The sequence below is a fragment of the Triticum aestivum genome, chromosome 3A (assembly GCF_018294505.1).
Source record: "Triticum aestivum cultivar Chinese Spring chromosome 3A, IWGSC CS RefSeq v2.1, whole genome shotgun sequence".
NCBI lineage: Eukaryota > Viridiplantae > Streptophyta > Magnoliopsida > Poales > Poaceae > Triticum > Triticum aestivum.
In genome coordinates this window covers 1000693-1061640 of record NC_057800.1, presented here as the reverse complement: position 1 = coordinate 1061640, position 60948 = coordinate 1000693, and the positions used below count along the sequence as shown (strand labels likewise).

The 60948-nt window shown below is 44.3% G+C and overlaps 5 protein-coding genes and 1 pseudogene across 5 annotated transcripts; 1 reads left to right on the top strand and 5 right to left on the bottom strand.

Moving 5' to 3' along the window:
* Positions 1-7831: 7831 nt before the first annotated feature.
* On the bottom strand, positions 7832-10438 carry LOC123063768 (transcription factor bHLH167-like). Its single transcript, XM_044487685.1, has 2 exons — positions 10361-10438; positions 7832-9293 (listed from the first exon to the last, which is right to left on the bottom strand). Exons 1-2 carry the CDS (start codon positions 10436-10438, stop codon positions 8757-8759), a joined length of 615 nt encoding a protein of 204 aa, XP_044343620.1. The 3' UTR covers positions 7832-8756.
* An 889-nt stretch (positions 10439-11327) lies between these two features.
* LOC123063767 (uncharacterized) lies at positions 11328-19003 on the top strand. Its single transcript, XM_044487684.1, has 3 exons — positions 11328-11711; positions 14331-14784; positions 18749-19003. Exons 1-3 carry the CDS (start codon positions 11328-11330, stop codon positions 18889-18891), a joined length of 981 nt encoding a protein of 326 aa, XP_044343619.1. The 3' UTR covers positions 18892-19003.
* Positions 19004-24158: 5155 nt separating this feature from the next.
* On the bottom strand, positions 24159-26129 carry LOC123063766 (transcription factor bHLH168). Its single transcript, XM_044487683.1, has 3 exons — positions 25974-26129; positions 24856-25248; positions 24159-24224 (listed from the first exon to the last, which is right to left on the bottom strand). Exons 1-3 carry the CDS (start codon positions 26127-26129, stop codon positions 24159-24161), a joined length of 615 nt encoding a protein of 204 aa, XP_044343618.1.
* A 2377-nt stretch (positions 26130-28506) lies between these two features.
* Positions 28507-30797, bottom strand: LOC123063765 (transcription factor bHLH168-like). The gene is made up of 3 exons (XM_044487682.1): positions 30657-30797; positions 29512-29904; positions 28507-28572 (listed from the first exon to the last, which is right to left on the bottom strand). Exons 1-3 carry the CDS (start codon positions 30795-30797, stop codon positions 28507-28509), a joined length of 600 nt encoding a protein of 199 aa, XP_044343617.1.
* Positions 30798-38726: 7929 nt separating this feature from the next.
* On the bottom strand, positions 38727-40878 carry LOC123059744 (transcription factor bHLH168-like). Its single transcript, XM_044482226.1, has 3 exons — positions 40714-40878; positions 39577-39969; positions 38727-38792 (listed from the first exon to the last, which is right to left on the bottom strand). Exons 1-3 carry the CDS (start codon positions 40876-40878, stop codon positions 38727-38729), a joined length of 624 nt encoding a protein of 207 aa, XP_044338161.1.
* Positions 40879-59720: 18842 nt separating this feature from the next.
* The window catches only part of LOC123063764 (transcription factor bHLH168-like), a 1899-nt pseudogene continuing 671 nt past the window's right edge, over positions 59721-60948 (bottom strand).

The following is a 60948-nucleotide window of genomic DNA, read 5'->3' as shown; positions in this document are numbered from 1 at the left end:
GACTGGGCCGATTTTTTGGCGCCGGCGGACGAAAAAACGCCTAGGGGGCCTTCTTGGGGCGCGGCTGGAGATGCCCTTAGCAAGTGGTGGCGGTGCTGGTCAAAAGCCGTTTGATGGGACCCACGCGACAACAAACACGTTGTTTTGTCCTAGTCCTATATGATGACGCGTACTAGTGACTGTTGCTTTCCATGCGTTTCCTGGCTTTGGTTCACATCCATTCCGTTCCGTTCCGTTTGACCGCGCAAGTGCAATGCTTGATGACATGCACATATGCACGTGACTCCAACGGACTACAAAACCGCACGCGGCTTCAAAAGGATCAACGGAGCCCGGCGGTCGTCGTCTTGCTCCCGCCGTCCAATTCTATTCCCTGATGGATTCTCACCTCCTCATTTTCTCACTCAACGGTGCCCGCCGGCCAGATCGGGTGCCGCCCCGGAGTTTGGTAATTTCAGCTGCGTACGAGTACGACTCCTCGCCGGCCGGCCACTCCTTGTCGTCGTCCCCGTCCTCAACACCCGTCCAGATCCGCACGCCAGCCAGCACAGATGGCCAACACGATGCCCTCGCAGCCACGGCAGCGCGACACTCTCGCTAAAACTGCTAGGAGTCACTGTCCAAATACCCACGGTACAAGCTTGTCGTGCAAGGCGGGCCGGCCACAGGGATACCCCACCAAGCGAGGGGATGAGCTGCTCGTCGCCGCCATCCACCGGCGGGCTTTGCACATCAGCCTCGTCTGACAACGACGTAAGAGATAAGAGGGAGGATAAATGGGCAGCAACGGCTAGGATTTCACCCAAGACGACCCCCTGGACAGACACAGGCATCCGTTTCTCGTTCCCAATTATGAACAGTAGTTACAGAGATCATAGAGTGCTATAAATGCCTTCGATTATCTTCTCTCTGGTGTGAACTGAAACATAATAGCATTAACTAGCAAACGAGGTTTGCAAATGTGTGGGCTACATTTATACACTAATAATTTTGTTAGCAATCGTGTGAACTATATATATACACTAGTAATGTTGTTAGCAATCGCATGGGCTACATATATACAACATTGACATTTGTGCCCCTAACTCGAACCCACTACTCAAATTTACCCCCTGACTTTTGATGTGCTCAAATTTGCCCCTAAAAAGCATTTTAGGTCATGAGAATACCATTCCAGCTGGACAAAGTTGTTTGACCCAAACTTTGAAAATTCATAGCAAATCCATATGAACTCAAAAGAATGCAAAATGAGATACAAAAATGATTATAAAAATATCACCTATATGCACATGTCATTTATGTTCATGACAAAAACACACTTTAAAACCCTTTTAGGGTTTATAACATTAAAATCCTATTTAGGGTGAATGCAAATAAATGCACGTATAGGTGATATTTTTATGAACATTTTGATATCTTATTTACGTTCTTCTGAGTTCATATGAATTTGTTATGAATTTTTAAAGTTTCAGTCAAACAACTTTGACAAGTTGGAAGGGCATTCTCATGACCTAAAATGCGTTTTAGGGGCAAGTTTGAGCACATCAAAATGTTAGGGGTAAATCTGAGAGTGGGTGCAAATTATGGGCGTAAATGTAAATGCCTCTAAGATTGCTGTTAGCAATCTTGCGTGCTACATATAAATACTTCTCCCTCCATCTTATAATATAAGAGCGTTTTTGACACTAGAGTAATACTGTTGTTAGCAATCACGTGAGCTACATATGTACACTAATAATGTTGTTAGCGTGGCTGTTAACTACGTCTATGTATAGAAGCTATGTACACAAAACACACAAACACTATCATTCACAAAAAGGAAAAGGAAAAATAGAGTCGCTATCAAGTACGAGTCCTATCGAATAAGCTGTCCAAGCAACTTTTAGCAGCTTTTATTTATTATAAAGGGGGCCTGCCTTTCACAATCATGCACCCACGCCTTCCAAACCAATCCTCTAATATATTGATAATATAGACAAGTAAAAATTGCCCAATTAATGATCAGGTGATGATTTCGACGTCTGTCTGCATATAAAACCAAACTAGTTACTCCATAGAAGTTGAGATATGGACTGACAGGGCAGTGAGACGACTATGTATGCAGCATTGGATATGTTGATTAGCTTCGGATAATCATATATATGTGCACGCAATACTTGTGGGCTCAAGGCAGATGTACGCATTCCGTGACGCACCAGGTGATGTGACACAGGGTGTGTCTGGACTTCCTGTCGATTAGTATAATCCGTTTTTTTGGCTCTTTTTATATATTTTCAAATCCCCCAAAAAAATTTAAATATGTTTTCCTTCTATATTTCAGTTTTATATTTAATTTGTTTTTGTCTCACTATGCTCATTTTAACACTTTCTGGTATTGGAGTTAATATACGAAAAACAAGTATCAAGGGAACAAAATTTGGTCACATCACTATTGGGCCAGTACCCTAAAACGGCATACTCTAACCACCGACGAAATAGCTTAAAATGGCATGCATGTCCTGTCGATTTAAGCCTTTTCTATGAAGCGATTACTGTTTTTTTTTCTTTGAAAAGTAGCTTGGTGTAAGCTAGGCAGGACAAAAAGAAAAGATAGAATAGTTAGCCACTTGAATAAGGCCCGAAGCGCGTATAGTACTGGTACACGATCACGGCCGGCTAATATTCTAATCACACTTTGATCTCTCAATCTCCATTGCTAAGCTGTCGATTTCATAGTGAGACGGAGCACACATGCTCGATGTTAACGCGTTCAACAGAGAGTTGACAGATTTTAAAATTATGGTCTTGACTTTTGGTCGCACGAGCTATACAAAACTATAAGTACATATTTGCATTCACACATATTTGCACTCTGTAGGAGTTGCCAGTTCACCTAATTTCAGCACTTTAGCATAGCCAGTGGCAATTATTTTAATGAAGATGTAGTAGTGGCAATTAGTTAACTGAAGATGTAGTAATGTGTTTATGGTTTCATCCGACGTAATTAAGATGACGAGAGTGACACAATAATAGTCAAATTAAGCAATCACACGTGGCATTTTGGTGGAGTGTATACTCATCTGCGCACAACCTCGGCCCGGGAGAGATCAACTAAACATGTCATAATTTAAAGTCATGATCTCACGATCTTTTGATCAGGATATCATGTTTGTGGGCATCAGAGTGATGTAGAGGTTGGGGACCTCCTTTAGAAAAATCATGCCAAACTCGACACTTTGTAAAAGCTTACATTGTTATCCAAGTGCAATATTTCTCCATTTAAATCTATGTGGGGGCTGATCCACATGTTGTTTTGCAAAAAAGTTATTCTTTTCACCTTTTACAGAGCTATTGTTGTGAGGAACAGTCACAATCGAAAATAATTACTAATGTGGAAAATATAATATGGCAGTCACTTCCATGCGCCAAATAAAAATGTACAAGTGGTCGTGTAGATTGATTCCTTGCTGGTGACTCTTCGGCCCCGCCCAATCACCGTCTGGCGCATAAACATCTTCATTCGGCACATCACATCTTCATTCGGCACGTTTACATGCATGTAACATTGGCCTAGCTCTCCCTTTCATCCATCACTTCTCTTTTTTCTTTTGGCGCGTAAACATCAATCTATTTGCTGAGTCAATGCGTAGTATATATTCATTTGTTATGGAGGATTCATACTTTACTCAATCTTTCTATCATACGCACCCTCACATCCACATATATTGTCTTCTGTTTCGTACAAAGTTTCATTAGTTTAGAAACTAGAACTTGCTTTTTTGTCAAAGAATTATTAACCTGGTTGTCAATGTCGGGCCAAAGTCTTGATGTTGAAGGTATTTGTTTCTTTCGCCAATTAATTAATTTGTTCTCAACGTGCAAGTGCAAAATATATGTAGTCTGAAAAAGGCCTCATGTATCCACGAGGTCCAATTTCTTTAATCTGGCCTAAACCACTAGCTAACTAAGGAACTAATATTTATTTGTCATGGCGAAATTGCGGCTGTTTAGTTAAATAGTTATTGTTAAGTCACACTGCTCTTTTGGTCCTGGCCATGCGGCTCATAACCAAGATACATATTGCACAACTCACGGATTTGTTCAGGCATCTCCACCATGCAATTACACAGCCATACATTTACCATAATGTAGATCTCGAGCTACTAGTACATGAAATGCATTGCAAAAATTTATTTTCGAAAAAAGTTCTCGAGCGATGTACTAACACATATGTTATTGGTTGGAGAGGGTGCATACACCGATCGAGAAATATCAATGAAGCTTTGCTGCGTCGTGTCGTCATCGTTGTTGTTATACTGGCCGCAGTATACATACAACACATTTAAAATGGACCCCAATAACAATGGAGCTTGCTGCTTGCTAGCCTGCCAGCCGACTCAATGGCGGCCATCTCCTTCTTCTCCTCCGGCAATAGTCCATCCTAGAGAGCTTTGGAGCGCAAGAAGGCCATGTTGGAAGTGGTGCAGAGAGAGAAAGGGACCAGAGGAGGATGTCTGCGGGTATGGCCGAGACTGCAGTTTATACAGCAGGCAAATGACAATGGTGGGCGCAGAAGGACGGACGAGTGGCGCTGGAGTAGGTTTCTCAGTAACCACGTGTCATTAATGTGGATGATAGACAGACGACCGTGATCTCGTTTGAACACGGAGCAGTCACATGCACCAGAAAGAGGCACGGGAGGCGTGCCGCTTCAATGCTGGCGCTAGTGAGAGGTCGCGTCTACTCTGGCCGGGCACGAATGCGGCACTGATGTTCTGGAGCACCACTGACCATTCAGGAGGAAAGCGCTGGCGAGGCAGGGGGTTTGGGTTGGCGAGGGCGGCCAGACGCGGGCGTGGCAGTTCCGGACGCCTACAACATCCCCCCCCCCCCCTTGTTCTCCGGTTTGCGAGAAAAACACGTTTGGATCGCTCGGTGAACAACCCGTGGTAGATGGCACAACACGTCAGAAGATGCCTGAAATGCGACTGTACAAAGAATCAATTGAGTGAGGGATGGACGGACGATGAGTAGCAACTATAGCAAGTGGTGGCGGTGCTGGTCAAAAGTCAACCTCTCTGGTCTGGATCCACCGTAACGTTTTTATTGTCGCGTGGGTCCCGTCAAGCGATGATCCTCTTGTTTATTTCTTGGACGCGTCTAGGGAGTAGCCGGGTGCTCCCTAGCGTTTCCTGGCAGCCCTCCAAAAGTAGTAAGTTTTTGTCCCCCTTTCCAGGATAGGAAAGCACATGGTCCCGCCTCCCGATTCCCGCAACCAACCATCGAGCGGGCAAATCAGCTGGTCCTCCCCTTCGCCCGATCCCTCCCCCACCCTTGCACGTCCTCTTTTCTCCTCACCTAACCCCCGCCCCACCTTCTTCTCTCCCAAGCAGTACGCCAAAACAAATTATTATGACTATACTATACTTCAAGTCCCATGTACTTTACAAAGTAACAACACTTGGCACTTGGGAGCTAATGTATGATATTCAGCAAGTATCTCAAGGTTAAGCCGGACTACAATATTCGGCATAAGACAGTTATGAAATTCAAAGTACCGGCTCATTTATGGTTAAGTGAACCGGCCCTTGAGGACTACCAGTAAAGTTTATTCTATTGGACTCTAGAAATATCTAAAGGAAAAGCTATAGCCTAGATCATAAATCTACAGATCATTCAAGGTTTTATCATAATCTGAAGACTTGGGGGCTGGCAGAATATAAGTAAGCTGGAAGAACATACCTCATACTTCAGCTGCAGCTGCTTGACCATTTCGATTTTCGAGTCACGGCTGGAGTGCACATGGCTTAGATAGCCGGACAATATGTCGTTGGCGTTCAGATGGTTATAATGAGAAATGTCAAAACGCACTTTTTGTCTCTCCAAAGCCTCTTGTTTAGCAGTGTGACGAGCCAACATGGTGGGATTCCCCGAGCCAATGACGGGTCACAAAGGAAGCCCAGAAAATAGTCAAGACGATGGTTTATTAAAAGTTTATAGAAGGCCTGAGCCCGGAGGTGGGGCCCAATATTGTAAACCGCCGTATGTAAGGAAAGACTTGTAAGAAAAGGCATGTAAAGAAGTCACCGAGCCGGACACGCTTTATGAGCCGGCCGGGACTCTGTAGGCCGTCAGGCGTCAACCCGTGTATATAAAGGGATGACCCGGTGGCGGTTTAGGGCAAGAAACAAGAGATCGAGAACCAAGCCGGCGGATTAGCCTCTTGATGATCGAAACCCCAGCAATTCCAACACAACTAGACGTAGGCTTCTACCTTCATCGTAAGGGGCCGAACTAGCATAAAACCTTTCGTGTCCTTTGTCTCGATTAACCCCTTTAAGCTTTCTAGTTGCGATGGCCCTACGACTAAGTCATTTTGCTAGGACATCTGCCATGACAATTCCATGACACCGTATATAAAGGAACGGAGGGAGTAACATTAAGTAGTAGATGAGATTTGCAATCGCGTGGGCTACATTCATACATTAATAATGTTGTTAGCAATCATGTGAACCACATATATAAACTAATAATGTTGTTAGCAATCGTGTGGCCTACATATATCCAATAATATTGCTGTTAGCAATCTTGTGTGCTACATATAAATATTACTCCCTCCGTTTAGTGTTTTTGACACTAGTGAGTATCAAAAACGCTCTTGTATTATAAGATGGATGAAGTAATAATGTTGTTAGTGTTAGCAATCACGTGAGCTACATATATACACTAATAACGTTGTTAGTGTGGCTGTTACACACGTGTATGTATAGACACTACGTACACAAAACACACAAACACTATCATTCACAAAATAGAAAAGAAAAATAGAGTCGAAGGAAAAGAAAAATAGAGTCGCTATCAACATACGTGTCCTATCGACCATAAGCGCGCCAAGCAACTTTTTGCAGCTTTTATTTATTATAAAGGGGGCCTGTCTTTCACAATCATGCACCCACGCCTTCCAAACCCATCCTCTAATATATCAATCAAATAGACAAGTAAAATTGCCCGTTTAATGATCACGTGCTGATTTCGACGTCTGTCTCCACATAGGACCAAACTAGTTACTCCATGGGAGTTGAGATATGGACTGACAGGGCAGTGAGATGACTATGTATGCAACATTGGAGATGGAGGCGGAGCACGCTGCAGAGGAGGAGGAGCCCCCCTACATGGATGAGGTCGAGGACGGGGAGGAGGAACCGGAGCCCTCCTACGCACCCGTCCACTCGGCGCCTGACACTGATGTCGTAGACATCTCCGACGACGAAGATTAGGTAGGGTGTTAGGTATGATTTATTTTAGAGTGAATTCCGGTTTTTACCCCCTATTTTGACATTTTTGACACTAATTACCCCATTTAGCAAGATTTCATCCATTTTACCCCATTTAGCAAAAATGTTGCCACAGTTTACCCCGTTTAATTTTTTTGAGCATTCTGACTGGTGGGTCACAATTGTCGGGTCCAGCTGGCATGCCACGTCAGTGGTTTTTCCTGGCTATTTTTCTCACTGCTGAACTGGGCAGCGCCGCTTCTTCTGACCGGCTCAGCCGATGGAGGTCGCTCGCGGCACGTCCAACGTCCAAGTCGGTCGCGCGCCACGCTCGCCTCCCATGGCTTCTCGTTTATGTTGCTCTCCCCCAATTAACATTCAAACTGATTTTCTTATAAGCATCAAGTTCCTCTAGCATGTTCACCATGCCTGCATTATCTGTTAACTCAATCATGGAGTTCCCGTTGGCCCTCTTCTTCTGATAATTAGCGCTGTCCCAAGGGTTGGAACCCAATTCCTTCATCTTCTCCTTTATATCAAAATAAATAATGAAATACCTCTCAATCATCTCTGGCTCTAGATTCTTTTATCTACAGACATGTAAAATATGCCTAACACTCTACATCTCCGTTGCCATCCGCTTTGTGCAAGAAAAAGAAAAATGAATTAGTGGCTGCAATCATAATATACTCTAATACGGTGAACGAACACGTTTCAGCATGCATCATAAGATACAAAGATCCAAACTTCCTTTACAGCTAGCAAGTAACAACACATACTCTTCAGTCAACATATTTGCTACCTAGATATTTAGATATGTAGGTGCATCAGAGTTAGTAAAGTAGTATATTTACACCACTTTAATCTAATCTACAGAACCATCCATACTTAAGGCCATATATGATAACTGAAGAAAAACATACATGATTTTAGATTATATTGGTAACAATTTCTCCTATAATTTATTCAATGGTAATATGACATGCTGATCAAGTACAATCGTCCCATCAGAATACTTCAAACCGGAAATGAGTTTAGTAGGGAAAAAAATAGACAGAAAAAACCCGTTGACGTGGCATGCCAGCTAGACCTGACAAATTGTGACCCGTAGGTCAGAACGCACGCAAAATTTAAAAGAGGGTAAATTGTGGCAACACTTGTGCTAAATGGGGTAAAACGGATGAAATCCCGCTAAATGGGGTAATTAGTGTCAAAAAAGTCAAAATAGGGGGTAAAAACCGGAATTCACTCTTTATTTTACACGCTTTGTATGGATCTAGGGATTGAAATATGATAGATTCGAAAGCAGCGTAGCAAATTTAAAGCATGACTGGTTACTGTTTGTAAAATATCTCACATCTTCACAAAGGAGGAGATATGCAGGTACTACATGGCTACACTAGTAGATTTCAAACAAACCTGAAGCTCACTCACGAGCAAAGTAGAGCAGTACGAAGCTAAGCTAAGCTGCCGCGACTGATGAAAAAGCAACAAAGAGAGAGATCATGTGAGGAGGACCGACGACGAGACGGCGGCTGCTGCGGCGAGGCTGCGGAGCCGGTGGGCGGCGCGGCCGGCCTCGAGGCCGATGCGGGGGCAGAGCGCCTGGGCGTGGAGCGTGTAGAAGATCTTATCGCCGACGACGGAGAAGCTGGCGCTGACCACCTCGGCGCCCTCCTGCTCCAGCACGGCGATCACCTGGTGCAGCCGGAACGGCCGCCCGGCCTCGCTCGCCAGCGCCACGTCCAGCGTTCCGTCCTGGTGCCGAACCTCGATCACCGGCAGGGCGGCCGTCTGTGCCTTGTAGTCGCCGGCGGAGACTGAAGATGAGCAGCCAGCGGTGCCGCCAGAGAAGACGGCCTGCTTGCGGCGCTTGAGGTGGTCGATGCGGGCCTTGAGCTGCTTGATGTAGGCCGTCGCGCTGTCCAGCTGATCCAGCTGCGTCGCCGCGTCCTGCACAGACACAACCAAAGCCGTCGTCGTCAGACCATGCGAATTGATGAATTTGCGCACACACAAACAATCTTGTGCTTTTAGTGGCTAAGTAAAACAAAGAAATGATCCACTGATGTACAAAAGAAAATTAAGATTTTGTGTGGAAGAGATCTGCGATCAGATGATTGATCTGCGATCTTGTGTAGGTGGGTGAGATGATTATTGTGAAGACATCTTTTGAGGATTTTGTTGACCACAATGTGTAGTTAAGCTCAAGGCTAATCCGATTCGGGACGTGGAGCGAATGAGCGAGTGGTACAATGATGAAGTCGCTGTCTGATGAGCGAATCAATCGTCCACGTGTGGAAATAAAAATCTTGCTCACGTCTGTTGTGCACGTCGCCACCACCAACTAATTTAAGCCAGACAATAATTCATCTTGAGTGGACCAGGGAAGTACTGGTGCTCCACATCACATCACACATGTATTTATTTGTCACTTTTCAGAAAGAAAACAGGTCTAGTACTATATTATGTGTACAGGCAGCTATGAGTAACAGTGACGTTTTTTTGTTTGTAAATATGCTGTATTATCTACTGTGTACGTATATGTTACTACTGTTCGGTAATAGTGTCGGTGGCCAATTATGTGTGTGTCGTCTCCTGACAGCGGCATGAGTTGGGCTAATGAATCTGCCAAGAAGCGCCTTTTACTGCCGAATCAACAGAACAGGAGTGGAAGAAGAGAATAGTTCGATGTTTAACGTAGGTAGAAGCGATTGGGTTGAAGCGTAGGGTTGGATTGATTGAAGGTGGGACAAGGCTGAGGTGAGGTTTATTTATACAGCAGGCCGGACGGACGGCGACTGATGATTACTTAAGAAGTGGATGCAGAGTAAAGGAAAAAGAGTGATCACGGTGAGCAGCAAGTGGTGGTGGTAGTCAGAGGTCAATCCCCTCTCTTCTTGTCCGGGTCCACCCAAACGTGTTTGGTTTCGTGTGGGTCCCACCAACCGATGATCCCCCGCTATGTCAAATGGACTACATTTGCGGCTGGGGTAACGCTTTACCACCGTTTTTACCAAAAATCACGAAATACGGTCAACTCGGCGTCAAGCGAGTAACAAAACACACTAATTTAGAAATGAGCTGTGTCTAACAGCATAACTGACATGTGGGCCCCATCTGCTGGGTCGATGTGACGAGGCAGTCGAGCCGGGGAAGAAGAGACTGCCATCCTCTGTTTCCATTGACCGGATCAGTGGGTACCTGTGGTGGCTGCTATCCTCGTCATCGTACCCGTGGTTTCCACATATGCTTCATAAGATCATTGAGTAGCTACGCATGCACCTGATGACCTTGAAAATTCTTATGCATCCGTAAAAAGTTCATAAGCTGAGTTGCATCTTGATTTTCCAGGTTTTGAGTTTGTTCTCCAGATGCTTCAAAATTATTGGTTTGGACTACACCGTCACTCTCATCCTTGATAATCATATTGTGTAAAATAACACAACATGTCATGAGCCGCACAATGTTTTTGATTCTCACATCAATACAACTCCACGAACAATTCCCCAACGAGTTTGAAGCACTCCGAATGCCCTCTTCACATCCTTCCTAGCCGCTTCCTGCATTGTTGCAAAGTGGCTTTGTTGTTGCCCTGTGGTTCGGATGTGGTCTTCACAAACGCCGCCCACTAAGGGTAGATGCCGTCAACAAGATAGGTATCCCATGTTGTACTCGCGGGCCTTGATAGTGTAGTTGCACGGCGGTGATTCCCCATTACAAAGCCTCCTGAACACGGGCAATCGTTGAAGCGCACTGATGTCGTTGTGAGATCTCGGCATTCTAAAAAAAGCATGCCAAATCCAAAAGTCCGGTGATGCCACCACTTCTAGTACGATGATGACCTTTTTGATGTGGCCTTGATATATTCCACGCAAATCTTTATTTCTTTCTTTATTTGTACACTAGCCCGCCACGCGCAAGCACGTTGCTCGTCCTACTCCTATATGATGATGCGCGTCGGTAGTGTTGCTTTCTATCCCGTTCCATTCCGTTTCACCACACAAGTGCAATGCGACAGTACAAACACATGGCCTCAAGGAGGGGATTCTGTGAACGAGAGAGGGCATCTCCATGACCGTTAGGCGACAGGGAGGCGATCCGGGGCGATCTCCGCGCCCGACGGCGGAGCCACCGCCCGATGCCGGCGATCGCCGCCGGGTGGGCGGTCGCTTCTGGGCCCTCGCCGGATCTGACGATGATGATGCGGACGAGGATGGAGCGGAGCCGCCGGGGGAGTCACCGCCGTCTCCTACGCCGTCGGACCTAATCTGTGAATTCTTTCATTCAGGTTACTCGGAAGAGGAAGTAGCGACCACGGTGGACAAGGTGGTTCCCAGAGACGATCTGGCTCGTGAGGGGCTGCACGATGGAGAGAAGATCGAGATTGTTCGCCGGATCGTGCATAGAAGGACGGCGCCGTCGGCGCTTCGTCCATGGAAGGGACCTTTACCCAAGGTATGTTTGCCGAAGCTCACTGTGTTTGATCTGATCCGACCGGATGCGTGGGTTACGGTTAAGAGGAAGAAAGGACGGAGGTTGTTGTCCCGGAATGTGCGTCCGCCGGCGCCGGCCATGGAGGCCACGGCGACCGAGATTCGATCGACGAGGGCGACCGCGCTCGCTCAGCTGCTTGGTGCGGCCGGGCTGGATAGGGAGCCTTCGGGCCTCGTTGCCAATGGGCCGGACAATAATGGGTATGAGGCCCATTATGTCTATCAAGGCCGGTCCGTTGAGTGTTTTCTGCCATGCACGTCCGATCCTTCGATCGTCCCAGCGCAGTCGGTACGTGCCGCTAGGGTTCATCGCCAGGGGAGTCGTGGTTTCCCGCAGTGTGGATCGGGCAGGGCGAGGAGGATCCCGCCGCTGCTAATGGCTGGACGTGGAGCGGGACCCCCTCCTGCTGCGAGTACCGCGGGGGGGGGGGGGGCTGGAAGGGCTCGACCGCCGCCGCCCCATGCGTCGGGACGGGGCGCACCGCCGGCCGGACAGCAGCCGCCGGCACTTGCGCCGGGTGCTGCAGGTCGTGGAGGCGCTCTCCAGCCGCGGCAGCAGCTGGGCGCTCCGGGAGTTCGGGCTCCTGAGGCGCAGCCAACGACGGCTGGCCGGGCAGCGCATAGACCCCCGGTGCCATCTCATGCTGCTGGGGTCGGCCGGGGAGGCCCTCGCCCTCCGCCGCCGGCGGCGCCGGCTCCTGGGTCGATGACGACTGGTATGGTTAATACTGGCCGTGGAGCTCCTCGCCCTGCACCGCCGGTGGTGCCGGCTCGTAACGCGTCGGCGGAGGGGATGGCTGCTCTGAGGGCCGAGACGCCGGGGGCCACGGTGGCTGCCGGTGTCGCTGCTGATCCGGTGGCGGCAACTGCCGGGGGTCAGCGTGCACCCCCGCCACACCTTGCGGTTCGTCAGGCGCAGAATCGTTCGGGGCAGAATCAGGTTCAGAGTAATCAGAGTAATACCAGTGGGAGACCGACTGATGCACCTCGAGGCAAGTGGGGTGATGACGGGTTTGATGCGTATGGAGTAGGCCAGCATCGGGGCTCATCTTCAGCGGGAGGAGGTCGGGGTTATGCTTGGCAGAGTGACGGGTCTGCAGAGAGACCGTTCCTGGGGCCGGCTGGAGGCTTCGTTGAGGGGGCCTCAGGACCTGATAACAGGCACAGAGGAGGTTATCGCGGATACCGTGGTCGTGGTGGAGGCCGCGGAAGGTTCCGCCGGCCGCCTCCCCCTAGACATGTTGACTCTGACGGGGCGGCGATGGAGACTGATCAGACACCACAGGAGCTACCTCCCCAGGCGATGGAGGTGGTGAATGCACTTGCGGTTGCTGAGGTTCCTGGGATTGCGAAGGAGGCTGAGGTGGTTCAAGTGGCTGATTCTGAGAGGGCATCCAAGTACGCTCGGAAGAAAGAGAGAATGCTTTGTTACCGGTGCGGAGAGAAGGGGCACTTCATCGCGGAGTGTGTGGCCCAGCTGTGCGAATCCTGTGGTAAGCCTGCGCATGCTTCAGGGGATTGTCCTTTGCTGAGGGACCATATTCCAGCTCTTACTGTATATGGTGTGTACTGTGCGGAGCTGATGTTCTTCGAGTCAGCGGCTGCGAGGGAGATCCCAGCTGATACACAGAGCCTTACTTCTGGTTTGGTCAAGGTGACACAGGGAGATGTCTCCCAGGCTCAGATTGTGCAGAGACTTCAGGAGTTGGCTCCGGGTGATTTTCAGTGGGACCTCGTACCCGTTGAGGATAGAGTATTCAGAGTGGAGTTTCCTTCGATTGAGGACTTGCAGCGTTTGTTGAGCTTTGGGATGTGTAAGGTGCCAGGCACCAAAGGTATTTTGGAGTTCCACGAGTGGAAGAAAGTTGAGCCTAAGGGGAAGCCTCTTACTCAGGTGTGGCTGCGTTTCTCGGGGGCACCGTCTGAGGCTCTTTCTGATGTGCGTGTGGTGGCTAGTTTGGGGATTATGGTTGGTAAGACGGAGAAAGTGGATATGGCGTTCACTAGAGCTTAGGGGGTGGCTCGACTGCGAGTTAGCATTCTGGATATTGAGTATGTCCCAGACGTCATCAACTGGACCTATAGAGGCGAGGTGTTTCCACTTGATATTGAGTTTGAGGATGCAGAGTTGTTTGCTGAGGTTGCTGCTGGCACTGACGTGGATATGCACGATGGGGGTGATGATACAGGTGCTCCCAGGGAGCAGGCGGATGAGGCAGCACAGGAGCCCAATGGATCGGGGCCTGCTGCTCAGGAGCCGGAGAACGGAGCCGGGATGGAGCAGTCCCCGGCTTCGTCTTTGCCTCATAACTCACTGCGGTTTGGATCTTTTCTGCCGTCGTCGGCGCCTCCTCGTCTGTGGAGTGATCGGGTTGACTCTGACGATGCGTTCGAGCATTCGCTACCGGTCTTGGACTTTGGGCGGTCACCCCGGCAGTCGGCCAGCTTCAGTGCCCGTGTTGTTCAAGAGGTGGAGCCTCAGGAGTCGCCAGGGCGATCTAGGTCTTCGGTTTCCTTGCGGAGGGGAGGGGCGTCTGGGCAGGTGGCCACGACTCCCTCTCATTCTTCTGTTTCACAGCAGGCGGCGCAGGTACCTGTGTCCAGCCGGGGCGACATATCTTTGGGGCAGGAGGCCCTGGAGGTCCGTCTCGCGGGAGCCTCGTTGGTGGTGGGGTCGCCGGAGGTGCTAGGCAGGCGTCAGGGGCAGGTGGCCCCTGACCCTCTAGTACCGACGGCGGTCCTGCAGGTGGAGCGCACGGCTGCCACGGCGTCGGCTGGGGGGGTCGGACTAGGGCAGGAGGCCCTGGTGCCAACTCCGTCAGGCATCTCCACATCTCCTACGCGGTCCCCCTCTCCCAGACCTACTCCGGGAGCCGCTACTCGGGAGGAGGTGATCGCGTTCGGAGGGATCCGAGACCCTGCTTCCGAGGGGAGGCGGACGAGCTCTCGTCTCCAGGACCTTCCGGAGGTTGATGATTTGCAGCAGAGGTGCGCTATGCGGGCGGCCAAGCTGCGTGATGTGGAGAGCACAACAGGTATGTCAGTTAATGTTTCAAATTCTATTCTGCATTTCTCTAAGGATGAGATTATTAATAATGCAAACCAAGTGGGGGTGTCTCTTGGGAATAATAATTTGGAAATTGAAAACTCGGTTAATGATCTTTTAGATTTGGAAGCGGAACGGGCCTTGGAGTCTATTAGAAACCTAGCGGCTGTAAAACCTTTGAATGATGCGGAGATTGAGGCCTTGGGTGTTAGGGTGCTTGATAAATTCTGCGCGGATCTTGTTCCTCCGTCTGCGGAGCCTGATGAGGATGAACTCCAGGTAGATGATGCAGCTCATGTTCAACCAGAGCACGGTTATGAGGACCGGGCTACAGGTGATAACATTCCTAAACGTAAGTGGAAGCGGAAGGTGTACCCTGCATCCGCGGTACGCAGGAGTGCTAGAATTCGTAAGGCCAAAAAATTCCATGATGACCTATGAAAGGAATATTCTGGAATAGCAGAGGTCTTAAGGACTTGGCTAAACGTAGGTTTCTAGCGGAGGCATCTTTAGAGCACCGTTTAGATTTCATTGCTCTCTCTGAAACTGGTAGGGATAATTTTGCACCTCAGTTTCTTAACACGTTGTCGGGAGGGGTGGAATTCGATTGGCATTGTCTTCCTCCAAGAGGGAGGTCTGGGGGCATCTTGCTGGGTGTGAGATGTGATTCCCTTGAAGTCCGGAGTGTTGTTATGGGTGACTTTGCAGTGAAATTCAGAGTCAGGTCCAAAATAGATGGGTTTAACTGGGTGTTGGTGGCGGTCTACGGGGCTGCACAACCTGAGCTTAAACCTGAATTTTTGGCTGACCTGGTTCGAATTTGTGGGTCCGAACAACTCCCTATCCTGGTTGGGGGGGACTTCAACATTATTAGGAGGCGGGATGAAAAGAATAACGATAATTTTGATGGGCGATGGTCCTTTATGTTTAATACCATCATTGAGAGTTTGGATTTGAGAGAAATCGAACTCTCTGGTAGACAATTTACCTGGGCTAACTCTTTACCAAACCCGACATATGAGAAGTTGGATCGGGTTCTTGCAAGTGCCGAATGGGAGCAGAAGTTCCCTCTGGTCACGGTGCAGGCTCTAACGCGAGGAATTTCGGACCACACACCGCTATTTGTTGACTCAGGGGAGCCAAGGCATGTGGGAAACAAGAATACTTTCTCCTTTGAAACGTCATGGTTTGAAAGAGAAGGTTTCTTGGATATTGTTGCCAGAGAGTGGGCTAGAGAGTCTAGGGGTAGATCGCCTGTCGAGAGATGGCAGAATAAGATTAGGCATTTGAGGTGCTTTCTTCGAGGTTGGGCTAAACATCTAAGTGGAGTTTATAAGGTTGAGAAAGACAGACTCCTGGAGATTATTCAATACCTAGATGTTAAAGCTGAATCAGCGGTTCTTCAATCTGCGGATATGTGCTGTAAGATTGATGCGGAAAAGAGGTTGAAGGAACTTCTCCGCGAAGAAGAGCTGAAGTGGGCGCTCAGAGCAAAGGTTCGCAAAGTAATCCAAGGGGATGCGAACACTCAATTCTTTCATCTGATTGCGAATGGCAAACACAGAAAGAAAAAAATATTTCAGCTCGAGCAAGATGAAGGCACAATTGTTGGTCACGATAATCTTAAGCTATACATCACCGAATACTACAAGCAGTTATTTGGACCGCCGGAGGATAGCGCTGTGTCCCTCGATGAGTCCAGGACTGAGGATGTGCCTCAATTAACTGCTGCTGATAATGACATGCTAGTTGCGCCGTTTACGGAAAAGGAGGTTTTCGATGCCATCTCTCAGATGGAGAACAATAAGGCTCCCGGGCCGGATGGGTTCCCGGCGGAGTTTTACAAAAGATGTTGGCATATCATCAAAGGGGATCTGCTACCCATGTTCCACGACCTTTTTGCTGGACGGCTTCAACTTTTTCATTTGAACTTTGGAACGATAACGTTGCTTCCAAAGAAGACCGACGCTCTCAGGATTGAGCAGTTCCGTCCTATCTGCCTCTTGAATGTCAGTTTCAAAATTTTTACCAAGGTTGGGACTAATAGGCTCACACAGATTGCGCATTCTGTGGTGCAGCAATCCCAAACAGCTTTCATGCCAGACAGAAACATCCTTGAAGGGGTGGTGGTGTTGCATGAAACGCTCCAGGAAATTCACTCTAAGAAACTTGATGGAGTCATCTTTAAAGTAGATTTTGAGAAAGCGTATGACAAAGTTAAATGGCCTTTTCTGCAACAAGCTTTGCGTATGAAAGGTTTCCACGAGGGCTGGAGGAGCCAGATTGAAACTTTTACGCAAAAGGGTAGTGTTGGCATAAAAGTGAATGACGATGTCGGTCATTACTTCCAGACACATAAGGGCCTGCGGCAGGGAGATCCGATGTCCCCTATTCTGTTCAACATAGTAGCCGATATGTTGGCGGTGTTGTTAGGGAGAGCCAAGGAAGTTGGCCAAATAGGGGGCTTGGTGCCACACTTAGTGGATGGGGGTATATCCATCCTGCAATACGCTGATGACACTATCATCTTCATGGAGCATGACTTGGTAAAAGCTAGAAATCTGAAGCTGCTGCTTTGTTTGTTTGAGCAGCTAAGTGGGCTCAAAATTAACTTCCACAAAAGTGAGTTGTTCTGCTTTGGGAGAGCCAAAGAGGAACAAGAGGATTACAAGCAGTTGTTCGGATGTGGTTTGGGTGAGCTGCCTTTTACCTACTTAGGAATTCCTATTCATCACCGCAAGCTCACGAATAATGAATGGAAGTGTATTGAGGATCGTTTCGAGAAGAAGCTAAGTTGTTGGAAGGGCAAGCTCATGTCGTATGGAGGCCGTTTAATTCTTATTAATTCGGTGCTCACGAGCATGCCCATGTTCCTTTTGTCCTTCTTTGAAGTCCCAGTTGGAGTTAGGAAACGACTGGACTTCTATCGATCGAGGTTCTTTTGGCAGGGGGAGGAGCCTAAGAGAAAATATCGGTTAGCGAAGTGGGATATCATTTGTAGACCGAAAGACCAAGGGGGTATGGGGATTGAGAATCTCGAAGTCAAGAACCGGTGCCTTCTTAGTAAGTGGTTGTGGAAGTTATCCTCAGGAACTGACGCCATGTGGGCTCAAATCCTGCGTAACAAGTATCTCCAAACCAAAACTTTGGCTCAGGTGTCGGTTAGACCAACTGATTCACCCTTTTGGAAAGGGCTTATGAAAGTGAAGCTTTCATTTTTTCAGAGGTCAAAGCATTTAGTTGGTAATGGTGCAAGCACGAGATTCTGGGAGGATACTTGGCTTGGAGAGGCTCCCCTAGCAATCCAGTATCCGTCTCTGTATCGTATAGTTCGAAGGCGCGATGCTTTGGTTGCATCGGTCTTCGCCTCGATACCCCTGGATATCCAGTTTAGAAGATCGTTAGTGGGCAATCGTTGGGAAGAGTGGCTGCATCTAGTTAGGAGACTGATGCAGGTACAACTATCTCAACAACCTGATAAATTACGCTGGAATCTCACTAGGTCGGGGGGATTCACGGTTAAATCAATGTATGTTGATGTTATTAATTCCAGCTCGATTCCTACTTCAAAGCATGTGTGGGACGTCAGAGTTCCTTTAAAGATCAAGGTGTTTATGTGGTTTCTACATAAACAGGTGATCTTAACAAAGGATAATCTTATTAAGCGTAATTGGACAGGACCTACTAGGTGTAGTTTCTGTGATCAGGGTGAAACCATTAAACATCTTTTCTTTGACTGCCCACTAGCTAGAATTCTTTGGACGACTATTCAAGTCGCTTTCAATATTACCCCACCAAGGTCGGTTAACATGTTGTTTGGGACATGGCTAACTAGGGTAGAGCCCGGGTTAGCAAAACATATTCGCTTGGGGGTTTGCGCTTTTTTGTGGGCGCTTTGGAATTGCAGAAATGACTTCGTCTTTAACAGATCAACAAATATCCATGTTTTGCAGGTTATCTTCCGAGCAACGGCTCTTATCCGTTCCTGGTCGCTACTCACTCCGACGGAGGCCAGGGAGCTTTTGGTTACTGCTGCTATCCGATGGGAGATGGTAGCTCGGGATATATTCAGCCGGTTTGGATGGCGGTCGTGTAACAGGATAGGCAATTAGTTTACCTGTCTATTTTGGAGCCAAACGGCTGTGATGTATAAGTGCTTTGGCTAGCTTGTGTATCTAGCCTTCGGGCTCTGTGTGAGCCTTTTCTTACTTTTCTTGTTGACAACCTTGAGACTTGGAGACTTTGTGGATTATTTTATGCTTAATAAGATGGCCGTATGCATCATGCTGATGCAGAGGCCGGGGAAGCCCCCCTTTTCGAAAAAAAAAAGAAAAAAAAACATGGCCTGGCTTGATGACATGCATATGCGTGTGACTCCAACGAACACGCGGTTTCGGGGCCGGGTCGACGGAGCACCGCCGTCCAATTCCATTCCCCCATGGATTCTCACCTCACCTCCTCATTTTCTCACTCCAACGCTGCCTGCCGGCCAGATCGGGTGCCGCCCCGCCCCGGAGTTAGGTAATTTAAGTTGCGTGCGACTCCTTGCCGGCCGGCCACTCCTTGTCGCCGTCGTCATCGTCCCCGTCCCTAACAAGTACGCTCACCTGTCCGAACCCGCACACCTCTGTCGAAACTCCTCGCAACCATGCATGAAAGAAGCACATGATCCACAGAGCCACGTCCACGGCTGTCCTTAGGCCATCTCTACCGCGCGCCCCTATCCTATTCGGTCTCATCCGTTTAAGGTAAAAGAGACAAACCGGGCGGCCCAGCGCGCGGGAGCAAACGGATTTTTCGCCGTTTAAGTTTGCGCCGCTTTTGGGGTGACCCTATCCTATTCGGTCTCATCCGTTTAAGTTTGCGCCGCTTTTGGGGTGAAAGGGACACTACGCGGACGCGCCGGCCGTCTGTGCGTGTCCTCCCCTGACCCGCCCGTCGATGACACAGGGCGGGCCTTTTTCTATCCGCCCCCTCCCTCCCTCCGGCCGCACCCTACTCCACTCTTCCTCACTCTTTTCCTCGCTGCCGCCGCCGCTGCCATTGCAGCCGTACAGCTCGAACGCGCGCTTGCCCAGCCCCTTTCCCTCGGCGCCGCCGAGCTACCCAACCACGGCCACCTGGTTTGAGCACCCGCCGGCCGGATTTGGGGCGGATCCGGTCGGTCTTGAGCTCGTCCGGCTGTGGGAGGCTAGGCCGCGCCATGGACTGGCCGGGCACCTCGCCGGAATGCCCTGGCAGGGCCGCAAGGCCACATGCAGGCAGTGGCTCCTCCTCTAACCGCTCGGATCTGCACCGTCGGTGGTCCGTCGGCAGATACACGAATGGCGGCCGGCCGGGCTCGGTGCTTGCCCAAAAGCTCGTCGGCTCACCGTTGCCACTCATTAAGTGCGACCACTGCCCAAAGATGGTCGTGCGCCACGTGTCTACAACGCCGGAACATCCCGGATGGGTGTTCATCAAGTGCTTAAACGATGGGGTATGTGCTCTTTTTAGCTTCGGTTTGTGCTCTCGGATTAGACTAGTTGTGCTAACTTCAAATTTTATTGTGTAGAATGGATGCAAGTTTTGGTATTGGGAAGAAGAGTACATCGATATATTGATAGAACGAAATTTAGTACATGTTCGTGCACTTTTAGCTAGCATAGAGGCTGTAGATGAGACAAGTGCACTTGTTGCTAGATTAGAGGTTAGACATGAGACTAGGTGTGAGGAAGTAACATCGACTTCTGGCTTGAAGAAGAAAGGAGGGTGCAACATCGAGCCTCCTCCACAGATCAACAATAAGCGCATCAAGAAGGCCCTAACCCAACTCAAGGGAGCAGTTATGAAAGTTGGGTATCCTCTAAAATGTATTCTTCTTGTTCTTATTTTCTTTGGCCTCGCTTTACTAGTCAAAATGTGATGATGTATTGTCATGTATCAAAAATGAATGATAAAAAAAGTTAAAAACTTGCAAAGAAAAATGCACGCGGACAGGATGCGGCCGGGATGCGTCCACGCGCTGGGCGCACGGCCACCGCATCCTAAGACACGTTCGGACATGACCCCAAATCCCTATCCAAACGGACAGAATCCAGACAAAACGAACGTCCGTTTGAGGTCGCGCGGTGGAGTTGGCCTCACAACAAGTGTCCAACCACAATAGCAAGAGACCAGAGGTGGGTGGGGTGTCTTGCCATCTATCACCGCCACGGCTGTCGACAATCGTGGCTGTGGCACGGTTGTCAATGGCTGGAGCATGTAGGCACCTACGAGCTGAATCAAACATGCGACTGCCATAGCCAACCCACATCCATCAAGCTTTCTGTTTAGCGCAACCCTCCCGCCGATCCGGATGGATCCAACTGCAAGGTGACTCTCATCGCCACCACCGCCTTCTGTGATTGTGGCCGTTGACCCGACTTCACATGGAATCCTACAGTCTGAGCCCCACGGTACAAGCTTGCCGTGCAAGGCTGGCAAGGTGGGCCGGCCGAGGGAATCTCCCACCAAGTGAGAGGATGAGCTCGTCGCCGTCATCCACCGGCGGGCTTTGCACATCAGCCTCATCTGACGACGGCGTAAGAGAGAAGAGGGAGGATAAATGGGCAGCAACGGCTAGGATTTCACCCAAGAAGCGCCCCCCGGAGTGGAGTGACACATGCTCCATTTCTCGGTCCCAATTATGAACAATAGTGACACAGGCGCCTATCTTTCACAATCATGCACTCACGCCTTCCAAACCAATCCTCTAATATATCGATCATATGGACAAGTAACAATGCCCAGTTAATGATCACATGATGATTTCGACGTCTGTCTCCACATAAAACAACACTAGTTACTCCATGGGAGTTGAGATATGGACTGACATGGCAGTGAGACGACTGTGCATATATATGCACTCCAGCAGCCTGGGATATGTTGATTAGCTTCGGATATGTGGGATATATGTGTGTGTGTGTGTGTGTGTGTGCATGCGATAATTGTGGGCTCAAGGCAGAGCAACGTATTCCGTGACGCCCCGGGATGTGACACAGGCTGTGTCTGGACTTCCCGTGGATTAGTATAACCCGGTTTGTTCTGCATGTTTTTATTTTTTTTAAATATGTTTTCCTTCTACACTTCAGTTTTCTATTTAATTTCTGTTTGTCTTACTATGCTCATTTAAAACTTTCTGGTATTGGAGTTAACATATGAAAAGCAAGTTTCAAGGGAACTAAAATTGGTCACATCACTATTGGGCCAGTACACTAAAACGGGATACTCTAATCACCGACGGAATAGCTTAAAATGGCATGCATGTCCTGTCGAATTAAGCCTTTTCTATGCTTGGTGTATGCTAGGCAGGACAAAAAGAAAAATAGAATAGTTAGCCACTTGATAAGGCCCAAAGCGCGTATAGTACTGGTACACGATCACGGCCGGCAAATATTTTAATCACACTTTGATCTCTCAATCTCCATTGCTAAGCTGCCGATTTCATAACAACATATTGACGGTTGATGCTAGCGCGTTCAGCAGAGAGTTTAAAATTATGGTCTTGACTTTTGGTCGCCACGAGCTATGCAAAACTATACATATTTGCGTTCACACTCTATATGTAATGTAGACCTGACCGTGACGTGTGTAGGAGTTGTCAATTCACCTAATTTCAGCACTTTAGCATAGCTAGTGGCAATTATTTTAATGAAGATGTAGTTGTGGCAATTAGTTTACTGAAGATGTAGTAATGCGTTTATGGTTTCGTTCGATGTAATTAAGATGACGAGAGTGACACAATAGCAGTCAAATTAAGCAATCACATGTGGCATTTCATAACCTCAGCCCGGGAGAGATCCACTAAACACACCATAGTTTAAAGTCGTAATCCCATGATCTTTTGATCAGGATATCATGTTTGTGGGCATCAGAGCGATGGAGAGGCTGGGAACCTCCTTTAAAAAAATTCATGCCAAACTCGGCACTTTGTAAAAGTTAACATTGTTATCCAAGTGCAATATTTATCCATTTAAATCTATGAGGGGGCTGATCCACATGTTGTTTTGCATAAAGTTATTCTTTTTTACATTTAGCAGAGTATTGTTGTGAGAAACAATCACTATCGGAAAGAATCCAATAAAAGAGTACTGATATGAAAATAAATAAATACGGCAGTCACTTCCACGTGCCAAATAAAATACATAGAAATGGACGTGTAGATTGATTCCTTCCCGGTGACTTTTCGGCCCAGCCCAATCACCCTCTGGCGACGAGGAAGAAAGCGAAGTGGAGCATGGGTCCAAACGCCATCACATCTTCATTCGGCACGTTTACATGCATTTAACATCGGCCTAGCTCTACCTTTCATGTTTCATCCATCACTTCTCTTTTTCTGTTGGAACATAAACATTAATATATTTGCTGAGTCAATACGTAGTATATATTCATCTTTTTTGGCAGGTTATATATATTCATTTGTTAGGCACGATTCATACTTTACTCGATCTTTCTACCATACGCACCCTGACATCCACATATATTGTCTTCTGTTTCGTACAAAGTTTCATTAGTTTAGAAACTAGAATTTGCTTTTTGTCAAAGAATTATTAACCTATCTGTCAATGTCAGGCCAAAGTATTGATGTTGAAGGTATTTGTTCCTTTCCCCAATTAATTTGTTCTCAACGTGCAAGTGCAAAATATACGAGTCTGAGAAAGGCCTCATGCATCCACGAGGTCTAATTTCTTTAATCTGGCCGGAACCACTCGCTAACTAAGGAACTAATATTTATATGTCATGGCAAAATTGCGGCTGTTTAGTTAAATAATTATTGTTATGTCACACTGGTCTTTTGGTCCCAGCCGTGCGGCCCATAACCAGCATACATGTTGCACAACTCACGGATTTGTACAGGTATCTCCATCATGCAATTACAGAAGCAATATTTACCATAATCTAGATATCGAGCAATTAGTACATGGAATGCACTCCAAAAATTACTTTCCAAAAAAGTTCTCCAGCGATGTACTGAGTACTTACACAGATCCTACTGGTTGGAGAGGGTGCATTGTGCATACACCGAGAAATATAAATTGAGCTTGTTGCGTTGTTGTGTTAGTATAGTTACACCACATTTAAAATTCTATATTTTAACATGTACAACAAGCTATGGTAACCCAAAAATTGTTAATATAAATTATAGAGGGTGATTATAGATCAAAGATTTATCAACATTTTTTTCATACATTGAGCATGCTGTGAGTTCAACACCTTTACTAGCTAGTTAAGGTGTTTTCTTCCGTAATTGTAGTCAGTTAATGAACAGACATCATGTACCATTTGTGGGATATTTATTTATACAGTTAAGTGAGTTTTTTTTTTACACAAATCAACTTACTATCATACCAATGCTCCCAGTCGTTCCGAAATTCTCGAAACATCTATGCCAATTCTAGTGCTGAAGGCCTGCACAATAACAAGAGATAAATTTTTGAAATTAGTTAACTTAATTGGATGTAAATTAGATAAATTTATAATTTGATATTTAGATGGAAACCAATCCTCCATCACACAATGCAATTTTTCCACATATATTCTGGCCCCACGAGGGGGACAAAAAAAGAAGAAGGAAATCAATTAAGACGTGTATGCCACGTTGTGTATATAAGTTAAGGTTGTTTTCAAACTTCTGGGCTAGCTTTACCCCTTCTTTTGTTTATTTCTATGGTTCTATAGTCTAATAAAATGATTGGTGAGGAATCTATACTAGTTCTGCAGTTTCACATACATACAGGGACATTCTTATATATTCTTTTGTGCCTTTTACTTCTATATATGTTGTTAATTCAGTTCAATGGTACATTAGAAACTAAGATTACCCATCAGATAAGTATGAACACGTATTTTTTATAAGGCTATCGATCCAAGGTTCCAAAATAATATTTTGACACAAAATCATTTCATTCAGAAAATGATGCTTTTAATGATACAATTTTCATGCCACATAAACTATATTTTATTGGCATAATTAATTATTGGTCGAAACCTGAATCCTAGGACTTGTTTGTGCACTACGTATTGCAACATATGCACGTACCCGGGAGTGTATAGTGTAGAATATTACGTGGGCAGCAACATAGTGATTAGCGTTGATGATGACGGCCCCTTCTTCCTCAAGGATGGTGATCACCTCATGAAGCTTGATTGGCCTCTCCATGCTGCATATCAGCCTCACCTCCATACTTGCATCGTCAGATTGCCGCACCTCCACTACCGGTGGTGATGCCTCAATTTTTCCCCCTCCTTCTGGTGACCCCGCACCGCTGCTCGTGGTAGCGGTGATAGTGTGCATCGAGATGCCACTAACTCCTAGTAAGGTAGAGATGGCTTCTGGAGAGGTCTTCTTCTGTTGTAGCTCATCGACCCGTTCCTTGAGCTTCTTGATGTATGATGCCACCACATCCAGGTTGCCTAGCTGGGTCATTGTATCCTATATATGCATTTTAAAGGAAGAATAATATGAATGCATTATGAAGTGAATATAACCTTTTTTTTTATTTGATGACATGATTTCGTTGGCTGATGGCCATCCCTTTTCTTTGACAATGGGCGAGTTGTATTTTTTTCCAGTCTATTTATGGTGATGCATCGCTCAGATGCAGAGGCCGGGGGCAAGCCTTCTTTTTCAATTTTTTTTATGATGATGCATGTGATTACACATAACAAACCTTTTGGATTTGAAACTGTATTATTCATAGCATCTCGTAAACCCATAGTTTCAAACAGCATGCTGTCTCGGCGCTATAGCTTTTAGAGGGGCATCATGCTAAGTCGATTAGCGTGCTATAGCGCAGCACCCGTTATAGCACTAGTTCAGCGCGCCGACGCTTCTGCCACTAGTTGCCATAACCCACTATTTAAAACTTAGCGTAAAACAAATTGTTGATTTCCTTCAATCCACAGTGTGTTTTTACTTTGCACTTGTTCTCGTACCTCGACAAGCAATGAACTCCAAAAATACTACTACTTAAAGTGAAAATAAACTCATTACTTCCTGGACAGGATGAGATCATGATATAAACATGGATAATTGGAGAGAAACAACAAGCTAGCTATCAACTATATATATACAAAAGAACAAGCTAGCTATCACACTGTTCAGTTATATGTAATGAGAAAAAAATAGCATGTGAAGAGAAGTGTGTTCTTAATTACAGAGTGGGGGAAGTATTCTTTTGGGATGCAGGACGCGAGCTTCTCACAGAGCGCCTTCATGCGCTGCCTCCTCTCCCTCTCCAACTCCTTCTTCTCCACCGGTACCGCCGTGCCGCCCCTCGCGCTGGTCCTCGCCGGCTTTGCCTTCACCTCCATCTACCTTAGCAGGGAGAGACGAATCAGCAGCCGCGGTCTTAATACTCTAGATTGTAATTTAACATAATGGAGAAGAAAATACCGAGGTGCAGGCAGCTACGAGCTTCATGGCGGCAGCTCTGGCTAGGCAGGATGAGATGGAGGAAGAAGAACGAGTGCCTGTGTGGCGTGGCCGGCCGGAAGGGACCTGATGATAAATGCTACGCCTATGGGAGCATGGGAAATATGCCAGGTATATATTGTATTAAAAAAGGTGAGGTATATGTGTGGCTACAGTAGTGGATCAGTGAAGAAATTTCAACGGAGCTTGCATTTGCAGCTGTGTTGTTGTTATGCTAGCAGCGTACGAACGTATTGCAAAGCTCCGTGTGTTTCGGTGACAAAGGTGTTAGCAGCGCGTCCATGCATTGGATCCATTGGTTAAACACACGTCCTAGCATGCATGCATGCATGATTCAGTGCAAGTGGGAAAAAAAAGAGCTCTAACGCAGTGATGTGTTGAAGAGGGGGATATTCTCTTAGAACAATGCTAAAAAACTTTTTATGTTGTAAAAAGTCGATCGTAGAGGGCATGGGCTCTCTTTGCGCGGCACACCCCCATTGTGATTTCTTAAGCCGCCATTAGCTCTCTACTTTAGCCTGCTGAACAGTTAGATACCCCAACGGGGAGCCGTGTTGATCCACCGTCCTGGTGGTTGAACGCACCTTCTAGTTTTATCTTTATATTTTTAATAACGGACGATTTAAACCCGATTTAATAAGGTTAATAAAGCTAGCCCGAAGGCCTTCTCATAGAAGAAAATTCTGCCAAATAACATTTTTTTTATGCTACTGTGTTTACTCTCCTGGCCGCGGAATAGCTACTGTACAATTTTTTTTTTACGCTACTATAGTAAACAAAACTCACACACGTTTTACGGGTGGCCGTACCTTGGCCACGCCCCAGACCAAGTTGTGGACCCAGAGCAAGACAGATGCATGCCAAATAAGTGCATTTACGCCAAGTTCTGGACCATGGACCATGTACCAGAGCCAAGCGTTCTCTAGCAGATTCTGTAAAATCTTTTTACGAGAGCGTGATACCTCACGCAAAATTGGTACTGCAATTTGAATGAAAATTTTGCGCTAGAACATGTTCATCACCATGGTGCATACATCACCGGGAGAGATACATTCGAAGTGGGTGGAACGAGGAGGTCTGAATGGCGGGGTTACAATTTGATAAGATTGGTGCAGCGAGGCCCGAGTCCGTGCAGAGATGAAGTCGGCATGTGTAGCGGCGAGGTCTTATGCCGAGTTATTATGTGATCCGTGTACACAAAATAGTACAAGCCAAAATAATAATTTTTTGAAATAATTTAATACATGCTGAAGAAATAATTGGATCCGGCAGCACCAATAGTTTATTATAAAAACAACGTATATATGTGGCCGGCTACAGTAGTGGAACCAACGCTTTGACGTGAGCATAGCATAGGTAGTCTTGTTTTGCCGAACCATGGCCAAGCCAAAGGGCGTGGGAAGAGCGATGGACAAGGGAGAGAGAGGTGGTGGATGGGATCGGGCTGGCGGCACGGAGAGGGCAGAGGTGAATGTGGCTAGGGTTGGGGGACGCCGGTCGACTTAAATAGTTTGGAAACCAGAATATACTTTTTGTCAAGGAATTATTAACTTGACTGTCAATGTCAGGCCAAAGTCTTGATGTCGAAGCTATTTGTTCCTTTCGCCAATAAATTTGTTCTCGACGTGCGAGTGCAATATATATGTAGTCTGAAAAAGGCCTTGTGCGTCCACGAGGTTGAATTTCTTTAATCTGGCCAGAACCACTAGCTAACTAAGGAATTAATATTTATATGTGGTGGTGAAATTGCGGCTGTTTAGTTAAATAATTATTGTTAAGTCATACTGCTCTTTTGGTCCCAGTTGCGCGGTCGATAATCGGGATACATATTGCACAACTCATGGCCATGGATTTGTTCATGCATCTCCACCATGCAATTACACAACCAAACATTTACCATAATTTAGATATCGAGCAATTAGTACATGGAGTGCACTCCAAATATTTATTTTCCAAAAAAGTTCTCCAGCGATGTACTAACACAGATGCTATTGGTTGGAGAGGCTGCATGCAACGATCGAGAAATATCAATGGACAAAGTATGGTAGCTCAAAACGTGTTACTATAAATTATAGAGGGTGATAATAGATCGAAGGTTGATCAACTTTTTTTTTCCATACATTGATCATGTTGTGAGTTCAAGGCTAAGGTGTTTTCATCCCTAATCATAGTCGTTAAGGAGCAGACATCATGTACCATTCGTGGGATGTTTATTTATACAGTTAAGTGTTTTTTTTAACACAAATCGACTTACTATCACACCAATGCCCCCATTCGTTCGGAAATTCTTGAAACGTCTATGCCAATTCTGGTGCTGAAGGCCTGCACAATAACAAGAGAGAAATTTATGAAATTAGTTAACTAAATTTGATGCAATGTAGATAACTTTATAATATGTTATTTAGATAGAAAATCCCCCATCACAATATGCAATTCTTTTGGAAGCCTCATCTAATTGAATTTAGCTCATACATTCTGGCCACAAGACAGAGGCAAACAAAGATGGAAATCAATTGAACTTCTAGGCCAGCTTCCCCCCTTCTTTCGTTTCTTTCTATCGTTCTACAGCCTAAGAAAATGATTGGACATGAATCTATAGCTCCACAGTTTCACATACGCACAGGGACACTCTTATATTTTCTTCTGTGCCTTCTACTTGTGTATATGTTGCTATTTCAGTTTAATGTTACCTTAGAAACTAACATTACCCGTCAGATGAGTATGAACACATATTTTTTATAAGGCTATCGAACTAAGGTTCCAAAATGGAAAAATAATATTGACACAAAAATCATTTCAATCAGCAAATAATGCTTTTAATGATACAATTTTCATGCCACATAAACTATATTTTATTGGTATAATTAATTATTGGTCGAAACCGTAATCCTAGGAGTCATGTGCGCATTACGTTTTGCAGTGTATGTACTCCCTCCTTTCCGGTTTATAAGGCTCAATTCAAAAATCTCATCAATCAAGGTAGATGATGAGTGGTGGAATATGTTTTGTAGTTTGCAAAAGCACCCAATTAATGCTCTTATTTTTCTCAAAAATTATGTCTACGAATGCATTGATTGCAATGCATGCATGCATAAAGTGCATGCATTGGTCAGTTTTCTCTTAATACTTGCATGCAATGATTTAATGCACCTAGAAGTCTGAACATGTGATGGGGAACAAGCAAATTGAACCTTATAAAATGGAAAAACTAAAATTTTAAGATAAGCCCTATAAACCGAAAAGGAGGGAGTATGTACGTACCCGGGAGTGTATAGTGTAGAATATTCTGTCGACAACAACAAAGTGATTAGCGTTAATGATGACGGCCCCTTCTTCCTCAAGAATGGTGATCACCTCATGGAGCTTGATAGGCCTCTCCATGCTGCATATCAGCCTCACCTCCATGCTTGCATCGTCGTATTGCCGCACCTCCACTACCCGTGGTGCTGCCTCCAATTTTTTTCCTCCTTCTGGTGACCCTGCACCGCTGCTCGTGGTAGCAGTGATAGTGGGCGTCGAGATGCCACTAACTCCCAGTAAGGTAGCCATGGCTTGTGCAGAGGCCTTCTTGTGTTGTAGATCATCGACCCGTTCCTTGAGCTTCTTGATGTATGATGCCGCCACATCCAGGCTGCCTAGCTGGCTCAATGTATCCTATATATGCATTAAAGGAACAATAATAGAAATATATTATGAAGTGATATTTTCTTATTTGATGACATGATTTCCTTGGCTGATAGTCTTGATAATGGACGAGTTGTATTTTTTCCCAGTTTATTTGTGGTGATGCATGTGATTACAAATAGCAAACCTTTTGGATTTGAAACTATATTATTCATAGCATCTTGTGTAAACCCATACTTTCAAACATCGTGCTATCTCGGCGCTATAGCGTTTAGAGGGGCATCATGCTAAGTCGATTACCACCAATTAACGCGGTATAGCACTAGTTAGCGCGCTAATGCTTCTTCCGCTATTTGCCACAATCCACTATTTAAAACTTGCGTAAAACAAATTTTGGATATCCTTTAATCGACAGTGTGTTTGTACTCTTTGCTTAATAATATGGCTGTGTGAATCAATTGATGCAGAGGACGGGGTAATCCTTCTTAAAAAAAACAATGTGTTTGGACTTTGCATTTGTTTTCCAACCGTACCTCGACATGGCATGAGCTCCAAACATAGCTCTCCGTCCGTCCCATAATGTAAAATTACCCAACAAACATTCTTAATTTACATTCTCCACTTAAATATTCACAATATATAAACTCATTAGTTTCTGGACACGATGAGATCATGACATAAACATGGAGAACTGGAGAGAAACAACTAACTAGCTATCAATCAACTATATAAGAAAAAAGGGAACAAGCTAGCATGTGAAGACAAGTGTGTTTTTTCATTACAGCGTGGGGGAAGTGTTCTTTTGGGATGAGGGACGCGAGCTTCTCGCAGAGCGCCTTCATGCGCTGCCTCCTCTCCCTCTCCGACCTCTTCTTCTCCATCGGTGACGCCGTGCCGCCGGCCCCCCTGGCCTTCATGTCCATCTAGCTTAGCAGGGAGAGATCGATCTGCAGCCACGGTCTTAATGCTCTAGAACGAAATTTAATTGTAATGGAGAAGAAGATACCGAGGTGCAGGCAGATGCTAGGTTCATGGCGGCAGCTCTAGCTAGGTAGGTAGGATGCGATGGAGGAGGAAAAAGGAGTGCGTGGTAAGGGCTGGCCGGATCTGAGGATATATGCTAGGCCAATGGGTGTATAGAAAAAATGCCAGCTATATATTGTGTTCAAAATGTGTGTACAGATATACGAGGTATATGTGTGGCTACAGTAGTGGATTTCAGTACGTACACATGCTATTGGTTGGAGTGGGATGGAGAAATTTCAACGGAGCTTTGCAGCTGCGTGTTGTTGTTATATGCTAGCAGCAGCGTACGAACGTATTGCAAAGCTCCGTGTGTTCCGGTGACAAAGGTGACAGCAGCGTGTGCATGGATCCATTGGTTAAACACGTAGGATCCAGCGCATAACTCCCGGCCGTGGGCGATATATACAACTAGCATAGCATGCATGATTGGGTGCAAGTGGGAGTGGGCCTTCAGCCATATGTACCACCTAGGCACAATAAACCTTTTTTTTTGCCAAAATGTCAGATCTATGATAAAGATTGCCCGGAAGTACAAATCACCTCAAGCATAATAAAAATTACATCGAGGTTCATGGACCACCGAACGACTATTGTCTCTCCCATATTGTAGCCGGCCTGACCTTGTCGATGACAATCGGGAAGTCTTTGTGCACGTGCCCCTAAGGACCAGCGCCAACAACTAGTTATATGAAGTTTTTTACGGGATGTTTTTTGGGACCTGTCGGGGTTGCTCTAATACTCCCTCCATTCCAAAATATAGTGCGCCCATGCTTCCCGAGGTTCAACTTTGACCATAAATCTAATCAATAAGACCAACTGCGGCGGGAGAAAAAAATATATAATTGAAAACTTCTTTCGAATACGAATTCACTGATATAATTTTTGCTCCCGCCACAATCGGTCTTGGTAGTTAAATTTACAGTCAAAGTTGAAGCACGGGGATAGAGGAAGCACTACATTGTGGAATGGAGGGAGTAGCATATTTCCGGGCCAACAACTTGTTATATGAAGTTGTCACGTCAAATATAGCCCAACTAATAGTCACTTGTACAATAGTTAGTCGTACTAGTATATTGTTAATATGCGACCCATCCTTTTCTCTCACAAAATGTGTTGGAGCATATACTACAGCCGATTGTAATTCTACAGCCCGTTTATCATCTTTCTCCTTCAACTAGAAAACAAAAATCTAATGTGGCATCTCTTATAGCCCAGCTATGTCACTTTAGGGAATCTCCAACGCTGACATGCAAATTGGCTCCGGTATCCATCCGCGGACAGGTGGGGACCAGTTCACCGACACGGATGCAGGAGGTGGCCATCCAAAACTTGCCACATATGTCATGTTACATTTCAAGTGAAATTCAACTGAAATGACAAATTTTAATGCATAATCAAACAAACCAGATGATATTCATTTACACTTAGATATTGTTTAGATAAAACATGAAGATATTTGGTCCGGTGAACTAAAAACCTTAAAAAAAACTAATCCTACACTACCCTATACTTCACGGTGACCTGGAAGGCATGCCGGGCTGACTGGCGGCTCCCCTGTAATTGTTGCTGCGAAGCCACTGTCGTCATCATCATCGGGCTTTGGGCAGCGGAAGGCCGTGACGTCTTGGCAGGGCTTCCCGGCAGACGCCTGACGCTCGCGGATGATCCACTTGGCTTCATCCTACGTCATGTGTAGTATGGGCGTGGCAACCGATGACGTGGGGTGGAGCGGGTGGCGGCCTTGGAGGAGGTTGCGTATGCGGCGACGATCTCTCTGAGAGATCACTCTTCGCCGTACTTGGCCATCTCCTTATCGAGGCATCGCAGACGGCGCTTGCTCGGCTCTGCCGTCGTCATGGAGCAGTCCAGGGCCCAGCCGTAACCCAAGCCTAGGAGCGCCGCGATGTGTGGCGGCGGAACGTCGGAGTCCGTGAAGCCCGTCCCGTGCGCCTTCGACACGCCTGCCCCGCGGGCGCCGCTCCCTGTCGGCGTATTCCTGCGCCATTAGGGCACGCCGGGATGATCAGTTGCTGCCACTACCGCGGTAGTGGTGAATGCGACCACGCGCCTTCGCATCGATTAATTGTCACTCCTCCTTGACGCGGCGTGGCGGCAGAGCGATGCAACTCCTTGACGCGGCCGGGCAGCGGAGAGAGCTGCTGCTCTTCGACGCGCTAGTGCGGCGAGGGGGGCTCTTCCTTCACGCGGCATCTGATTTAGACACCGCTATTGCGCTGGGGTGAGCGCGGAGGATAGGGGGTTCTGGCTTCATGCGGAGGAACTTGTCTGGTGGCGCCACCGGGCCGTGGACGTGGAGGACGGAGCGTCACCTCCAGCCGCTGCTCGTACTAATCGTCCGTGGCACCGCATTAATTAACTCAGTGAATGGATGGCAGCGAGCGAACTGCCGGAAAATGTTTCATCGAATCCCATGCATGCATGCGTCACGCCGGTGACTCGAGCAAGGCTGACGTACGCATGCATGAAGCCACCTTGGATTGCTTCTGGCGATGCCAGAATTGTGCCACCCAGGTCTCTCTCTCTGTGTGTAGATAGAACGGTCGACCTTGATATCACGCATGACGTGTGCGTGAGTGACGTATGCGTGTATATCTCCGTGGAGAAGCCTGGCGGACACTGCCCAACACGGACCCAGAACCGAATCTTCCTCGCTATCGAATCGGCTGTGGCTGTGCACATGCCGTCCTCATCGTCGTTGCGAGGCAAGAACGGCGGTGGCGGTCCGGCCGACATGGATCTGACGACGTCGTCCTCAGATTCCTCGACACGGATCTTCACTACTTCCTCGCCGACACTTTGCCATTCTGGTCGCTGGCACAGCTGTAGGAATCCGCGGCAGGAGGAGGGTCCACGTCGGACCCGTCGAAGGAGGAGGAATCAGAGATAACGATATAGCCTTGCAAGCGTCGGACGACGCGGTCTTGCTTGCGCTTGAGCTTGGCCACCCTTGCCGCCTCTCGCGCTGCCTTCGTCGCCTTCCGCTCGGATTTCTCAATGCCAAGACGGAGCTGCTTGGCGTTCGTCTCCGCCTCAGTCAGTGACCGGCGGCACGCCCATTCGAAGAGATGGTCATCCTCGTTGGGCACCTGGCGGCGTCGGGCGGACTGCACGAACCTGTCGAACCCGCCCGCCATCTCCCTTGCCCTCTACCTCTCGTGGCGGGTGGCACGTGCCTTCGACTCCGCAGTCTGTATCCACGGCATCGGCGGAGCAGGCACTAGAACCCAGCGCTGCCCTCGCGGAGCAGCAGTCGGAGATGGAGGAGGTTGTCGGGCGGGAGGAGCAGGTCGGTCAGGCCTCAAACATCCACGCGCGGGGCGGGAATGGCCGGCGTTGGCATCAGCGCTGCTACAACTGGCGACGGGTGGCGTCGCAACAGACCCAGAGCTGCCGCCCGTATTGACCCACGAGCGCTCGAGCGTGATACGGAGCGCCAGCTCTTCCTGGTCTCCGGAGCTGCCGTCAGAGTGTTTGCCGGTGCTGAACAATGCTCACCGGCACTAGGGGTTTGTCGGATTGGGGAAATGGGAACATCGGGGAGGGGCGCGGAGCGGAATGAGCTAGGGATTGTGTCGGATGGTTTTTTTTGTGGGGTCGGAATGGACCAACGATGGGCCGGGCTGACATGGCAGACGCGCCCGGCTTGCCTGGGTCGCCTCATATCCGTCCAATATTTGAGATGGATATGAGCAATGCCGGTCAACCAGGGCGTTTGAGACCCAATTAAGAGGTCTGGTTTGGTTGTTTGTCGTGCCCGGACGGCCGCCCGGTCATTTGAGACGAATACAGGATGCCCGGCTGTAGATGCTCACAGGCTGCCGTTGCTCATGTATATATCGCATTTAGGCAAATATCACATGGAAAACAATATTCAAAGAAAACTTCATGGAAATCATATTTAAAAGTTTCTGAAAAATCTAGAAAAAACATGAGATTTTACAAGGGTGATGTCTTATTGCAATACGAAATATTAAGTTGAAACACATTACAAGATGTGAGCTATAAAAAAACAATTTCAGCAGAAAATGGTGACATTACTGTTCAGCAGTATTTAATGATTGATTTTGTTACTTTTACAGCTCACAACCCGTAATGTGTTTAAACTTGCATTTTTGCGTGGCAATAAGCCACACACACATGTATAGAAACAAAGACTCTCTGTCTCTCACACACACATATATACAAACACAGATTCTCTTTCCCTTTGTCTCTCCCCATCTATCTCTCACACAAGTATACAAACAAACAACTTATCTCTCCCTGTGCACACGTCGCGTCAAGCCCTACCACTATGCGAGCATTATTATTTCTGGCATATGCAAATAATGTGGATGTGCATTTCACCAATATGAAGAATGTGCAAAAAAACTGAATGGCTTATCAGATCCATGTACCACCCACCCAAGAAATGCGTGGTCGACGCATGCATGCATGCATGGCGCCAAATAAGAACAAAACCCGGATCTATCTCTTGTGGAAGCTAGCTAGCTAGTGGTCCGACGCATGGCACAGACGGACGACGGACACATGCCATGCCGACATGTGTGCATGGACGAACACAGCGCTAGCAACCAACGTGATATCCATCTACAGCGGCCCATGAAATGCTCCAAAACCAAAAGCATGTCTACCTATCATAGTGCGGTCCGGTAGGCATTTGGATCCTACCCTGTGGGCTGCATTTATTTTCCGTTTTTGTTTTTGTGTCCCTACTACCAATGATTCAGGGTTTTCAGCGACGGAAGATATATACATCGGACAATTTCTTCTTTTTTTGTGTGTGTGGAAAATACATGGGACAATTGCAAGGAATGTAAGTAATCATGGGAGTGGCAATTTGGCTTCCGGGTATCTTGGTGTGGTATTTAAATAAAAACAAATAGGGTATCTAAAAGTTTTGTTTAAAAAATACGTATAGAAGTTTTTATATATATGTAAAAACATTTCAAATATTGGGTTGGTTTATAGGTTACAAAAATACAGATTTGTGGCTACGAATAAGCAAGAAAATTGTGGCCATGAGTACAAGTACAATCTTTATAATTTACTGAGGTCCTACGATAATGTTTTCATTTTTTTAAAGGCTCCGGCTCCATGTAGTTTCGGATCCATATCACTTTTCCAACACTCATATGTGCCAAATATATTTGTTAAAATATTTGTGACCTTAAGAGCATTTACAACTGGACCTCTCAAACCCGTCTCATATGCCCTGGTGGACCGCTCGGTCACGATTTTTTGACCCAGACGGCGCCCTCAAACGCCCGGGCTGACCGGCATCCCTCATATCCAGCCCAAATATGGGGGCGGATAAGGGGGCGCCCGAGCGCGCCTGGGCACGCCTGCCATGTTGGTCTGACGGTGTGGCCCCACACGGACTCGCAAAAGCCGACAGTCTGATGTGCGCCTCGACCGTCGCCGCGGTGTGACCGCCGCGTGGCACCGCTCCAGCTCGCCGCCCAAGGCTGTAGCCGGCTATTTAAAACCCGATACTCCATTGCATGCCCTAATGCTTCACATGCCCTTGTTCCTTCTTCCATGTATATCCTATATTCCACTTGGAATTTTGTGTAGAAAACATTCCAAGCTAGAAACAGGACTTCACACACACACACTTCTCTTCTAAAAATTGTGTTGGCCATAATCTCCGTATCCAACTTATTTTGAAATCACTAGTTACCCCTTCCAAAGGTCACTGTTGCATTTCTCGCGCCAAAATCTTTGAAACTAGATCCCAGGTTAATTTGTTTGACAAACTTTAAAAAATATCAAAATCAGAAAAAAAAAGGAATGAAAAATAGAAACACATTTCGTGCTTTTCACTTTTCGGGATGCAAAGTTATGCTTAACCGTGAAGTACAACTGTGCTTTTTTAATCTTTTTTTTTGAAAAGTAGCTTGGTGTAAGCTAGCCAGGACAAAAAGAAAAGCTAGAATATTTAGCTAGTTGATAAGGCGCAAGTCGCGTACACGATCACGGCCGGCGAAAATTTTAATCACACTTTGATCCTTGAATCTCCATTGCTAGGCTGTCGATGCTGATATAGTTTCATAATGAGACAGAGCGCACATGCTGGATCGATGTTAGTGCGTTCAGCAGAGAGTTGACAGATTATAAAATTATGGTCGCCACTAGCCATGCAAAATAATACGTATGTCTACTTGCATTCAGACTCTACATGTTATGTATACATGACTCTGACGTGTATAGGAGTTATCAATTCACCTAATTTAAGCACTTCAGTATTGCTAGTGGCAACTACTTAATTAATTAATTCAATAATTAGTTGAGGCAATTAGTTTACTGAAAATGTAGTAATGTGTTTATGGTTTCGCCGGACATATTAGATTGCAAGAGTGACACAATAACAATTAAATTAAGAAATCACATGCGGCATTTTGGTCGCGTTTACACTCGCCCAGGCACCACCTCGCCCGGAGGAGATCAACTAAACACACCATAATTTAAAGTCGTACTCTCACGATCTTTTGGTCAGGATATCACGCCTGTGTGCATCACAGTGATGTAGACGCTGGGGCTTTACCTCCTTTTAAAAAATTCATGTCAAATTCGACACTGTAAAAGTTAACATTGTTATCCAAGTGCAATATTTCTCCATTTAAATCTATATGGGGGCTGATCCACATGTTATGTTGCATAAATTTATATTTCACCTTTTACAGAGCTTGTTGTGAGAAACAGTCACAACCAAAACGAATTACTGATGTGAAAGCAAAATACATCAGTCACTTCCACGCGCCAAATAAAATATGTACAAATGGACATTGATTCTTTGCTGGTGACTTTTCGGCCACGCCCAATCACCCTCTTGTGACGAGGAAGAAAGCAAAGTGGAGCATGGGCCCAAATAGCATCACATCAATATTCGGCACATTTAGATGCATGTAACATCGGCTCGGCCTAGCTCTCCCTTTCATCCACCACTTTTCTATTTCATTTGGAACAAAGACATTAATATATTTGTTGAGTCAATGTGTGGTATATATTCACTTGTTAGGGACGATTCATATACTGTCTTCTGTTTCGCACAAAGTTTCATTAGTTTAGAAACTAGAATTTCCTTTTTGTCAAAGAATTATTAACCTAACTGTTAATGTCAGGCCAAAGTCCTGACGTTGAAGGTATTTGTTCATTTCCCCAATTAATTTGTTCTCAACGTGCAAGTGCAAATTATATGTAGTCTGAAAAAGGCCTCATGCATCCGTGAGGTCTAGTTTCTTTAATCTGGCTGGAACCCACTAGCTAACTAAGGAACTAATATTTATATGTCATGGCGAAATTGCGGCTGTTTAGTTAAATAGTTATTGTTAATTCAGGCTGCTGTTTTGGTCCGGGCATCTCCACCATGCAATTACACAGCCAAACATTTACCATAATCTAGATATCGAGCAATACATGATTGAATTCCAAAATTTTGTTTTTCCAAAAAGTTCTCCAGTGATGTACTAACACGGATGCTATTGGTTGGAGAGGGTACATGCACTCCAGTTGTTGTTGTTAGCCAAAGTATACGTACACCACATTTAAAATTCTATATTTTAACATGTATAACAAGCTATTATAGCCCAAAACTTGTTAATATAAATTATAGAGGGTGATTATAGATCGAAGATTGATCAACGTATTTTGTCATACATTGATCATGTTGTGACTTCAACACCTTTACTAGCTAGTTAAGGTGTTACCATCTCAGTCAGTAAATGAACATACATCATGTACCATTTGTGGGATGTTTATTTATACAGCTAAGAGTTTTTTTTCTTTTTACACAGATCGACTTACAATCATACCAATGCTCCCAGTCGTTCAGAAATTCTTGAAACATCTATGCCAATTCTAGTGCTGAAGGCCTGCAAAATAACAAGAGAGAAATTTATGAAATTAGTTAACTTAATTTGATGCAAATTAGATAACTTTATAATCTGATATTTAGATGGAAACCAATCCTCCATCACAGAATGCAAACTTTTGCAGCTGCGTCTAATTAAATTTAGCACATCCATTCTGGCCACAAGAGAAGGACAAAAAAAAGGGAAAGAAGGAAATCAATTAAGACGTGTATGTCACGTTGTGTACATCCAAGATTGTTCCCCTCGAAAAGAAAAAAAAAATCCAAGGTTGTTTCCAAACTTGCGGGCTTAGCTTTCCCCCATCTTTTGTTGCTTTGCATCGTTCTATAGCCTAAGACAATGATTGGAGAGGAATGTACAGTTCCACAGTTTCACATACGCACAGGGACACTTATATTTTCTTTTCTGCCTTTTACTTGTGTGTGTGTGTGTGTGTGTGTGTGGTTAATTCAGTTTAATGTTACTGCCTCCGTTCCTAAATATAAGACTTTTTAGGGATTCCAATATAGAGTACATACGGCGCAAATTGAGTGAATCTACACTTTGAAATGCATCTATATACATCCGTATGTAGTCCCTATTTTTTCTTTGACCCGGCATGTAATCCCTTATGTTTAGAAACGGATGGAGTAGGTTCCAAAAAGGAATTTTTTCCAAAAATAATGTTTTTAATGATACAATTTCATGGCGCATAAACTATATTTTATTGGTATTATTAATTATTGGTCGAAACCTTAATCCTAGGACTTGCATGCGCATTATGTTTTGCAACGTATGTACGTACCCAGGAGTGTATAGTGTAGAATATTCTGTCGGCAGCAACATAGTGATTAGCGTTGATGATGACGGCCCCTTCTTCCTCAAGAATGGTGATCACCTCATGGAGCTTGATAGGCTTCCCTATGCTGCATATCAATCTCACCTCCATGCTGGCATCGCCGGGTTCCCGCACCTCCACTACTAGTGGCGATGCCTCCAATTTTTTTCCTCCTTCTGGTGATCCTACGCCGCCACTCATGGTAGCGGTGATAATGGGCGTCGAGATGCCACTAACTCCCAGTAAGGTACTCACTGCTTGTATAGAGGTCTTCTTGTGTTGTAGCTGATCGACCCGCTCCTTGAGTTTCTTGATGTATGATGCCGCCACATCCAGGCTTCCTAACTGGGTCATTGTATCCTATATATGCATTAAAGGCACAATAATATTAACACATTATGGGAGTGAGTTTTTTATTGTATGGCATGATTTCCTTGGCTGATAGACATTCCCTTTTCCAGATAATGGAAGAGTTGTATTTTAGTCAACTCATTTGTGGTGATGCACCCAATTACACATAACAAACCTTGGAATTTCAATGTTTATTATTTGTAGTATATGTTGAGTAAAAAACCATAGTGTTAAACAACGCGCTTTCTTGGCGCTATAGCCTTAGAGGGGCATCATGCTAAGCCGCTTAGCATGAATTAGCGTGCTACAATGCAATTTAGCATGCTATAGCACTAGTTTAGCGCGCTAACGCTTCTGCCGCTATTTGCCATAACCCACTATTTTAAACCTTTGCTTAAAACCAATTGTGGATTTTCTTTAATCCACAATGTATTTGGACTTTGCACTTGTATTTCAACAGTACCTCGGCATGCCATGAGCTTCAATAATATGAATATATAAACTCATGGCATGCCGATGTACTGTTGAAAAATAAATGTCCAACAAACATATTTAATTGCCATTCGCCACTTAAATATTCCGAATATATAAACTCATCTTATTCTGGGCAGGATGAGAGCACGATGCACGATATAACCATGGAGAATTGGAGAGAAACAACTAGCTAGCTATCACACCGTTCAGTTATATGCAATGAGCGACTAATAGCATGTTAAGAGAGAAGCATATTCTTAATTAGTTCTTAGTTCTTACAGCGTGGGGGAAGTGTTCTTTTGGGATGAGGGACGCGAGCTTCTCGCAGAGCTCCTTCATGTGCTGCCTCCTCTTCTTCTCCAACTCCTTCTCCACCAGTATCGGCCTGCCGCCGGTCTCACTGGTCCTCTTTCCGCCATTCGCCGGCTTGGCCTTCACCTCCATCTAGCTCACCAGGTACATATCGATCAGCAGCCACGGTCTTAATACTCTAGATCGAATTATAAACGTAACGAGGAAGAAAATACCGAAGTGCAGGCAGCTGCTAGCCTCATGCCGGCAGCTAGGCAGGATGCGATGGAGGAGGAAGAACGAGTGCGTGGTAGGGCTGGCCGGCCCAAAGGGGATCTGAGGATGTATGCTAGGCCTATGGGAGTATGGGAAATACGCCAGGTATATATTGTGCTAAAAATGTGTGTACATATATACGAGATATATCTGTGGCTATAGTAGTGGATTTCAGTACGTACACATGCTATTGGTTGGAGAGGGATGGAGAAATTTCAACGGAGCTTTGCAGCTGCGTTGTTGTTGTTATGCTAGCAGCTAGCAGCGTACGAACGTATTGCAAAGCTCGTGTGTTTGGGTGACAAAGGTGACAGCAGCGTGTGCATGCATGGATCCATTGGTTAAACACACGTACGATCGAGCGTATAATTCTCGGCCGTGGGCGATATGTCCATGCAGGTAGCATGCATATGCATGATTGAGTGCAAGTGGGAGTGGGCCTTCTGCCATCGGTACCTAGGCATTTGTCGCTCTTCACCACAAGAAACTTACTGTAAGAATGAAAAAAAGAGCTCTGGCGCAGTGATGGGTAAGATCGGCCGTTACAAGGCTAAAAAAGTCGACTGTACAGAGCACCGTTTCTTTTGCGCGGTACACCACTGTTGGCGCCGCCTCCTTGCAGCGCCCCCTTCTTCCTCTGGCCTGATTCTCACAGCTCACAAGAACAAGAAGAACAGGGGAACTTTTTGTGCCGAGCTACCTCACAAAGCTGGCCTTTTTCTCCTCTCCTATTCCCTTGTCTCAACTGAAACAAACATGAGTACAAGTGCTTAATTAGCATACGGCCACACACACGCACTAACTAACCTGGCCTCCTAGGAAGTGCTTACATGAGTACAATTTTGTTGATTTGATAAAGGAACCCTTCTATGAGAATAAATTCCACAACTTTGTTCCTATGAGTGTGATTGTTAAAAATATGTATGCTAGAACTCCTAGAAAATATGAATGTGTGATTGAGGACTTGGAGACTAAAGATGACAACACTTGAAACAATGCATTATGCTTAGCTAGGGGCGTAAAACAGTAAAGCTTGTTAGGAGGAAACCCAATAGTTATCTTTATTTTTCTTGTTCCTTTTTTGTTTTTTGTGTGCACACAATTATGCTACTGTTATGGTTGTGTTCTTGTGTTTTAGTTAGTGTTTGTGCCAAGTAAATTCCTTGGATGATTTGGTTGATAGTTGACTCGATTCTGTGAAAAAACAGCAACTTTTGCGCCTAGTACTGAAATTCTCTAAATTCACTGGAGCGTGCTTTTAATTTGGATTTTTTAAACATGATTTATATACAAATTTCTCATGTTGCCCTAATGTTTCAGAATTTGTGGAGTTACGGAAGTATAGTCATGATTCATATTGCTACAAACTGTTCTGTTTTTGACAGATTCTGTTTTCTTTGCATTGTTTGCTTATTTTAATGAATATATGGATTGTATCGGGGGGTATAAGTCATGGTGAAGTTAGAATATAGTAGGTAATATGCAATAATAAAATATGAATGGGTTCATAACAGTACCTAAAGTTTGTGATTTGATTGTTATACTAATTGATCTCACGAAGGTTTTTGTTGAGTTTTGTGAGCTGAAGTTCTCAAGTTTCAAGTGAGATCATGATGGATGAAGGAATAGAGAGTGGCAAGACCCTAAGCTTGGTGATGCCCAAGGCAGCCCAAGGTAATATCTAATGACACCCAAGCAAATAAGCTTGGGGATGCCCTCGATGGCATCCCCTCTTTCGTCTACCAAGCATCGGTAAAATTACTTGGAGCTATATTTTTATTCATGACATGATACGAGTTTTTTCTTGGAGTGTCTTGTATTATATGACTATTTTCTTTGTTTTTCTTTTAGTTTGCCACGATCATATTTGTTGGACACACCTTTTGAGAGGGACACACACTCATTCATGATTTGTTAGAATACTCTTTGTGCTTCCCTTATATCTTTTGAGCTAGGCAGTTGCTCTAGTGCTTCACTTATATTTTTTAAAGCAGGATGGTGGTTATATTTTAAAGAAATATTTGCACTCTCATGCTTCACTTATATCATTTTGAGAGTTCGATAAATAATAATGGCAATATGCATGGGTTATGAATTTGGTCCTTATATGATAGGTAATCAAGAGGGATATAAGAAAAAACTTTCATGTAGATCACTGAGTATGATAAGTTTGATTCCTTGCAATAGTTTTGCGATATTAAGATGGTAATACATGGGAGGTACTACTGAATGATTGTGCTTTAGTAAGAATATTGGTGTTAAGGTTTGTGATTCCTGAAGCATGCACGTATAGTCTCTCATTATGCTAGGAAGTTGGAGCATGATTTATTATTGGTTGTCTTCCTTATGAGTGGCAGTCGGGTGCGGGCGATGGTCTTCCTAGCAATCTATCCACCTAGGAGCATGCATAGTAGTACTTTGCTTCGATGGCTAATAAACTTTAGCAATAAATATATGAGTTCTTTATGACTAATGTGAGTCCATGGATTATACGCACTCTCACCTCTCCATAATTTGCTAGCCTCTTCGGTACCATGCAATGCCTTTTCTCACCTTGAGATGTGGTGTAAACTTCACCGGTGCGTCCAAATCCCGTGATATGATACGCTCTATCAAATAATATTCATAAATAATCTGATCATAATCTCACAATTCATCGGATCCCAACGAACACACCGCAAAAAGTCATTACATTGAATAGATCTCCAAGAACATCGAGGAGAACATTTCGAAGATCGAAGAGAGAGAAGAAGCCAGCTAGCTACTAGCTATGGACCCGTAGGTCCGTGGTAAACTACTCACACATCATCGGAAGGGAAGCAAGGTATCTGCATGCAAGACATACATCAATTGTTCTCAAATCCAAAATATTCAATCCAACATAACGAAACCTCAAAGAGCAAGACTCAATTCATCGCGACAAGATATAAAGAGAAAAACACCATATGATCCGACTATATTAACAAAGCCCATGGTTACATCAAGATCATGCCTGAACGAGAGAGAGAGAAGAGAGAGAGAGAGAGAGAGAGAGAGAGAGAGAGAGAGAGAGATCAAACACATAGCTACTGGGACATACCCTCAGCCTCGAGGGTGAACTAGTCCCTCCTCGTCACGGAGACCGCCGGGATGATGAAGATGGCCTCCGGTGCTGATTTCCCCCTCCTGTAGGTGAAGGAAATATGCCCTACAGGCAATAATAAAGTTGTTATTTATATTTCCTTATATCATGATAAATATTTATTATTCATGCTAGAATTGTATTAACCGGAAACTTAGTACATGTGTGAATACATAGACAAACAGAGTGTTCCTAGTATGCCTCTACTTGACTAGCTCGTTAATCAAAGATGGTTAAGTTTCCTAGCCATGGACATGTGTTGTCATTTGATGAACGGGATCACATCATTAGAGAATGATGTGATGGACAACACCCGTCCGTTATCTTAGCATAATGATCGTTTAGTTTATTGCTATTGCTTTCTTCATGACTTATACATGTTCCTATGACTATGAGATTATCCAACTCCCGAATACCGGAGGAACACTTAGTGTGCTATCAAACGTTACAACGTAACTGGGTGATTATAAAGATGCTCTACAGGTGTCTCCGATGGTGTTTGTTGGGTTGGCATAGATCGAGATTAGGGTTTGTCACTCCGTGTATCGGAGAGGTATCTCTGGGCCCTCTCGGTAATGCTCATCACTGTAAGCTTTGCAAGCATTGTGACTAATGAGTTAGTTGCGGGATGAAGTATTACGGAACAAGTAAAGAGAGTTGCCGGTAACGAGATTGAACTAGGTATGATGATACCGACAATCGAATCTCAGGCAAGTAACATACCGATGACAAAGGGAACAACGTATGTTGTTATGCGGTTTGACCGATAAAGATCTTCGTAGAATATGTAGGAACCAATATGAGCATCCAGGTTCCGCTATTGGTTATTGACCGGAAGTGAGTCTCGGTCATGTCTACATAGTTCTCGAACCCGTAGGGTCCGCACGCTTAACGTTCGATGAGGAGCGGTATTATGAGTTATGTGATTTGATGTACCAAAGGTTGTTCGGAGTCCCGGATGAGATCACAGACATGACGAGGAGTCTCGAAATGGTCGACACATAAAGATCGATATATTGGAAGGCTATATTCGGACATAAGAAAGGTTGCAAGTGATTCTGGTATTTTTCGGAGTACCGGGGAGTTACGAGAATTCATCGGGAAAAGTAATGGGCCTTATTGGGATTTAGTGTAGAGAGGGGAGAAGGGCCAAGAGGTGGCGCGCGCCTCCCCCCTGCCAAACCAAATTGGACAAGGGGTGGGGCGCGGCCCCCATTTCCTTCTCCCTCTCCCTCTCTTTCCTTCTCTCCTACTCCGATTAGGAAAGACGGGGGAATTCTACTTGGACTGGGGAGTCCTAGTAGGATTCCCCACACCTGGCGCACCCCCTTAGGGCCGGCCACCTCTTTCCTCCCCTCCTTTATATACGTGGCCAGGGGGCACCCCATAGACACACAAGTTGATTGTTTAGCCGTGTGCGGCGCCCCCTCCACAGATTTACACCTCGGTCATATCGTTATAGTGCTTAGGCGAAGCCCTGCGTCGGTAACTTCATCATCACCATCATCACGTCGTCGTGCTGGCGAAGCTCTCCCCCGACACTTAGCTGGATCTAGAGTTTGTGGAACGTCATCGAGTTGAACGTGTGCAGATCGCGGAGGTGCCGTACCTTCGGTGCTAGGATCGGTCGAACCGTGAAGACGTACGACTACATCAACCGCATTGCCATAACGCTTCCGCTTACGGTTTACTAGGGTACATGGACAACACTTTTCCCCTCTCGTTGCTATGCATCACCTAGATGGATCTTGCTTCTACGTAGGATTTTTTTGAAATTACTGCGTTCCCCAACAGTGTAATCAGAGCCAGGTCTATGCGTAGATGTTATATGCACGAGTGGAACACAAAGGAGTTGTGGGCGTGGGTATATACATATTGCTTGCCATCACTAGTTGATTCTTGATTCAGCGGTATTGTTGGATGAAGCGGTTCAGACCGATATTACGCCTACGCTTACGCGAGACTGGTTGTACCGATGTGCTTCGCACACAGGTGGCTAGTGGGTTTGTGTTTCTCCAACTTTAGTTGAATCGGATTCAATGAACAGGGTTCTTTCTGAAGATCAAAAAGCAATCACTATACCGTGTTATGGTTTTTGATGCGTATGTAAGAACGATCCAGATCTAGAGTTCGTGGAACGTCACCGAGTTGAACGTGTGCAGATCACGGAGGTGCCGTACCTTCGGTGCTAGGATCGGTCGAACCGTGAAGACATACGACTACATCAACCGCATTGCCATAACGCTTCCGCTTACGGTTTACGAGGGTACATGGACAACACTTTTCCCCTCTTGTTGCTATGCATCACCTAGATGGATCTTGCTTCTGCGTAGGATTTTTTTGAAATTACTGCGTTCCCCAACAGTGGTATCAGAGCCAGGTCTATGCGTAGATGTTATATGCACGAGTAGAACACAAAGGAGTTGTGGGCGTGGGTATATACATATTGCTTGCCATCACTAGTTGATTCTTGATTCAGCGGTATTGTTGGATGAAGCGGTTCAGACCGATATTACGCCTACGCTTACGCGAGACTGGTTGTACCGACGTGCTTCGCACACAGGTGCTAGTGGGTGTGTGTTTCTTCAACTTTAGTTGAATCGGATTCAATGAGCAGGGTTCTTTCTGAAGATCAAAAAGCAATCACTATACCGTGTTATGGTTTTTGATGCGTAGGTAAGAACGATTCTTACTAAGCCCATAGCAGCCACGTAAAACTTGCAACAACAAAGTAGAGGACGTTTAACTTGTTTTTGCAGGGCATGTTGTGACACTAGTAGAAAAAGGGTCATTTGTCTCGGTTCTAGAGGGCCTTTAGTCCCAGTTCTAAAACCGGGACTAAAGGGTCGTTACTAAAGCCTCCCCCTTTAGTCCCGGTTCGTGTATAGTCTCGGTTCTTACACGAACCGGGACTAAAGGCCGTCCACGTGGCCGCTGTCTGGACCTCCACCTTTAGTCTCGGTTGGTAATACCAACCGGGACTAAAGGTATTTTTATGATTTTTTTATTAAAAAAAATCGATTTTCAAATTTGTGAATTATTTTCCAATTTAATCTCTAATCACCCCTCATCATTCCAAATCATCTAACTTCCCGGTCAGTCACCCATCCCCTCACTACTCCATCCTGAGCACGCTTAACTTCCGGGTTCTATTCCACCTCGTTTCCAAGTCTGCACTTGTTGTTTTCCTGACAATAGTAAGATGTTAATCCTATTAACCCTCAGGAGTTTAGCTTGAGCATTAAGTCACACGTTTCACTGTTGAGTTTGAAACTATTATTCTGAAAAACAATAATTATTTAGTAACACTAATATTTCTTAAAAAAGTAGTTTGACCACAGTTTGACCAGGTTTGACTAAAATTCAAAAAATAGAAATAATTATTTAGTAACACTAATATTCTTGAATAATTATGTAGTAACACGAATATTTCTTGAAGAAGTAGTTTGACCATAGTTTGACCAGATTTGACCAAAATTCAAAAAACTGTAATAATCATTTAGTAACACTAATATTCTTGAATAATTATTTAGTAACACTAATACTTCTTGAATAAGTAGTTTGACCAAAGTTTGACCTGATTTAACCAAAATTCAAAAAAATGAGCATAACTTTTTTTCCTTTTAGAATTTGAGGATTCTAAAAATTTGCAAACATGCGGATTTTCGTGCTGAACATTTTGATATATTATACATTTTTTTCGACATCGTATGCAAAAGTTATAGTCGTTTTGCTTTTTCATGACACTTCTTCGCAAAAGATGTCCAAATTTAAGTTTTTTAATTTTCCTAACTAGTAGATGTAGTAATATAACTACATCTCGAAGAATTTCATTTTTTGAGTTTTTATCATTTTTTTTCCTTTTACAAAATTGAAAAGGCGATCCACCAGGGGAGGGGATACGAACCGGGACTAAAGGGTGTCGCACCCTTTAGTACCGGTTCGTGTCTTAAAACGGGACTAAAGGGCTCATTTGAACCGGGACTAATGCCTTTAGCCGCATGAACAAGGACCAATGCTCATATTAGTTCCGGTTCGTGACTGAACCAGGACTAATGGGCTTATCTGGCCCGAATGAAAGCCCTGCTTTCTACTAGTGTGATCTGATATGGTTAATACGTGATAAGATATAAATTGTTGTATGAGACGATCATGTTTTGTTAAAGTTATCGCCAACTGGCAGGAGCTTTATGGTTGTGTCTTTATTGCATAAGATGCAATCGCCATATAATTTCTTTACTTTATCGCTATGCGATAGCAATAGTTGCAAAAGCAATAGTTGGCGAGATGACCATGTTATGACACGTTGATAGAGATCAAGATGATGGAGATCATGGTGTCATGCCGGTGACGATGGAGATCATCACTGTACATTCGAGATGGAGATCAAAGGCACAAGATGATGATGGACATATCATGTCACATATTTTGATTGCATGTCATGTTTATCTTTTATGCATTTTATTTTGCTTAGTACGACGGTATAATTATGAGATGATCCCTTCCTAAATTTCGAGATGATCCCTTACTAAAATTTCAAGGTATAAGTGTTCTCCCTGAGTATGCACCATTGCGACAGTTCTTCGTGCCGAGACACCACGTGATGGTCGGGTGTGATAAGCTCTGCGTTCCCATACAACGGGTGCAAGCCAGTTTTGCACAAGAAGAATACTCAGGTTAAACTTGACGAGCCTAGCATATGCAGATATGGCCTCGGAACACTGAGACCGAAAGGTCGAGCGTGAATCATATAGTAGATATGATCAACATAGTGATGGTTACCATTGAAAACTATTCCATCTCACGTGATGATCAGACATGGTTTAGTTGATATGAATCACATGATCACTTAGATGATTAGAGGGATGTCTATCTAAGTGGGAGTTCTTAAGTAATATGATTAATTGAACTTAAATTTATCATGAACTTAGTCCTGATAGTATTTGCATATCTATGTTGCAGATCAATTGCTCGTGTATAGCTTCCCTATTTTATTTTTGATATGTTCCTAAAGAAAAATAAGTTGAAAGATAATAGTAGCAATGATGCGGACTAGGTCCATGATCTGACGATTATCCTCATTGTTGCACAGAAGAATTATGTCCTTGATGCACCGCTAGGTGACGGACCTATTGCAGGAGCAGATCCAGACGTTATGAATGTTTAGCAAAGCTCGGTATGATGACTACTTGATAGTTTAGTGCACCATGCTTTACGGCTTAGAACCGGTACTTCAAAAATGTTTTGAACGCCACGGAACATATAAGATGTTCCAAGAGTTGAAATTAGTATTTTAGACTCATGCCCGTGTCGAGAGGTATGAGACCTCTGATAGTACTTTGCCTAGTGGATGGAGGAGAATAGCTCAACCAGTGAGCATGTGGTCAGATTGTCTGCATACTACAATCGCTTGAATCAAGTGGGAGTTAATCTTCCAGATAAAATAGTGAATGACATAGTTTTCTTGTCACTATCACCAAGTTACTGGAACTTCATAATGAACTATAATATGCAAGGGATGACAAAAAACGATTCCCGAGCTCTTCGTGATGCTGAAATCGACGAAGGTAGAAATCAAGAAAAGCATCAAAGGTTGATGGTTAACAAGACCACTAGTTTCAAGAAAAGGGCAAAGAGAAAGAAAGAGGAACTTCAAAGAAGAATAGCAAGCAAGTTTCTGCTCCCATGAAGAAGCCCAAAGCTAGAGCCAAGCCTGGAACTGAGTGCTTCTACTGCAAAGGATATGGTCACTGGAAGTGGAACTACCCTAGATACTTGGCGGATAAGAAGGATGGCAAATTGAACAAAAGTACATTTGGTATACATGTTATTGATACTGGTTCAGTTGCTAAGAGTAGTAACTCGAAACGGGAGTTGCAAAATGAACATAGACTAGTTAAGGGCGAGGTGATGATGTGAGTTGGAAGTGATTCCAAGGTTGATAAGATCACCATCGCACACTCCCTTTACCTTCGGGATTAGTGTTGAACCTAAAATAAATGTTATTTGGTGTTTGCGTTGAGCATATATATGATTGGATCATGTTTATTGCAATACGGTTATTCATTTAAGTCAAAGAATAATTGTTGTTCTATTTACATGAATAAAACCTTCTATGGTCATACACTCAATATAAACGGTTTATTGAATCCCGACCGTAGTGAAACACATATTCATAATATTGAAGCCAAAAGATGCAAAGTTAATAATGATAGTGCAACTTATATGTGGCACTAACGTTTAGGTCATATTGGTGTAAAGCACATGAAGAAACTCCATGCTGATGGACTTTTGGAATCACTTGATGCTTGCAAACCATGCCTCATGGGCAAGATGACTAAGATTCTGTTCTCTGGAAGAATGGAGCGAGCAACTGACTTATTGGAAATAATACATACTGATGTATGCGGTCCGATGAGTGTTGAGGCTCACGGCAGATATCGTTATTTTCTGACCTTCACAGATGATTTGAGCAGATATGGGTATATCTACTTGATGAAACATAAGTTTAAAACATTTGAAAAGTTTAAAGAATTTCATAGTGAAGTAGAAAATCATCGTAACAAGAAAATAAAGTTTCTACGATCTGTTCCTGAAGTGAATATTTGAGTTATGAGTTTGGTCTTCATATGAAACAATGCAGAATAGTTTCACAACTCACGCCACGTGGAACACTACAGTGTAATGGCGTGTCCGAACATCATGACCATACTTTATTAGATATGGTGCGATCTATGGTGTCTTTTACCGATTTACCACTATCAATTTGGGGTTAGGCATTAGAGACATCTGCATTCACGTTAAATAGGGCTCCATCTAAATCCGTTGAGACAACACCGTGTGAATTATGGTTTGGCAAGAAACCAAAGCTGTCGTTTCCTAAAGTTTGAGGTTGCGATGCTTATGTGAAAAAGTTTCAAACTGATAAGCTCAAACCCAAATCGGAGAAGTGCGTCGTCATAGGATACCCAAAAGAAATTGTTGGGAACACCTTCTATTACAGATCCAAAGGCAAGATATTTTTTTGCTAAGAATGGATCCTTTATAGAGAAGGAGTTTCTCTCGAAATAAGTGACTGGGAAGAAAGTAGAACTTGATGAAGTAATTATACCTTCTTCCGAATTGGAAAGTAGTTCATCACAGAAATCAGTTCCAGTGATTCCTGCACCAATTAGTGAGTAAGCTAATGATGATGATCATGAAACTTCATATCAAGTTACTACCGAACCCCGTAGGTCTACCAGAGTACGGTCCGCACGAGAGTGGTACGGTAATCCTATTTTGGAAGTCTTGTTACTAGACCATGACGAACCTACGAACCATGAAGAAGCGATGATGAGCCTAGATTCCGCAAAATGGATTGAGGCCGTGGAATCTGGGATGGGATTGCTACCTCTTGAGCACTGCGTTGGTTTTCCCTTGAAGAGGAAAGGGTGATGCAACAAAGTAGCGTAAGTATTTCCCTCAGTTTTGAGAACCAAGGTATCAATCCAGTAGGAGATCACGCTCGAGTCCCACGCACCTACACAAACAAATAAGAACCTCGCAACCAACGCGATAAAGGGGTTGTCAATCCCTTCACGGGCACTTACGAGAGTGAGATCTGATAGATATGATAAGATAATATTTTTGGTATTTTTATGATAAAGAGAAATAAAGATGCAAAGTAAAATAAACGGCAAAGGAAATAACTAAGTGTTGGAAGATTAATATGATGGAAGATAGAACCGGGGGCCATAGGTTTCGCTAGTGGCTTCTCTCAAGAGCATAAGTATTACGGTGGGTAAACGAATTACTGTCGAGCAATTGATAGAATTGAGCATAGTTATGAGAATATCTAGGTATGATCATGTATATAGGCATCACGTCCGTGACAAGTAGACCGAAACGATTCTGCATCTACTACTATTACTCCACACATCGACCGCTATCCAGCATGCATCTAGAGTATTAAGTTCATAAGAACAGAGTAATGCTTTAAGTAAGATGACATGATGTAGAGGGATAAATTCATGCAATATGATATAAACCCCATATTTTTATCCTCAATGGCAACAATACAATACGTGCCGGTTCCCTTTCTGTCACTGGGATCGAGCACCGCAAGATTGAACCCAAAGCTAAGCACTTCTCCCATTGCAAGAAAGATCAATCTAGTAGGCCAAACCAAACTGATAATTCGAAGAGACTTGCAAAGATAAACCAATCATACATAAAAGAATTCAGAGAAGATTCAAATATTGTTCATAGATAAACTGGATCATAAACCCACAATTCATCGGATCTCGACAAACACACCGCAAAAGAAGATTACATCGAATAGATCTTCCAAGAGAATCGAGGAGAACTTTGTATTGAGATGCAAAGAGAGAGAAGAAGCCATCTACCTAATAACTATGGGCCTGAAGGTCTGAAGTAAACTACTCACACATCACCGGAGAGGCCATGGAGTTGATGTAGAGGCCCTTCGTGATCCATGCCCCCTCCGATGGAGCTCCGGAAAAGGCCCCGAGATGGGATCTCTCGGGTACAGAAGGTTGCGGCGGTGGAATTAGGTTTTCGTGGTGCTCCTGGATATTTGGGGGATACGTGGATATATAGGAGGAAGAAGTACGTCGATGGAGTATCGAGGGGCCCACGAGGGTGGAGGGTGCGCCCCCCTGCCTCGTGCCCTCCTCGATCGTTTCTTGACGCCCACTCCAAGTCTCCTGGATCACGTTTGTTGAGAAAATCACGTTCCAGAAGGTTTCATTCCGTTTTGGCCTCTCTTTGATATTCCTTTTCTTCAAAACCCTAAAATAGGCAAAAAAACAGCAATTTGGGCTGGGCCTCCGGTTAGTAGGTTAGTCCCAAAAATGATATAAAAGTGTAAAATAAAGCCCATTAACATCCAAAATAGATAATATAATAGCATGGAGCAATAAAAAATTATAGATACATTGGAGACGTATCAGGGATCCATGTAAGTATGGACTTTGAATGACTTGCCCGTTGATCGGTGAGCCATTGAGAATAAATGGATCTTCAAGAGGAAGACGGACGTTGATAGTAGTGTTACTATCTACAAATCTCAAATTGTCGCAAAATGTTTTCGACAAGTTTAAGGAGTTGACTATGATGAGATTTTTTCACTTGTATCGATGCTTAAAAGTCTGTCTGAATCATGTTAGCAGTTGCCGCATTTTATGAAATCTGGCAAATGGATGTCAAAACTGCATTCCTTGATGGATTTCTTAAAAAAGAGTTGTATATGATGCAACCATAAGGTTTCGTCGATCCTGAAGGTGCTAACAAAGTGAGCAAGCTCCAGCGATCCATCTATGGATTGGTGCAAACATCTCAAAGTTGGAATATATGCTTTGGTAAAGTGATCAAAGTATATGGTTTTATACAGACTTGCGGTGAAGCCCGTATTTACAAGAAAATGAGTGGGAGCACTACAACATTTCTGATGAGTATATGTGAACGACATATTGTTAATCGGAAATAATGTAGAATTTTCTGAAAAGTATAAAGGAGTGTTTGAAGGGAGTTTTTCAAAGAAAGACCTCGGTGTAGGTACTTACATATTGAGCGTCAAGATCTATAGAGATAGATCAAGAGGCTTGATATATTTTCAATGTGTACATACCTTGACAAGATTTGGAAGTAGTTCAAAAATGGTACAGTCAAAGAAGGAGTTCTTGCCTGTGTTGCAAGGTATGAAGTTGAGTAAAGACTCAAAACCCGACCATGGCAGAAAACAGAAAGAGAATGAAAAGTCATTCTCTATACCTCAGTCATATGTTCTATAAAGTATGCTATGCTGTATACCAGACCTATTGTGTACCTCACCATGAGTTTGGCAAAAGGGTACAATAGTGATGCAGGAGTGGATCACTGGACAAGGTCAAAAATATCCTTAGTGGAATAAGGAAATGTTTCTCGATTATGGAGGTGACAAAGAGTTTGTCATAAAGAGTTACGTCAATGCAAGCTTTGACACCGATCTGGATGACTCTAAGTCTCGATCTAGATACATATTTAAAGTGGGAGCAATTAGCTAGAGTAGCTCCGTGCAAAGCATTGTAGACATAGAAAATTTGCAAAATACATATGGCTCTGAATGTGGCAGACCCGTTGACTAAATTTCTCTCACAAGCAAAACATGATCACTCTTTGGGTGTTAATCACATAGCGATGTGAACTAGATTATTGACTCTAGTAAACCCTTTGGGTATTAGTCGCATGGAGATGTGAACTAATCACAAAAAGATGTGAACTATTGGTGTTAAATCACATGACGATGTGAACTAGATTATTGACTCTAGTGCAAGTGGGAGACTGAAGGAAATATGCCCTAGAGGCAATAATAAAGTTGTTATTTATATTTCCTTATATCATGATAAATGTTTATTATTCATGCTAGAATTGTATTAACCGGAAACTTTGTACATGTGTGAATACATAGACAAACAGAGTGTCCCTAGTATGCCTCTACTTGACTAGCTCGTTAATCAAAGATGGTTAAGTTTCCTAGCCATGGACATGTGTTGTCATTTGATGAACGGGATCACATTATTAGAGAATGATGTGATGGACAAGACCCATCCGTTAGCTTACCATAATGATCGTTTAGTTTATTGCTATTGCTTTCTTCATGACTTATACATGTTCCTATGACTATGAGATTATGCAACTCCCGAATACCGAAGGAACACTTAGTGTGCTATCGAACGCTTAGTGTGCTATCAAACGTCACAACGTAACTGGGTGATTATAAATATGCTCTACAGGTTTCTCCGATGGTGTTTGTTGGGTTGGCATAGATCGAGATTAGGATTTGTCACTCCGTGTATCGGAGAGGTATCTCTGGGCCTTCTCGGTAATGCTCATCACTATAAGCCTTGCAAGCAATGTGACTAATGAGTTAGTTGTGGCATGAAGTATTACGGAACGAGTAAAGAGACTTGCCGGTAATGAGATTGAACTAGGTATGATGATACCGACGATCGAATCTCAGGCAAGCAACATACCGATGACAAAGGGAACAACGTATGTTGTTATGCGGTTTGACCGATAAAGATCTTCATAGAATATGTAGGAACCAATATGAGCATATCCAGGTTCCACTATTGGTTATTGACCGGAAGTGAGTCTCGGTCATGTCTACATAGTTCTCGAACCCGTAGGGTCCGCACACTCAACGTTCGATGGCGATTGGTATTATGAGTTATATGATTTGATGTACCGAAGGTTGTTCGGAGTCCCGGATGAGATCACGGACATGACGAGGAGTCTCAAAATATTCGGACATCGGAAAGGTTCCGAGTGATTCGGGTATTTGTTGGAGTACCGGGCAGTTACGGGAATTCATCGGGAGAAGTAATGGGCCTTATTGGGCTTTAGTGGAGAGAGGGGAGAAGGGCCAAGAGGTTGTGCGCTCCTCCCCTCTGCCCAAACCGAATTGGACAAGGGGTGGGGGTGCGGCCCCCCTTTCCTTCCCCCTCTCCCTCTCTTTCCTTCTCTCCTACTCCGAATAGGAAAGAGGGGGGAATCCTACTTGGACTGGGGAGTCCTAGTAGGATTCCCCACACCTGGCGCGCCCCCTTAGGGCCGACCACCTCTTCCCTCCCCTCCTTTATATACGTGGCTAGGGGGCACCCCATAGACACACAAGTTGATTGTGCCCCCCTCCACAGATTTTCACCTCGGTCATGTCGTTGTAGTGCTTAGGCGAAGCCCTGCGACGGTAACTTCATCATCACCGTCATCATGCCGTCGTGCTGATGAAGCTCCCCCTGACACTCGGCTAGATCTAGAGGTCGTGGGATGTCACCGAGCTAAACGTGTGCAGATCGCGGAGGTGCCGTACCTTCAGTGCTAGGATCGGTCATATCATGAAGACGTACGACTACATCAACTGCGTTGTCATAACGCTTCCACTTACGGCCTAAGAGGGTACGTCGACAACACTCTTCCCCTCTTGTTTCTATGCATCACCTAGATGGAACTCTTTCGTGGCGTAAGAATTTTTTTGAAATTACTGCGTTCCCCAACAGTAGGGTGCCAGAGAAGGCCTCCCTCCAGATGAGATCGCTTCGGTACAGAGACTTGCGGCATCGCCGTGGAAGTTCTATGTTTCTTTTTGGGGTTTCCTCTATATATTGGAATATTTGACGTTGGAATCACATGGGGGGGGGGGGTGCCCGAGGGCCCCACAAGTGTGGGGCCGCGCCCTAGGGGGGCAGGCTTATGGCTCCCTCGGCTACTCCATGGCCCATCTCGGGTGCTCGGTTGGTCTCTTTTGGTCCATAAATAATCGCTGCGAATTTCCAAACTTTTGTTTCAGCACAAAAAAGAACACCATGGTAGTTCTGCTGAACACAGCGTAAGTCCGGCTTAGTTCCATTCAAATCATACTAAAACCATATAAAATTGTTGTAAACATGTCATGAATACTTGATAAATTATAGATATGTTGTAGACGTATCAGTACCTCCAAGCTTAATTCTTGCTCATCCTCGAATAGGTAAAATATAAAAATAGTAATTTATGAAGTGTGAATGCTAGCATAGTTCATAATTTTGATCAATGATAATTTCAATCACTTCTCTTAGTATCATAAAAAAAACTCTTTCCCACAAAACTCATCATGATAAAGTAGCTATCAATTCACATGTTATGGTTCAAACAATGCATTCTCTTGAAACTTAACAAGCTACGTTCATAGTCACAAAACAATTTCAATGCATCTTATTTTCAGCAAAGTCTAAGTAAGAGCTGCACATACTCAATGCGGGGCATATGAAACACGATATTATAAAATCTCGAGCCCCATACCGAAGTTCGTCATACACAACAACCCCGTGCATACCATATCTGCATTTCCCTTTAGTCTGCGAAATTTCATCTTTCTTTAACTACGATGGAACCCAAAGTACTGAAGCACTCCGTTGATCTATCAAGATCGCGGATTTTAAGAACTTTCTAAAATTTCACCATGTCTTCAGATCAGAAATATGCAAATTCAAGGGAAGCATAAAGAACATCGGGTAATAGATTTCATCTGCTACCCGCACAAATAATTTTCAGCAATAGACCTGAGCTACTAGAAAATAATATTATGAAATACCCATACATCTCATATATTCTAGATCGTAACCTGCATCTATGCATAGCATGGCTCATGATGCCACTACAATGGAATGCGACAGAAAACAAAAGTTTTCCACTTTACGAACACGACCAGGACCACTATGAAGATGCATACACGGTTTTCGTATGATTGTTACCGACTCATCACCAAGGCTCATAGTGTACATTTTTTTTCTTTTCTGAAAAGCCACTTCATTTCCGCCAGAAGAGAGTACTTGATAAGGCGCAAAGCGTGTATATTACTGATAGCCAGCTAATATTTTAATCACACTTTTATCCTCGAATCTCCATTGCTAAGCTGTCAATTTCATAATGAGACAGAGCACACATGCTCGATGTTAGCGCGTTCAGCAGAGTTGACCAATCTTAAAATTGTGGTTTTGACTTTTGGTCGCCACGAGCTATACACCTAATTTGAAGAACTTTAGTATGAATAGTGGCAACTAATTAATTAATTGAAGATGTAGTTGTGGTAATTAGTTAGCTGAAGATGTATGTAGTACTAATGTGTTTATGGTTTCATCTGACGTACTTAAGATGGCAAGAATGACACCACAACAATTAAATTAAGCAATCACATGCGACATTTTAGTGGAGTGTATACTCATCCGCGCACCACCTCGGAACTAAGCACATCACAATTTAAAGTTGTAATCTCACAACCTTTTGATCAGGATATCATGTTTGTGTGCATCACAGTGATACAAAGGGCGGGGTTTAACCTCCTTTTAAAAAAAGAGTCATGTCAAATTTGACACTTGGTAAAAGTTAACATCATTATCCAAGTGCAATATTTCTCCATTTAAATCTATATGGGGCCTGATCCACACGTTGTTTTGCATAAAGTTATTTTTTTACCTTTTACAGAGCTATTGTTGTGACAAACACTCACAATTGAAAAGAATCTAATAGAAGACTCACTGATGTGAAAAAAAATGCGGCAGTCACATCCACGCGCCAAATAAAATATGTACAAATGGACATGTAGATTGATTCCTCATTGGTGACTTTTCGGCCCCGCCCAATCACCCTCCGGCGACGTGGAAGAAAGCGAAGTGGAGCATGGGCCCAAACGCCATCACATCTTCATTCGGCATGTTTACATGCATGTAATGCCACCTAGCTCTCCCTTTCACCCATCAGTCTCCTTTTTCTTTTGGAAGATGTGCATCAATATATTTGCCGAGTCAATGCATAGTATATTCATTTTTTAGGCATCCTGACATTCACATATATTTTTCTGTTTCCAACAAAGTTTCATTAATTTAGAAACAAGAATTTGGTTTTTGTCAAAGAATTATTAACCTAACTGTCAATGTCAGGCCAAAGTCTTGACGTCGAAGGTATTTGTTCCTTTCCCCAATTTATTAGTTCTCAACGTGCCAGTGCAAATTATATGTAGTCTGAAAAAGGCCTCAGGCATCCACGAGGGCTAATTTCTTTAATCGGGCCAAAACCACTAGCTAACTAAGGAATTAATACTTATGTGTCATGGCGAAATTACGGCTGTTTAGTTAAATAATTATTCTTAAGTCACACTGCTCTTTTGGTCCCAGCCGTGCGCCCCGGGATACATATTGGACAACTCAAGGATTTGTCCAGGCATCTCCACCATACAATTACACAGCCAAACATTTACCGTACGCACCTAGGTCTCCCTTCCTTGCATCACTTCTTTTTTGCTCTTGGAACATAAACATTAATATATTTGTTGAGCCAATGCGTAGTATATATTCATTTGTTATGCACGATTCATTCTTTACTAAATCATTCTACCATACACACCCCGACATCCACATATATCTTATTCTGATTCGTACGTAGTTTCATTAGTTTAGAAAGTAGAATTTTCTTTTTGTCAAAGAATTATTACTTAACTTTCAATGTCAGGCCAAAGTCTTGATGTTCAAGGTATTTGTTCCTTTCCAAATTAGTTTATTCTCAACGTGCAAGTGCAAAATATATGTAGTCTGAAAAGGGCCTTGTGCATTCACGAGGTCTAATTTTTTTAATCTGGCCGGAACGACTAGCTAACTAAGGAACAATATTTGTATGTCATGGCGTAATTACGGCTGTTTAGTTAAATTATTATTGTTAAGTCACGCTACTCTTTTGGTCTGAGATACATATTGCAGAACTCATGGATTTGTTCACGCATCTCCACCATGCAATTACAGATCCAAACATTTTCCATAATCTAGATATCGAGCAATTAGTACACATATGAATTCCAAAATTTTGTTTCCCAAAAAAGTTCTCTATTGGTTGGAGAGGGTGCATGCACTTACTAGTTAAAGTGTTTCCATCCCTAATCGGTCAGTTAATGAACAGACAAGATATACCATTTGTGGGATGTTTATTTATACAATTAAGTGGTTCTTTTTCCTTTTTACACAAATCGACTTACTATCATACCGATGCTCCCGGTCGTTCGGAAATTCTTGAAACATCTATGCTAATTCTAGTGCTTTAAGGCCTGCACAATAACAAGAGAAAAATTTATGAAATTAGGTAACTTATTTTATGCAAATTACAGTACTTTATAGATGGAAACCAATCCTCCATCACATAATGCATTTTTTTCTAGACGCGTCTAACTAAATTTAGCACATACATTCTGGCCACAAGAGTGGGGAAAAAAGTAAACATGGAAATCAATGAAGACGTGTATGTCACGTTGTGTACATCCAAGGTTGTTTTCAAACTCCTGGGCTATAACTACCGCGCTTCTTTTGTTTCTTTCTATCGTTCTATAGCCCAGGAAAATGATTGGAGAGGAATCTATAGTTCTGCAGTTCCACATATGCACAAGGGCACTCTTATATTTTCTTTTGTGCCTTTTACTTCTATATATGTCGTTAATCCAATTTAATGTTACATTAGAAACTAACATTGCCTGTCAGGTAAGTATGAACACATATTTTTAATAATGCTTTCACTCCAAGGTTCCAAAAAGGAAATAATAATAATATTTTGACACAAGAAACAGTTTATTCAGAAAATAATTCTTTTAATGATACAATTTTCATGCTCCATAAACTACATTTTATTGGTATAATTATTTTTTTGTTGAAATCTTAATCCTAGGACTCACGTGCTCATTACATTTTACAACGTATGTACGTACCCGGGAGTGTATAGTGTAGAATATTCTGTGGCTAGCAGCAGAGTGATTAGCGTTGATGATGACAGCCCCTTCTTCCTCAAGAATGGTAATCACCTCATGGAGCTTGATAGGCCTCTCTGTGCTGCATATCAGTCTCACCTCCATGCTTGCATCGCCGGGTTGCCGCACCTCCACTACTAGTGGCGATGCCTCCAATTTTGTTCCTCCTTCTGGTGACCCTGCGCCGCCGCTCGTGGTTGCAGTGATAATGGGCGTCGCGATGCCACTAACTCCCAGTACGGTAGCCATGGCTTGTATTCTTGTGTTGTAGCTTCTCAACCTGCTCTTTGAGCTTCTTGATGTATGATGCCGCCACATCCAGGCTTCCTAACTGGGTCATTGTATCCTATATACGCATTAAAGGCACAACAATATTAACAGAATAGGGAGTTATTTTTTTATTGTATGACGTGATTTCCTTGGCTGATAGCTATTGGTTTTACAGATAACGGAAGAGATGTATTTTAGTCCAGTCTATTTATGGTGATGGACACAATTACACATAACAAACCTTTTGGATTTG

Bases quoted from the DNA above. Each gene is read 5' to 3' on its own strand.
- LOC123063766 (XM_044487683.1), bottom strand. From the start codon at position 26,129: ATGGAGGTGAAGGCAAAGCCGGCGAGGACCAGCGCGAGGGGCGGCACG. The intron at 25,249-25,973 runs GTAATTAAGAAC...ATGCATATATAG, and splicing joins AAGAATACTTCCCCCACTCT to GATACAATGACCCAGCTAGG. The intron at 24,225-24,855 runs GTACGTGCATAT...GTTATTGTGCAG, and splicing joins TCTACACTATACACTCCCGG to GCCTTCAGCACTAGAATTGG.
- LOC123059744 (XM_044482226.1), bottom strand. From the start codon at position 40,878: ATGGAGGTGAAGGCCAAGCCGGCGAATGGCGGAAAGAGGACCAGTGAG. The intron at 39,970-40,713 runs GTAAGAACTAAG...ATGCATATATAG, and splicing joins AAGAACACTTCCCCCACGCT to GATACAATGACCCAGTTAGG. The intron at 38,793-39,576 runs GTACGTACATAC...GTTATTTTGCAG, and splicing joins TCTACACTATACACTCCTGG to GCCTTCAGCACTAGAATTGG.
- LOC123063765 (XM_044487682.1), bottom strand. From the start codon at position 30,797: ATGGACATGAAGGCCAGGGGGGCCGGCGGCACGGCGTCACCGATGGAG. The intron at 29,905-30,656 runs GTAATGAAAAAA...ATGCATATATAG, and splicing joins AAGAACACTTCCCCCACGCT to GATACATTGAGCCAGCTAGG. The intron at 28,573-29,511 runs GTACGTACATAC...GTTATTGTGCAG, and splicing joins TCTACACTATACACTCCCGG to GCCTTCAGCACCAGAATTGG.
- LOC123063767 (XM_044487684.1), top strand. From the start codon at position 11,328: ATGACCGTTAGGCGACAGGGAGGCGATCCGGGGCGATCTCCGCGCCCG. The intron at 11,712-14,330 runs GTATGTTTGCCG...GTTTCACAGCAG, and splicing joins GGAAGGGACCTTTACCCAAG to GCGGCGCAGGTACCTGTGTC. The intron at 14,785-18,748 runs GTATGTCAGTTA...CATGTTTTGCAG, and splicing joins TGATGTGGAGAGCACAACAG to GTTATCTTCCGAGCAACGGC.
- LOC123063768 (XM_044487685.1), bottom strand. From the start codon at position 10,438: ATGGAAACAGAGGATGGCAGTCTCTTCTTCCCCGGCTCGACTGCCTCG. The intron at 9,294-10,360 runs GTCAGTTATGCT...TGTTTTACTTAG, and splicing joins CCAGCAGATGGGGCCCACAT to CCACTAAAAGCACAAGATTG.